Genomic DNA, 72,089 nt, shown 5'->3' on the forward strand with positions numbered 1-72,089 from the left:
TAAATAAAGGGGACAGGAAGTGCAATTATAAGATAATTGGTTTTGGGCTATGAATCCTTATGGACATAAGGGGGGACGAAGTTAGGGTGGAAACCCACCTTGAAATCGTCCAAGCCTTATTCCACAAGGTTCCTTGGACTCCTTAAGGCCGAAGCTATCTAATTAGGGTTTTGGCTGAAACCCTAGCAGCTCAAGTATATAAGGACCCATAGGGCTTCAGTTTTCGGCTACCACAAGCAACCTTAGAGTTCTAAGAGCCGAAATTGTGCCTCCATTCCCTCTCTTCTATATCTTCTTCTTGCCTTGATGTTTGTAAGCCATTAGAGGTATTACAATTGTGATACTAAGCTCTTGAAGTTGAAGATTGTTGAGGATTATTACTACTATCAAAAGGTAATCATCTAAACTTGTATTACTTGTAGATATCGAATTTTATAGTATTCTAGATTAGGGTTTACAAGCTTTGGATAAATTTACATGTACAATAGAGAAACCTAGATCCAAAGTTTTTGTGACAACCCGAAATTTCTATCTTGTACAAACCATTCACTTCAATCAAAGTCAGACTCATCTCTGCTATCGTTTAGCATTGTTTAGGGTATGTTTGAGTGTTCTAAACCTAGTACAATCAAGGTTTGAGTTTGGGGATGAGTTACCTAAAGTCATAGCATTGTATTTCGGGCCAAACACTCCTTCGAGAGGAGTGTACGACCGTACACTTTGGTGTACGGCCGTACACTCTCCCTATATAAGTGAGACTTAGCTATTTTCCAACACTTTTTACACTCCCAATCCTAGATTTCGGATTTCTCTCTCAACTATCATCAAGTTTCTCACTTAGATCTTCAAATATGTAAGTGTTTCCTACCTTGATTTGTTGCTTCATTGCTTTTCTAGTGGAGAATCCATGTTTTCATTCCATAAATTTCATCTTTGGCTAGATCTTCATCTTTCACCAAGAACACACCCTAGTTCTTGGTGGCTGTGAACTCTCCACAAGCTTCCAAATCGTAAGTAACTGCTTCCTATGCTTGTTATCTACTAGAAATACTTGATTTTCACCTTGAAATCGACCAACTTAGCATGAACATGAAGGGTGTACGACCGTACACCCTTGTAAGGTCGTACACACCTCATAGGGTCGTAAACCCTCTTTGATGCTCATTGTTGGCCTTAAACTTTCATTAAATCTAAGCATGGGACCAAGAACACTTCCTTGATGCTAGTTAGGACCTTAAAAACACCTCAAATGCACACTTCTTCATGAGTGTACGACCGTACACTCATGGGCCGTATACCCCTTTGGCCGTACTGTTGGATTAATGTCTAAGTCCATAACTATATTTGGTATGTACTTGACCCGACCCGGCATGGTCCATTTGGGTTGCACTTCACCGGCACAATTTATATGGATAGTCTTTTGAGAATAGTATATTTATGATTTATATTAATATATTATAAGTTCTAATATATTAATATGGAATCATATTATTTAATTAATATTGATCAAGAATTAATTTAGAATTAATTAAGTGATCAAAAAGAACTAATTAAATATGGACTCTTATATATATGGAATGGGCCAAGTTCATTTAGGTTGGGCTAAGCTTTCATGGATAGTCCATGGAGCTTTTAACCTATGGATCCTATGTAAATGAAAGGTCATGGGTATTAGGGTTTACATGGATGTAACCCTAATCCTCCATAATATATAAAGGGGTCCTTGGCTCACAAAATTGGTACAAGTGTGTGAAAATAAGAGTGGGCCGATTTTAGTGTGCATACATATTCTCTCAAGTTCTTCCAAGGTGTTTTGGTGATTTGTGATTCCATTTGAGGCTTCCACACTATTGGGGCTAAGCTCTTAAAGCTTGAAGACATCAAGCTACATCAAAAGGTATGTCATCTAACTAGAACTTTGTAGTATAGGTGCTTCATAATATGATAGTTAGGATGAAACCTTGGAATAGTTAATATTTGCATGTATAATAGAGAAAACATAGATCCAATGTTAATAGTGTTGCATGTACACCATAGGAGTGTTAGAATGCTCAAAAACCAACAGTGGTATCAGAGACATGGGTTGTTTTCTGTTATATTGATGCAAATGTTTTATTTTCAAGTTGAAAAAAAAAAGGAAAAAAAACATGACGTTTGTCAAATTTTAAGATAATTACTTGTTTTGTGAAAAACGAATTATTTGTAAAATTTGAATCATTTGTTATATGAGTTGAATTAGGTCAAATTTAGTAAAAGATAAAATGATATGATTATTTTATTAGTTTTAAAAGTTTGATCTAAATGTTTTAAGGAGTTACATATTTTGTCATAAAATTTTGGAGCTCAAAAGTTTTTTTTAAAGTTGTGATCTTAAGCGTTTTTGAAACTTCCATAAGTTATGGATATGAAAGTTTTTTTTAAAAGAAAATTTTGATTCAAAGTTTTTATGGAGTTACAAAATTTGGTGTTAATGTTTTAAAGAATTTCATAACTTGTTCTTAAGTTATGGAACATAGAAAGTTTCATCATAAAACACCATTAATTCCATAAGTTATGGAATCCAAAGGTTTTCAAGAATTACAAAACTTGTCCTCAAGTTTTGGAATTTGAGAAAAGTTTTTTATGAAAAAAAAATTGAATTCTAAAACTCTTGGGTTCATAACTTAAACAATTAATTAAATGGTTTTAATTTTGAGTTTAATAATTGGAATTATGATGTTTTGTTGAATAGTTCAAATTAACTCTTATGGACTTTATTAATAGTTAATTAAAGCGTTTAATTAAAAGAGTATTATTAATCCATAAATATATGGTTTGAGTTTAATTAAATTAAAAGTCTAGTTTAATTAATAGATTAAACCACCAAGTATTTTAAATGTCTAAAATACACCCTTATACTATTATAATATTAAAAGTTTAATATATTATATGTATAAGAGCAAGTCGTCTTACCATTAGTAGGCGTCATTCACGAAGCCGGTCTATAGGGGAGGTATAAGGTTACTGCCTATAAAATGGCATTTTAATGGGTGTCCACTCTCACTCACCGCTTCCTTGACCGGTGGAGGGTCGTTAGCCGAACAGGTAGGACAAGGACTATAATTCTCCCTTCATTATAAGTATAATGATAAATACTAAGTAACTAAACACTTATAAATTCCCAATCTTAGTTACTTAGGAAAATGTGAATAAGGTGCTAATCCATGAAATTACACTTTGCACTTTGTTTAAGCTATTAGTGGAGCGTGTGTGGTTAACCGGCACACTAACCTGGACTTAACAAGGTAGGCAAAGGGTAACTTAATGTTTATCATAGTATCGTTGGAGCGTGTGTAGTTAACCGGCACATCGATTAAGGGGTAAATATTAAGGGTACCAAGTATATTTGCATGGTTACTTCACACCTTGTTTTGTGATCCTCGGCATCCCAGTCACAAAACCTGAAGGGCACACTCGAGATTGAAACATGCCATTGAAAAGTTCAATGAATCTCAAAAGAATCTAGGAGTTTCAAAACCAATTAAAACCTAATAATACATTTCGTTTATCTTGGTGGAAATTGGTGAATCGTCATTCACCTACCTTCAAATATTTTATAGCTTGGATTACGGCATCCCTCTTCCAAGTTATAAAATAGTTTGTTGGGTCCTAGCCTTAATATATCATATTGGGTGTTATATTAAGGACTTAAATCAACTTTACGTGAATTTCTCCCATTGTTGATGTCTGGTTTAGACAACAATGATCTTCCCAAACCAAGCTTTCCTAATGAATATGACTTCCCGAGTTTGGCTCATGGAAGTCATACTTCTCTTCCTCCACCTCCTCCAATTATTCTCCCTAACCCACAAGTTCAAGGTCACTCAAGCCCTAATGGCAAGCAAGGTCTATGTGTGATCACATCTTAGAGATGAAGTCACATATTGACAAGCCGGGAGAGTTGGGTGTCAAAGTCTTGAGAAAGTTGGATGTTCAATCACTTTCTAAGTCACATAATGAGTTCCTTTGGGACCACTATGAAACAGACAATGACATGAACCTTAATGATCATATCTATTTGCTTGGTGCTGCTGAATCAGCAATGATTTGGAACGATAGTAAAGCAAAATTGATTAGAATATCAACTTCCTAAAAACTTTATGGACAGTGACAATGGTGACACTGGAAATCCAGAAAAAGCATTCTCTTCCCAATGGAAAGGGATTGGCCATAGTCAACCCGGTTGACCAAATGGTAAAGAGAAAGGCTAAGTCTGAGATAGTCCCATTACCAAAGGGTCCATATGTTTATTTTGCCAAAGGAAGGGGCGTTGATTGCAAAGCTGCCAAATTTACCTAAGGATGTTAAAGTCAATAAGTTTGACTCTACATCAGGTAGAGCCCATTATCTAACTCTGTTAAGTTCTATTCTAAGATCCTCATTACATGATGTGACTGGGTCACATGTTGATGTTTTCAGAATCAAAGAATAGAGAGAAATCTTAAAGGAAGTATATGCTGATTCTGATCGCGAAGGTGGATTTCGATCGCATCAGAATTTTGAGCAGTTGCTTAAGAAGTTATGATATATTGCTAAGGAATAGATAACAACAATTTTCCATGTGGATTGTAAGAATAAGTTTTTCCGCAAAGTTTTAAAATAAAAGAAAATTGTTTAATTTTATTTATTTGAAGTATCCTTACAATGGCATTTGTGGAAAATTGTTGCTTATATGATTCCACTGACAGCAATATTGGAAAATGGATTTGATTCTTTCATTTGTGGTAGTGTCTAAATTTACCAAATCAGGAAAGTTCCTCATCGCCCAAGTTTCAATTAGACCGAAACTTGGAATCATGCAAGTTGAATAGTATGATGAATGAGAACTTTCAAGCATTGGAAAATCAAGACTAATTACTTGTTCACATGGATGTGTGAGTCAAGTGAAGGACTAAAGGGATCGAGTACACATTCTTGTGCACTGGTCATGTCCACCACAAAGCTCGTTAAGACTATTTAATTTATTAAAGTTTAGTAAATATGGTTATACTTACACGTTTAAGTATAATTCTGAAACATTGGAAAAGTCTCAATGTATGGCAGAACGAATGGGAAGAATCAAATTAGGCAGAAAGATAAAAGTTTCTCAAATCTGAAAAGATGGGAGAGTACTTTAGTATCATGTTTGTGATCATCTTAATGATTTAGAAATCATATCACAATTAGTCCTGTAAAGGTCATCTTAGTGCATTCTTATGACTAAGAAGAGGAGTCATGAATTGTTGAAATGGTTAGATCAGGAAGATGAGTCATACTTCGTTCCAAAACAATTCTTAGAGTCATACTCCAAGATTGTAACTTGAGTGACATATCTTAAAGAAAGGTTTAAAACACTTGTCAAATGTAAGAGTAAAAGTGTCCTACTCTTGTACATTTGAAATTGGTAAGTTGTGATGTTTTGGATAAAACAAAGACCAACTAAGGCCAATTGTGTGAACTGTTTGTCTTGATAAAGAATCCGCACTATCTCTTGAATATTTGGCAAGATAGTCTTATATGTCAAGAGGATAGTGGGAGTCTTAAAGATCCTAAAAAGAATTTCAAGAACTAATCAAGAATAAAACCTGAGGTTCTTCACTAGCACACGACTTGAGGTTTATAACCTATCGTGTTGACATATTATGTGCCCATTCCATTTAAAGTTGGCTTTGCATAAGAGTTCTGAAAGTTCTTAATTGGTTGCATAACAACTTGGAAGCAATGGCAGGCCATGTACTGCCAGGTGGCAAGAAGTTAATATGGCATAAGTTCAGTCCATATGAGTTTGGATTTGTCATTATCCTTGTCTTGTGACTATGGTTTTGACGATTCACATGGATAAGAACACATACACCATAAAATCTAAGGGTCATAAGGTTTCTCTCCGATTCATGAAAATGATGGTGAGGAAACACTTCCACCAAGTAGATTTGAAGCAGATGGAAAAAGGTCTAAACAATTGAGACTATGATTACGGCATCCCTTTTCATAGTTCTGAAATTGTTTAGACACACATGCATGCTATCTAAGGAAAGGTGTATGATTTTGATAAAGTTTTATCAAAGCGTCTCGTATCAGAAATCTGAACTTTGGTAAGAAAGTCAATAAAGTATTGATTTCTAGAAGCCCAGCTGATTTCTGAGTACATGTCAAAGCTAGTGGGAGCATAAGTGTTATGCTAATATGATGGGTTTTGAGCATTCTAACACTCCTAAGTGTACATGCAACCCTAAATACCTTGGATCTATGTTTTCTCTATTATACATGCAATTATGAACTTTCCAAGGTATTACCCTATCTATCATACAATACTTGATACTTGGGTAATCAAATGGATAGAATACATACCTTTGTTTGATGTAGCTTGTCTCCATGAAGCTTGAGTGCCTAGTGCCCCAAGTGTAACACCTCAAATGGTTCACACAACACCAAATGCACATGGAATGACTTGAGAGAAATGGAACACTCCTTGAAATCGTCTAGCCCTCATATTCACACATTAGTGCACGATTTCTTGAGCCATGGGATTCTTTTATATGGTGGCTATTAGGGTTACTCCATGTAACTCATATCTTTACCCATTCCTTATGCTCCATGGATTTTAACCTCCATGGAGTATCCATGGGTCACCCCATGGACTTAGTCCAACATAAGGAATCTTGGATCACAAGCCCACATATATAAGAATGAATGATTTACACAATCAACCCATATATTTAATTAGTCTCCTTTTGATCAATTAATTAATTCCAAATTAATTCTTGATCAATACTAATTAAATAACCTTATTAATATATTAGAACTTATAATATATTAACCAACCTTAAGTGTTATTTCTCTCATTATAGTCTATCCAAATGCATGATGCCATGCAACCCAAATGGACCATGCCGGGTCGGGTCAAGTCTTACCAATTATAGTTATGGACTTAGACATTAATCCAACAGTCTCCCACTTGGATAAGTCTAAAACTATTATTGCGTATGACTTCAGGAACCGATCAGCAATCGTAGCTCTCAAAAGCTTCTGTCGAACTCTGACCTTGTCGATGAACTCTGACCTTTGTCAATGACTTGTCCATTAGATAAGGGATCATATATTCCTCCATTCTAGATATCATATGGACTGAGACATGGATTATCAATCATTCTCTCTGTCCATTTGTTGTTTCCCGATTTCCGATTCATGATGACTGACTGATTGAACAAATCAAATCAGTCCTGGCTTGGCCAAGCACTCACATGTATCATCTTTAAATCATCGAGAGGCCCACAGATATCGCTTTTATCCCGAAGGTAAAAGGAATGGATAAACTTCGACTCATATGGCTTGTTCTACTACTTGTTGAATCATACACAAAGGCACGTTTTATAACATCGAGTTACCGAATGCGTTTTCGTGCAATCAATGTACAACCAACTCATAGTAACGACTCATATCTCTAGGTTTGAAGAATATAAGATATTTTCGTCTCATGATCACTCGTGATAAAATCCATGAAGTGATTCAAATGAGCGCGGGTTGAATCCAATACTCAGAACTTATGAGCACTCATGAGTGTTGTAGCACCACTTTGTCCACCAACTTGGACCTCTACAAACCAACCCATGACAGTCTTCATTCATATCTACTTCCAACATATGACCGACTGTGGATGGTTTGAATAACTTAATCATTCAGGAAGAGCGAATTAGTTATTCTGGAAGTCAAAACATGCAAAGTGAAACACAAGAATAAATGAATCAAATATGGTATCAAACCCTATGAATATAAATAAACACTTTTATTTATCACCATACTGATTACTCATTATTCATTGTTTCGGTTTTATCAACTTTATACTTGAATTAAAAACACTAGTTGTCCCATGCTCCAAGCATGTACACTATGTTTTTCTTAAACAATAGCTTTGCCATACACCAAGTATGCACTCTATGTTTGTCTATGATCCTTACTTTGTGAAATAAACCAATTGAACATAATTTCAATGATTCTAATTTCACACTCCCAAATCCTTATCGAAAAATGTGAGAATTTCAAATTCCTATCATTTATCGAAATCTGTTTAGATTTTAAACTTATATGCACTGACCCTCCTGTAATGAATATGTACAAAGTCACAAAGACTTGTCAACAGTCATTATAAGGTATTCCAATGGAGATCAACTCCATGGAATTCATATATATATATTCTTGACTAAAGATGATTAAGGTCTCAATCTAAGCCTTTAGAAGTGAAATGAAGTATATCCTCTCCCTTAATTATAGCAAAACAACTTTTTCAATCCCTGCAGCCTCACGAATTGAAACTTTTGTTTTCTATAATTAACATTGCTAACTTGCAACACTAACAATAATTATCATGCTCCCACTAACATGATGATTATTAGCATAACACTTATGCTCCCACTAGCTTTGACATGTACTCAGAAATCAGCTGAACTTCTAGAAATCAATACTTTATTGACTTCCTTACCAAAGTTCAGATTTCTGATACGAGATGCTTTGATAAAACTTTATCAAAATCATACACCTTTCCTTAGATAGCATGCATGTGTGTCTAAACAATTTCAGAACTATGAAAAGGGATGCCGTAATCATAGTCTCAATTGTTTAGACCTTTTGCCATCTGCTTCAAATCTACTTGGTGGAAGTGTTTCTTCACCATCATTTTCATGAATCGGAGAGAAACCTTATGACCCTTAGATTTTATGGTGTATGTGTTCTTATCCATGTGAATCGTCAAAACCATAGTCACAAGACAAGGATAATGACAAATCCTAACTCATATGGATTGAACTTGTGCAATCTTAACTTCTTGCCACCTGGCAGCTCAAGGGCCTGCCATTGCTTCCAAGTAGCTATGCAAACAATTGAGAACATGTAGAACTCAAATGTATAGCCAACTTAACTAGAATGGGCACAGAAATGTCAACACGATAGGTTATAAACCTCTAGTTGTGTGCTAGTGATGAAATACAGGTTTTTATTCTTGATTACTTCTTGAAACCCTTTCAGGATCTTTTAGACTCCCACTGTCTCCTTGACCTATAAGACTTTCTTGCCAAATATTCAAGAGATAGTGTGGATTCTAATCAAGACAGACACTTAACACAATTGGCCTTAGTTGATCTTTGTTTTATCCAAAACATCACAAATTATCAATTTCATATGTACAAGAGTAGAAAACTTTTACTCTTACATTTGACAAGTGTTTTTAAACATCTTTTAAGACATGTCACTCAAGTTACAATCTTAGAGTATAACTCTAAGAATTGTTTTTGGAACGATGTATGAATCATCTTCTTGATTTAACCACTTCAACAATTCATAACTCCTCTTCTTAACTATCAGAATGCACTTAGAGGATGAATTGTGATAAGGTCTCAAAATCATTAAGATGATCTTAAAACATGATATTAAAGTACTCTCCCATCTTTTCAGATTTGAGAAACTTTTATCCTTCTGCCTAATTTGATTCTTCTCATTCGTTCTGTCATACATTGAAACTTTTCCAATGTCTCAGAATTATACTTAAGCTTGTAAGTATAATCATATTTACTAAGCCTTAGTAAATCATGACGAATAGTCTTATCGATCTTTTATGGTGGACTTGATTAGTGCACAAGAATGTGTACTCGATCTCTTAGTCCTTCACTTGACTCACATATACATGTGAACAAGGAACTAGTCTTAATTTTCCAAAGTTGAAAATTCTCATTCATCATACTATACAACTTGCATGATTCCAAGTTTCTATCCAACTGAAACTTGGGTGATGAGAATCTTTCCTTATTTGGTAAATTTGGACACTACCACAAATGAAAGAATCAAATTCATATTTTCACTCTTGCTCTTAATGGAATCTTATAAGCAACAAAGATTTTCACAAATGCCATTGTAAGGATATTTTAAAATAAATAAAATCAAAAATTTTCCTTTTATTTTAAAAACTTTGTGGAAAAAACTATCCTTACAGTGCAAAAGCACATGAAAACTTTGTTGTTATCTATTCGTAAGCAATATATCATAACTCCTAAGAAGTAGCTCAAGAATCCGATCTTCAAACTATGCGATAGAAATCCATCTACGCGATCAGATTCAGCATATTCTTTCTTTAAGTTTCTTCACTTTTCTTTGATTCTTCAAACATCAACATGTGACCCAGTCACATCATGTAATAATAATCTCCAAGTAGGAACTTAATAGAGTTAGACAATATACTTTACCTGAAGTAGAGTCAAACTTATTGACTTTAACATCCTTAGGTAAATTTGGCAGCTTCGCAACCAATGCCCCTTCCTTTGGCAATGGACCCTTGATAATGGGACTATCTAAGACTTAGCCTCTCTCTTTACCATTTGGTCAACCGAGTTGACTATGGCCGATCCCTTTCCATTGGGAAGAGAGAGCTTTACTGGATATCCAATGTCATCATTGTCAATGTCCATAAAGTTTTAGGAAGTTGATCTTAGCAAATAGATAAGATCATTAAGGGTCTTGTCATAGTCTGTTTCATAGGAGTCCCAAAGGAACTCACTATGTGACTTAGAAAGTAGTTGAACCACCAACTTTCTCAAGACTTTGACACCCAACTCTCCCGGCTTGTCAATATGTGACTACATCTCCAAGATGTGATCACACATAGACCTTTGCTTGCCAATAGGGCTTGAGTGACCTTAAACTTTTCAAGAACTTGTGCGTTAGGGAGAATAATTGGAGGAGGTGGAGGAAGTGAAGTTCCAAGAGATTTGGGATGATCATAGATGTCTGAACTAGACATCTTTTGGGAGAAATTCAAGATATTTGATTTAAAGTCCTTAATATAACACCCAATATGAAATATTAAGGCTAGGACCCAACACAATATTTTATAACTTGGAAGAGGGATGCCGTAATCCAAGCTATAGAATATTTGAAGGTAGGTGAATGACGATTCACCAATTTCCACCAAGATAAACGAAATGTATTATTAGGTTTTAATTGGTTTTGAAACTCCTAGATTCTTTTGAGATTCATTGAACTTTTCAAAGGCATGTTTCAATCTCGAGTGTGCCCTTCAGGTTTTGTGACTGGGATGCCGAGGATCAGAAAACAAGGTGTGAAGTAACCATGCAAATTACTTGGTACCCTTAAGTGTTTACCCCTCAATCGATGTGATGGTTAACCACACACGCTCCATCGATACTATGATAAACATTAAGTTACCCTTTGCCTACCTTGTTAAATACGAGTTAGTGTGCCGGTTAACCACACATGCTCCACTAACCGACTTAAACAAAGTGCAAAGTGTACTTTCATGGATTAGCACCTTATTCACATTTTCCTAAGTAACTAAGATTGGGAATTTATAAGTGTTTAGTTACTTAGTATTTATCATTAATACTTTTAATGAAGGGAGAATTATAGTCCTTGTCCTACCCGTTCGGCTAACGACCCTCCACCAGTCAAGGAAGCGGTGGGTGAGAGTGGACACTCATTAAACTGCCATTTTATAGGCAGTAACCTTATACCCCCCTTATAGACCGGCTTCGTGAATGAGGCCTACTAACGGTAAGACTGACTTGCTCTTATACATATATTTATTATTAACTTATAATACTATAAAGTATAAGGGTTGAATTTTAACTTTTAAAATTCTAAGGGCTAACTTGGAATTAAAGTATTCATGGGGAAAACTTTACAAATTCCAAAACTTGAGGGAAAGTTTTGAAAATATTCAAAACTAATTAATTCCATAACTTGAGGGCAAGTTATGGAAGACTTTAAACTAATAAAAGAATGTAACTTTTCTTTATTTTTATAACTTATGGAACTAATTAAGGTTACACATTTTATCATTTAATGAAGTGACTCTTGAACCTCCATAACTTGAGGACAAGTTATGGAGTCATAAAACCATTTAATGAGGACAAGACTCTTCATTTTTGTAACCATTGCCAACTTTTTATGAGTTTTATGAAACTTAAATGTGGCTTTTCATATAACTTGAGGACAAGTTACAAAAACACATTTTAGAATCAACTCTTAGATTAAAATGGATTGAAAACACATAATCAATTAAATTTTCTATTAATCTAATAAACTCATATGAACAAAGATAATTCACATCAAATTTTTTCAAGTAATTAGCATAACTTTTAAACTAATACAATTCGATTTTTCAGCTAATTTTGCAAGTATAACAAGAAAACAAGCCTTGGCTCTGACACCACTGATGGGTTTTGAGCATTCTAACACTCCTAAGTGTACATGCAACCCTAAATACCTTGGATCTATGTTTTCTCTATTATACATGCAATTATGAACTTTCCAAGGTATTACCCTATCTAGCATATAATACTTGATACTTGGGTAATCAAATGGATAGAATACATACCTTTGTTTGATGTAGCTTGTCTCCATGAAGCTTGAGTGCCTAGTGCCCCAAGTGTGACACCTCAAATGGTTCACACAACACCAAATGCACATGGAATGACTTGAGAGAAATGGAACACTCCTTGAAATCGTCTAGCCCTCATATTCACACATTAGTGCACGATTTCTTGAGCCATGGGATTCTTTTATATGGTGGCTATTAGGGTTACTCCATGTAACTCATATCTTTACCCATTCCTTATGATCCATGGATTTTAACCTCCATGGAGTATCCATGGGTCACCCCATGGACTTAGTCCAACATAAGGAATCTTGGATCACAAGCCCACATATATAAGAATGAATGATTTACACAATCAACCCATATATTTAATTAGTCTCCTTTTGATCAATTAATTAATTCCAAATTAATTCTTGATCAATACTAATTAAATAACCTTATTAATATATTAGAACTTATAATATATTAACCAACCTTAAGTGTTATTATTCATTATAGTCTATCCAAATGCATGATGCCATGCAACCCAAATGGACCATGCCGGGTCGGGTCAAGTCTTACCAATTATAGTTATGGACTTAGACATTAATCCAACATAATAATCATCATGTTAGTGGGAGCATGATAATTATTGTTAGTGTTGCAAGTTAGCAATGTTAATTATAGAAAACAAAAGTTTCAATTCGTGAGGCTGCAAGGATTGAAAAAGTTGTTTTGCTATAATTAAGGGAAAGGATATACATCATTTCAGTTCTAAAGGCTTAGATTGAGACCTTAATCATCTTTAGTCAAGAATATATATATGAATTTCATGTTGGATTGGTTCAACTTAAGGAAATTCTATATATTGCGTTCTCAAAATTCGATTATGATTACGACATCCCTCTTCATAGTCAAATTTTGAAAACATGGCAAATAAAAATATTGTAGCAAAAGACTGGTCTAGAATCATGTCTTTATGTGAGACATCATGAATCGTGTACCATTTGCTTTGGGTACAGGATCGATTGCATGTGCTATAATATTTGTCATTTCTAAATTTTTCCAAATGCCCAGAGGCATTAAGAAGGGAAAAGGTCTAGAATTAGATATGACTAAAATGATTAAGCAATTGTCGAGGACAATCTGAGGTTTACCAAAGATTGGTTGCTCAGGGACAGTTGGAAGTATAGTGCTAATTTTGGAAGGACCATATTGACATATTCTGAAAAGAGGCATCTTTTATTCAGAAGTGATAGTCAAAATGAGAATATGGAGTTGTCTCCATAGGTAGAAGTTATCTGTGTAAGATTAGAAAACTTAATGCAAGAAGCATGTCCAAAGCAATGTACTTTGAATATGAGACTTAGTTTCCATGGAGTTGATCTCCATTGGAATACCTTATAATGACTGTTGACAAGTCTTTGTGACTTTGTACATATTCATTACAGGAGGGTCAGTGCATATAAGTTTAAAATCTAAACAGATTTCGATAAATGATAGGAATTTGAAATTCTCACATTTTTCGATAAGGATTTGGGAGTGTGAAATTAAAATCATTGAAATTATGTTCAATTGGTTTATTTCACAAAGTAAGGATCATAGACAAACATAGAGTGCATACTTGGTGTATGGCAAAGCTATTGTTTAAGAAAAACATAGTGTACATGCTTGGAGCATGGGACAACTAGTGTTTTTAATTCAAGTATAAAGTTGATAAAACCGAAACAATGAATAATGAGTAATCAGTATGGTGATAAATAAAAGTGTTTATTTATATTCATAGGGTTTGATACCATATTTGATTCATTTATTCTTGTGTTTCACTTTGCATGTTTTGACTTCCAGAATAACTAAGTCGCTCTTCCTGAATGATTAAGTTATTCAAACCATCCACAGTCGGTCATATGTTGGAAGTAGATATGAATCAAGACTGTCATGGGTTGGTTTGTAGAGGTCCAAGTTGGTGGACAAAGTGGTGCTACAACACTCATGAATGCTCATAAGTTCTGAGTATTGGATTCAACCCGCGCTCATTTGAATCACTTCATGGATTTTATCACGAGTGATCATGAGACGATAATATCTTATATTCTTAAAACCTAGATATATGAGTTGTTACTATGAGTTGGTTATACATTGATTGCACGAAAACGCATTGGTAACCCAATGTTATAAAACGTGCCTTTGTGTATGATTCAACAAGTAGTAGAACAAGCCATATGAGTCGAAGTTTATCCATTCCTTTTACCTTCAGGATAAAAGCGATATCTGTGGGCCCCTCGATGATTTAGCGATGACACATGTGAGTACTTGGCCAAGCCAGGACTGATTTGATTTGTTCAATCAGTCAGTCATCATAAATCGAAAATCGGGAAACAACAAATGGACAGAGAGAATGATTATAATCCATGTCTCAGTCCATATGATATCTAGAATGGAGGAATATATGATCCCTTATCTAATGGACAAGTCATTGACAAGGTCAGAGTTCGACAACGGCTTTAAGAGCTACGATTGCCAGTTAGGTTTTGAAGTCATACTCAATAATAGTTTGACTTATCCAAGTGGGAGACTGCTGGATTAATGTCTAAGTCCATAACTATATTTGGTATGTACTTGACCCGACCCGGCATGGTCCATTTGGGTTGCACTTCACCGGCACAATTTATATGGATAGTCTTTTGAGAATAGTATATTTATGATTTATATTAATATATTATAAGTTCTAATATATTAATATGGAATCATATTATTTAATTAGTATTGATCAAGAATTAATTTAGAATTAATTAAGTGATCAAAAAGAACTAATTAAATATGGACTCTTATATATATGGAATGGGCCAAGTTCATTTAGGTTGGGCTAAGCTTTCATGGATGGTCCATGGAGCTTTTAACCCATGGATCCTATGTAAATGAAAGGTCATGGGTATTAGGGTTTACATGGATGTAACCCTAATCCTCCATAATATATAAAGGGGTCCTTGGCTCACAAAATTGGTACAAGTGTGTGAAAATAAGAGTGGGCCGATTTTAGTGTGCATACATATTCTCTCAAGTTCTTCCAAGGTGTTTTGGTGATTTGTGATTCCATTTGAGGCTTCCACACTATTGGGGCTAAGCTCTTAAAGCTTGAAGACATCAAGCTACATCAAAAGGTATGTCATCTAACTAGAACTTTGTAGTATAGGTGCTTCATAATATGATAGTTAGGATGAAACCTTGGAATAGTTAATATTTGCATGTATAATAGAGAAAACATAGATCCAAGGTTTATAGTGTTGCATGTACACCATAGGAGTGTTAGAATGCTCAAAAACCCACATACACACCTGGACCATACACATACTGGCCGTACACTCCATGGTGTGGCTGTAAACCTCCCTTGTTCAGTCATATGTGATTTTGACACTTAGTTTCAAGTGTTTCCTAGTGCTTAGGGTGGTTCCATGTCTTAAATAGTGGTGATATACACTAATTTAACTCATATATGTGTCATTATATGCTAAAATAGGATCCGTGTATGCTCGAGTCTTCACTTGACACTTAGCATCCTATACCGGTCTTACATTCATATCACTCACATTAGGTGAGTTCATACCCCTTAATCTACCTTTTAATGATTTTAAATGCTTTTATAGGGGGGAATACAAGTTGAAACTTTATAGTTATTGAATTAATCACATGTGATTAATAACTATCAAACTAAAGGATTTCTTATACTTCAAGATGTTTTATCAAACAAACTATTTCTAAACTCCTTATCAAACTATTTTACATGCTAAACTCTTTATCAAACTCTTTTATATACTAAACTCTTTATTTAACTCTTTTAAACTTATATATATTGTCAAAATCATGTCTATATAGATATAGTTATATAAGTAAGGTTGAAAGGACTTAGGACTGATAACTCACTTTATTTCATGTTCCTTGTTTGGTTGTGGACTTAGGGTATCCAGTTGTTTGTTCGAGTGTCGTTTAAACCTTAGTTATATATTATGTATATGTGTATAGATATAAAAGCTTTTACCTCAGTTCAACACCTTTAGGTAGCAAAGGTGTACAAACATATACAGTGATTCAAACAACATTACTAGTAAACTATAATAGGTATAGTTTAAAGGTTACTACTCACTATTTCTAGAACAATGAAACATACAAGAGTCAGTTCATACATGAGTCAGTTAGAACATACTATAAATAGAAAGGACATACTATAATGAGAAACAGGGAGGAACATACTATATACTATACAAAGAGAACACACAATACACTAGAACAGATAGAGCATACTATACATATACAAGAATACTATAACACTAATGTGAGCCACTACTTCATGGCATGGCATTCTACTGTTGTGTCACGTTTTGTAACCAGAGTCTCCTGGAGGGAGAGCGCGAGTTTGTGTATAGATCTATACGGGACTGACCGTCCTACACCTTGTTGCTAGCTACAGTAGGACCTGCAGGTCTACGCGTGACGAATGTCATACCATTTCGACGTCTTTGATCGTCGTGTTTTACTAGTCAATCAAGTATGGTTACAACTTCATCACATTTTACCTAAATTAACAAACTGGTTTAAGGTAGTTAGTACATTGGTAGTTACTTACACATAATACTACAGTACATATTTATTTTCCCATTGCATTCACATTGTGATCTTCTCACATAAACGGTAATGTAAACTATTTTTTGGTAATGATATGTTGGGTCTAAAATATTGGTTTATACTTTGCTTTTCTAGGAAAATGTATTTTTATATCAAGGACCGTAAACAGCTTGGTGTTTACGGCTATATATGTGTTTACGGTTGTGTGTACGGCCGTGCATGGGTTTACGGCCGTAAACCCGTGTACGGCCAACTGTCTCATATATATAGGATGAGGAGTGCAAGAGGAGTGGACGGCAGAGAGAAGGCTAGAGAAGGAGAGCATATTGTAGAGAGAAACTAGAGAGAAGAACTAGTGTGTGTGTGTACTATGTGTATGGAGCATCATTCTATTAATTGAATACATCATAGGTTCACTTGTTCTTCTTCTTCTTGTCTTCTATTTTGATCTAGCATCATCCGTTTGATCGGGATTCCACACCATCAAACGGATCTGATTAATACACAAGTAGATTGGGGACTTACAAGTGGTATAAGAGCTTGAATTGTATTAATCAATTTTGTCAGATCTGGAGCTTATTTGATCGTATTTTTGAAGGATTTTTGCGTTTTTGGATAGATCTTGACAAAATAACGGGGTTTGTTCTTCGTGTTTTTGATAAAAAGGGCTTTTTGATCGAGTTTTGGAGCAAAAAGAGGTGAAAAACATTGTTTTTCATGACATCTGAAGCAGTGTTTATGGCCATTGAAGGGTTTACGGCTGTAATCAGTTTGCGGCTAGGGTTTCTCGGCGGCGGCGGCGTTTACGGCTAGGGTTTCTCGGAGTTCACGACCCAATCGTTTGCGGCCTCGGAGTTTACGGCCTCGGTTTACGGTCCTCGGAGTTTATGGCTCAGCAATTTGCGGCCAGCCTCGTCTCGGAGTTTACGACTCAGCAGTTTGCGGTCCTCGCCTCGTTCACGGCTCAGCATCGGTTCCAGCTTCGGACCGGCTTCGCACGCAGCATCCTCGCATCAGCAAAAATACTAAACGTTTCTGGGGGATGCCAGGATTCGAACCCAGGTCCCTGATTCATAATGCAGGCACCTTTCCAACTGATCTAGCTTGTTAGATGGTATAAGCCTTCACGATTTAATTCAAAAGGCGTCCCTATTTCGACCTACTTTTGCATTTTTAACACTTTTAACCCAAAAATCAATTTCCTTTTATTTTTAAATTCCATTTTCTTCCAAAAAATTTAGTTTTTAATTTTTGACTTTTAATTTTGACTTTTTACTTAAAATTTTGACTTTGACTTTAAAGTTTGACCTTTAAGTTTGACTTTTTAAATTTGACTTTTAAGGTTGACTTTTGAGTTTTTAGTCAAAGGGCATATTTTTATAAAAATGAGTTCCTCGTCCATTCCGGTAAATGAAGTTTCATGTACTCCATCTTGTGAAGCTAAGATTAAATTTCTTCGCGAACAAATTGATTTGCTAAAAAGGGAAAATGAGGACCTGAAATATGAAGGATATCAACTTAGGAAAGGACAGAAACCTCTAAAATCTCAATTAGAAGCAAAAACAAATGATTTTAGAAAACTTCAGGAAGAGTATAGCAATAAGTGTGCCAATTATAGATTTGTGACTGAACAACTTGCTGAGTTAACTGTTGAGCTTGACACATTGAAAAACAAATTTGAAAATGCAGATTTAATTTTAGAAAATTTGATGTGTCAAGTGAAGTAGTTGCTTCCATGATAGAACATAATTTGCAATTCAAAAATAACCAGCAAAAGGGTTTAGGATATGATAAAGTGCCTCCTCCTTTTAATCATAATTATCGGTTTAAGCCATTGACTGAAGAAGAGATGGACAGAGAGCCATTTCTTAAATATGGATTTGTGTCAGGAGGTGGTATTAATGTTGAAAATACTAATGCTTCTACTTCCTATGCAGGTTCACCACTAAGTCATTGCAAGCAAGCAGCTGAAGAGAGTGTGTCTGATAATAAGATTGTTTCAAAGTCTGATGTTTTTGTTTCAAACGATGCTACTCTTGTTTCTAACTCTAAAACTAATGCTTTGTCTTGTGCTGATTCTGTGTCAAAGTCTGATGACTTTTTTCGATATATTTGATTATATCTTTGATAATTCTGTCGTGGTTGTGCCAGAAAGTGTTGAGTTGAACGATTCTAATGCTTCTACTTCTTGTGCAGGTAAAGTAACGGAAGATGAGAACAAGGAGAAAACTATTGAACAAACCAATTTCTCCTTGAACTCTGAATCTGTTGCTTCGAACTCAGTTGCTTCTGATCAACCTGCTGTTGAGAAATACAGGCCACCAAAACAAGCGAAACAGAGTGCTTGCTGTAATTGTGCTTGTGGGAACAATAAGAGACAAGGCATGGGCACGCCACCAGGGGCAGGAAGAAACAATTACCAGTGAAGAAAAGGACATGTTTTCACTGTGGAACACCTGGACACATTGCCAGAAATTTTCCAACTCGCGCATACATTCCCTACTCGGCACAAGGCTGGCAGAACGCGCCAGGAGGGAGATTTTCCAAAAGAAACCCCTCAAGGTCACGATCAGACAATGGCGATTTGAATGCCAAGAAGAGCATAGTTCAACTCCCAAGGCAAAGAAATCAACTCCCAAGGGAAAGAAGGGAATGTCGGCCAAGAAGTCCAATCCAAGAGATGCTCCAGTGAAATCAAGACCGGTTAGGTCAAAGTCATCTCGTCGATCGGCTTCAAGTTCAAGATCAAGTGTCGAGGCATCCATCCGCTCGAAAAAGAAATGGGTTAAACCCAACTACAGATGGGTACCAAAGGTTCAATATCCCAAATCTCCTAATGATTCTAATATTTCTACATCTTCTGTTTGTGATAAACAGGACATGTCATGGGAGAAGGTACCTTGCAAAGATGACAAAGGTCGACCCAGTTTTAAAATGGACTGGGTTCCAAAGACCAACTGATCCCGCTCTGTGTCGGAGCAGCTATGGAGGCATATCATCAGACTTCGGTTTGTTGGTAGTGGTTGTTCCAGACACATGATAGGGGACATCTCTCAACTGTACATCATTCGGAACTTTGTTCGAGAGTATGTGTCCTTTGCGGGAAAGGAAAGAAAGGAAGAAAGGAGAGGATCACATAGGGTTTGTGCTTAATGACATGAAGAATTTTCGGATCTGTTATGAGATCATGCGTGCTATTCTCAGACCTTCTGGATGCAAATTCAATCGGTAACTTACGGTTTGAGTTTTCTTCTCTATACTCCTGAGTTTATCTTACACTTTTTCATTTCAAAGACTTTTTTCTTTAATTTCCTTATAGTTTTTCTTTAGTAGGTTTTGTTTGGGAAGTGATATGAAGTATAGTGCTAAAGGGCAGTTTATGATGTGTGTAATGAACTAAAGTCGAATTTTCTAGACTCTGTATTCAATGTGTTGGTAGGCACAAAGGATTCAAAAGGACTAGACTCAGTTTGAAAATTGAAAGGACTTGACTAATATGAACTTAGATAGTTTCATTTGGACTGACCATACGACGCTTGGGTAGATTGAGCAGTGAGATAAACATGGGAGCCTGCGAGATACACTAAAAGTTAATTATCTAGAACCATGGCTCAACATTTCCTTGATGTATGCACTCATGTCCTTAATTCCGGTATTGATAGGACAATTGGGGGTTCTGATAAAGTAGGTCTGTAGGAAATTATTTTCTTGCTTTCTATCTGTCAGTCATATGTTGCTTCCTTTGCGTGATTGGAACATATTCGACCTGGAATGCAACATATGCAACTCTATCTCTATGCATTTCCATATCTATGAAATTCTTTCTATCTGTTAGCCATATGATGTTCCCTCTGCGTGATCGGAAGATCTGACCTGGGACACAGCATATGCACTCTACTATCTCTCTAAACCCCTATCTATGTTAGTCATATGTTGTTCCCTCTATGTGATTGGAAGACATCCGACCTGGGATACAACATATGCACTTCTATATCTGAATTCTTTCTTAATGATTGAATACTCACCTAAAGTAAGGAGTTCTTTGGAAGTTCTTGATTACCGGGGTATATCGGGAAGTGGGAAACATGTTCTAGTACATCTAAAATTGAACCATTTAATAGGTTGTCTGTAGATCTTGCTGCTTAATTTAAGTGGACAACAATATCCTTGGTCGTCGTCAGCTAAATGTCCATTTAGGAATATATATCACAATGACTTGTCACTTATAATCTGTCCAAATTGTCAACATCCTTTGTGTTTAAGTGGACCACAATACCGGTGATTGACCAGATCTAGACATGCAGGCGTGTGCTGATAAACGATATTGGATTGCTTGACAACTTTGATCCCAAATATTTTTGTTCTTGGTAAATTTGTTCTTAGTTTTCTCTATGCACAAATTTAGGGGGAGAATTAAAAAAAATCAAAAATCAAACAAAAATCAGAAAATTAAAAATCCAAAAATAGTTTTATTTCTTGTTCAGAAAAATCAAAAATCCAAAAATATTCTTGCTACTGTTTTTATTTTTCCAGAAAATATGAAAAATCCAAAAAATATTGTGTGCTAAGTTTTCTTTTAGTTTTTGTTTTGTCTGGAAAAGTGAATTCAGATGTAGATGAGACTCATGAAGACTGTATCGAAATTTTCTGAGCCAAGGCTTCATCCGTGATCATCGAAGAATTTTCATTCAAAGGAGCAAGAAATGAAGATTATTCTTTCAACATTCAATCTTTCAACCCCATAAGCAAGGTGAATCTGCAATTGAAGATTATGTGACGGATTGCATTGAAGCATCCTCAATCAGTCTGCTGCTATCTATGAACCTGCTGAAGTGATCCAGAAGATTAGTTCTCTCTGATATTCTCTTTGAAGATTCTCAAGCTGAAAGCACCATCTTTCAAGAATCTCTTCAAGAAGCCTCCTCACCATATGTGCGTTCAGAGTCAAATTGTTGAAGAAAAGCCCAACTGCTCAAGATGAAGTCATTCATTGAAGATTCATCAAGTTCATTTTAAAGTTGTGAAAAATCGAAGATAAAAGCTGAAGCCAAGCTCCCATTGAAGATTGACAAGAAAAGCCAGCTACTTTTTAGGGGGAGATTGTTGGGTCAATTAGAAAAGAAAGCTATAAACCAAAGGGTAGATTGTTGGGTCTAAAATATTGTTTTATACTTTTCTTTTCTAGGAAAATATATTTTTATGTGTAGGACTGTAAATAGCTCGGTGTTTACGGCTATATATGTGTTTACGGTTGTGTGTACGGTCGTAACGGTCGTAAACCCGTGTACAGACAATTGTCTCATATATATAGGGTGAGGAGTGCAAGAGGAGTGGACGGCAGAGAGAAGGCTACAGAAGGAGAGCATATTGTAGAGAGAGAAACTAGAGAGAAAGACTAGTGTGTGTACTATGTGTATGGAGCATCATTCTATTCATTGAATACATCATAGATTCACTTGTTCTTCTTCTTCTCTTCTATTTTGATCTGGTATCATCCGTTTGATCGATATTCCGCACCATCAAACGGATCTGATTGATACACAAGTAGATTGGGGACTTACATGATAGTCATACTTGGGAAAATCACACACTTTTACAAACAAACAACATACAGAACATTCGGGTCTTGGTAGAAGGCTACATTTAAAGAAGAAAATATAGGATTTTCTAGGAGATACAAACATTACTACAAACACTTACAAACATTTACATTAAACATTAAAAACACTTTCATATAAATAATGACACTAAAATACTTATGAACTCACCAGCTTTAATGCTGATCTACTCTTTCAAAATAACTTGTATTCTCAGGTCACCAGTAGACAGGTACCGATGACCCCGTTTTGAGAAGATGGAGCACATTCAAGACTCATCTCTTATTTTGATTCATATTTTTGATGTCTTATAAACTACACAGAACACACTTGTATTAAATTATATTATTAATGCAATGGATGATGTTGTTGCTTGTTTACTATAATGCATTGTTGTGATATTGTACATGACGTCCTCCGCCCCAGAACGTTTCCACCGTTCCGGTTTTGGGGTGTGACAGTTTTAGGGTTTTGCATGTGCACATAGGAATGTTCTTTTGCTCAAAACCCATCAATACCTTGGTTGTTATTCACTTAGATCTTCTTCATAGCTTGTATGTTGTCATTTTTGGACCATTTCCAAGGTCAATCCGAGAATTGAACCCTTGAGGACAAAAGGACTTTAGTTTTGGGCACTCTTAGGCTTTAGAAGCTCAAAGTTGCCACCTTTATCCAGCCATGGCTCCATTCTATGACTTAGACCTTCAATTATGTTTGGATTGGGCGTTTTAGCTTCATAGCACCATGCATGCACGTAAAGTTAGCAACTTTACGTGTAATGCTAGTCCAAGGAGTCCAGATCTATGAGTTAGAAGCATTGGAACAGATTAAAATCGACTGAATGGATATGTCACAAGGAGGACTTGACGAGTTGTTCTTGGACTCGGCGAGTCGGGTCGTGAACCCTAACTCCTTTTCTGGTTGTGAGTGAAACCATCGAGTTTAGGAGGTGACTCAGTGGTTTGGACAAGATTAGGACTCGAAAGATGAAGAACTTGACGAGTCCAAGGAGGGACTCGATGAGTTAGAGTCTATATGTCCCGATGTTATAACAGGAAGAACTCGACGAGTCTGGGAAGGGACTCGATGGGTTGACTTAGTTGACCACGTATCTGAGTTGTTCATGAACTCGCCGAGTTGGGAGATGACTCGACGAGTTGAGGTTGACTGGGAGTTAACCTTGACTTGACTTTGACCCGGAGGTTGACTTTGACCGAGGGTAAAATGGTCATTTTACCCTGGAAAGGATTATCAGATTTTGACTAAGTATTATTGTAATATTGATAGTCGGGGAGTCGTTGGAGTAGCTATCAGATATTCCTCACCGCGAGTTTTTGCAAACAGCTTTACGAGGTGAGTCTTTTCCTATAGGAACGGGTCTAAGGCACCAAGGTCGCCCTGTCATGTGTGATTGTATGTGTCGGGGTTAGCCCGATATAGGTTTTATGTTCCAGATTTCGGTCTGATGCCGGGCGAGGCTCGATGCAGTTAGTACGCTTGATGTCTTCGTGATTCTTGCATGTGTATGATTATGTGTTCCGGACCTTGGTCTGATGTCAGGGCAAGCCCGAGGAATGTTAGATTTCTTGTTAAGCTTATGTTATGTTTATGTTATGCTCATGATATGTATACCAGACTTCGGTCTGATGCCGGGCGGGGCCCGATGCAAGGGGCGAGGCCCACGTTATGCCGAACTTCGGTCCAATGTCGGGCGGGGCCCGATGTCGGATTCGTCTGATGTCGGGTGGGGCCCGCTGCAGTGGGCTAGGCCCAGTATGTGATTATGTGTATAGTATGTGGTAGCTTGGGGAGACTCACTAAGCTTTATGCTTATAGTTTTCAGTTTTGGTTTCAGGTACTTCCACCAGCAAAGGGAAGGGCTCGGGATGATCGTATGTCACACACCACAGTTTCAGCCTGGGATTATTTTAGACTCTAATGATTACTTACATGATTTTGATACAGCTTTTGACATGATGTTTTCGAGATACATGATTCTGGATTTTTATTATGATGATGGATGATTTATGGTTTTATTAATGTTTTAAAAACGAAATTTTTGGCTTGCATTTTTGGGATGTTTCACCAAAAAGTTTCATTTTTAATTACGTAATTATAAAAACCAGTAGTCTGAAAACATCAATAGTGTCATCCCATATCGTAAACAAAACCAATGTGTCAATAACCAGAACATGTCATATGAAAACAACATCAGAGTACAACTCCCAAAGATCTCATAATGTGGAAAACCATAGTGTGATGCGCTGCGATCATGCCGACTCCTTTCCTTTCGAAGAAGAAGTACCTGAAACCAAAACTGAAAACCGTAAGCACGAAGCTTAGTGAGTTCCCCTATCATACCGCATACCATACAATAAACATACTGTCAGGCATATCTGGGTGCCCAATCTACCCTGCTGAGCATACCTGGGTGCTCAACCTACCCATGTCAGGCATACCAGGGTGACCGACCTACCCCTGTCAAACATACCTGGGTGCCCGAACTACCCCTGTCATGCATACCAGGGTACCCGACCTACCCATGTCAGGCATATCTGGGTGCTCAACCTACCCACCGGTTTATTTCCATCGGTTATGGAGTCTATTTCACCCCTACCACCACCACATAATATCATATCATAAACATAATGTCAGGCATATCTGGGTTCCCGAACTACCCTCCGGTTTGTTTCCATCGGTTACGGGGCCTACTTCCCCCTCCTACCACTACCACATAATAACATAACATACAAGCACATAAATCTCTATAGATAGTGGCGTACCATCCAATTATTACAAAGACAATCATCTCTACTATAAACAACTACTACTGGGCCGACATTGGTGCCTTCGACCCACTCATACAGGGAAGGTAACTCACCTCACACTGCTGAAGTTTATCGGAAGAAATCCTTAGTCGTTGCCCTCGCAACTCCTCGAGCTATCAATACCAAAATATCACCCAATTAGCAATTGGGTCCCAACCCATGATTCATAATCCATACTTGGGGTAAAATGACCATTTTATCCCTGGCCCAACAAGATTCGTAACTAAGGCCAAAGCCCAAAACCAAACAAGCCCAAAAACTCTAAAATCCATAAAGGCCCACTAATGTCCCAATTTCCAAATTGTGCCCAAACCCTTACATAGGCCTTACCCTAAAGCCCAATAACTTATTCCCAATCCAAACATACATCCTTAGTTGGTCCAACAAAAATCCATGCACTTACAAGCCCATAAGAAAGCCTGAACCCGAAATGTCCCACAAGGCCCAAATCCATCATGGACCTAACCCAAGAAGGCCCAATATCCAAAAAGGCCTGAAATACTGAATGGTCGACCCTAGTCAACTCTTGGTCCAAGGTCCAAAGCCCAAAAAGTCAACAATCCAAGAAAGCCCAACCTGGTCGAGTATGCCCTCGTACTCATTTGGTACGCTAAGCGTACACCTGTTGGGGCTAGTACGCGCCGTGTACTAGGTGGGTACGCCCAACGTACACCCCTGGACTCCAAACTTCTCCAATAAGCACTTAATCAATTCAACCCTTGCTCCAACTCTCCAGTCTGACTCCTAAAGGTGACTTTTCAAGTAAAGTTGGCAACTTTGCTAACATGCATTGCTTAATGGGACTCTAGAGCTCAAAAAAGCTTAATGGATGGTCTTGATTCATGATTGAACTCAAAATCTCCACAAAGCTTGCACCTTTACGAGAGAGGGAACCTTAGAATGTCCAGATCTACAAGATTGAGCCCCTAAAATGACCCTAGCTCACCAAGACCAAGCAAAAGGGGACTAAAATGGCCAAAAACAACCCAAAGTAGATCTATGAAATGAATAGCCAAGGTAGAGACTTTATACCTTGAAAGTCTCGAAATGGGGATGTTAGCACTGGATCTCCAAGCTCTTCTCCAGAGGTTGAGTCTTTCACCTCCTTTTCCTCTTGCACAAACCACCAAAAGTCTTCTTTCAAGCTCCAAGCTTCATCCAAGGCAATCTAGGGTGTTATGGATGTAAGAAGAGGTGGTGGATGACTTAAAATGAACTAAGGAGTGGTATAATGTTGCTTATATAGGGTAGGAACCCCGAAATTAGGGTTTTGGTCTGAAGGGAGTACGCCAATTTTTACCCCTCAGTACACCCGGCGTACTCAAGAACCACCCGCGACCATTCATCTTTATACGTTGGGCGTACCCAGCTAAACACGCGCATGCATCCCTGCATGCGTGGGACTGATTTGCAAGCTTTTCCATCCAAGGGCCAATTTTGTCAATAACTTCAAAATGCCATAACTCACTCATCCTAGGTCCGTTTCTAACGAACCTTATATCCACGAAAAGGTGGCGAGAAGCCCTACGCTCCCAACAATATTACCAACCCTTAAAACCTTCCGAACAAAACCCAAAACCCATAAAAGATCGAGATATCAATTTACAGTCATATCCTTGGCTTCCGAAGACACAACCGAATACATGGCTCGCTTAAACCATGGCAACTACATCCGAAACAAACTAAATCCTTCCTTTCCCGAAGCCCTAAACCCCATGACAACTGATGATTGGGCCGCAGCCCCAAGCAACAAGGCAAATCTGAAACCGAGTGTTACAAAAATAATACAACACATTAAAATTACGTTGAAAGAAAAACATCAATTAAAAGACTCACTTGACTATCTTTTATGGATTTGAGAATCCAATTTTACATTGATCAACAATGAAATCGATTGAATTTTTGCTAGTTGAAACCTGATTTCTTTTTTGGTGACCTTCTGAAATTGAACACAAAGAGGACTATTAATTTCTTGCCGAAAACTTCTGGGCTATAAACTTGAAACCGAGAACTGAGATGAGAAGGATACAAGAGAATGCAGATTGCTTAGAAAACATAGGGGAATGCTGATTTTTTTTGGTATCGTGGAGATTGAACTTAGGAAAACAGCAAACTTAGGCTCCACTGGGGTGATCTTTCCTTGGAAGGCTGGAGTTAAATCATGAAGACGTGAACTGAGAAGGATACATATTAAAGATGTTGATTGCTTACAATATGGAGATAATGCATATTTTTTTTGTTTGGTATTTTCGACTTCGGAACAAGAGACTTTGGCTCTAAGCGTTTGCTTGATCTTCCTTGGAAGGCTGGACTAGAATCCTGTTTCATGACTTTTCAAATTCTAGTATGGTCATGTATTTTTCTTTTCTTTTTTTAGGTACCAAGTATCAAAGTGTCGAATCCTGTTTCATTCATTTTGCTACTACCGCCCATTTCATTGCTCTTCAAATTCCGATACAGTTTGGTATTTTTTTTATCTTTATTAGGTATCGGGTACCGAGTCCTGTTTCATCCATTTTGCTACTACCGAGTATCATCTTGAAACTTGTATATACGATACCGATTCATTTAAGACCGATAATTTTTTCATTTACCCGTAACTATTTTTAAAATATAATGGTTAAACCTAACACATATAATTCGGAGTAACACCACCCTATAGGAATTAGGATGAGATTATGGGCATGTTCGGCACAGAACGTTTGGGAGCGTTTGAGAGCTTTTAGCTTCTAGCGTTTGACAAAACGTTCCGTTTTGCACAGAAAATCTCGTTTGACACTACAAGCTTCTAGCGTTTTGTTTAAACAAAACGCTCCAAATCCAAATGTTACTTCATGTAGCGTTTAACAAAACATTACCAGCTAGAAGTTATCCGTTACTCGCTACAAGCTACCCACTACCAATAATTCAATATTTTTTACCAAACACACCCTATATATACCCCTCACTCATGTAAATCGTTACATCAAACACTCTTAGCAATTAAGGGTTAAGTAATCGTGAGACCGGAATCGATCCGGCCCTACCACACCTGAATTCTTTTTGACTTTTTTCATACTGCGAAAGTCGTAATGTAAACTGGTAAACCCTAAAATTATTTTCACCCTGTTGGACCTGAAAAATCCAACGACAAAATTACCTACAGATCATCGACCTTGAACAAAGCTTGAAATTGAAGGCAGACAACCATCACGATTGAACATGAAGTCATAAACAGGTTAGCCTCGATTTCTTTTCTTCCTTTTCTTTTACCGTTTACAATCGACTGCAACTCCTTCATCTTAGAAGGTAGATTCCAAATAGTTTGTGTATGGACTGCAACTCTTTGTTTATTAATCTTCGGTAATAGTCACGAGTTGTCGATTGTTGCCGATTCCTTGTCTTACCTTCTGTTACTTGTTCATTTTAGTATGAATCGTGTGTGTCTATGTGTGCGATTTCCAGTATCAGGTTTAGTCTGCATTGCACACTTTATCATCGTACCAACAAGAATAGTTTGTTTTTCTTCTTGATTGAAAATTAAAAGTGATACAGGAGATATTTTCAATGCGTTTTAGGCTTTTAGCTTGCATTGCACATTTATCATGTAATAAATGAAATTTTAATAGCTAATCGACCTCAAGTTTAAGAGAGACATAAAGCTTTCAACAGAACTGAATTGAGATATTACAATTTTAGAACTAAGCTGCTATTTTTCAGTAAAACTGAGATATTACAATCTTTCCTTTTCATGTTTTAAACTTGTTACTATGTCATTTGTGTAGGATCTTACAATCACCAACTACAGAACAATTCAATTCATCTGTTTTCAAGAAGAATCTGTTGAATTAAAGGAAAAGGAATGGGATTTGGGAAGAGGAACAGAGCAGCAGTTGTGGTACTTGGTGATATTGGTCGCAGCCCTCGTATGCAATACCATGCCCTCTCTCTTGCTCGCCAGGTTTTTCTCTCTTTCATCTGAAGAAAAAATGATCAGAATTATATACTTTTTTTCTTCATTCAGTAAATCAAGTTCTCCATTCTTAATAACAAGGTTTTGATTTGTTTGTGGCATGTGTATGACAGTGTATGTGTTTGCTTTAGCTCGTTTGATTTGATCATTATAAGATTCTTCTTCCTACTACATCTGATTAAATGCAGTTTTCAGCTAAAATTCAGTTGTATAACTTCAAGCATCCAACTTGATTGTAATTAAATGGAAAAAACACAACATAATATGATTAGATGATAGCAGCAAAGCCTAATTCAGCTTCACATTTGATGATTTTTGACTATTAGTGTAAGCATGTAAGGGATCAGTTCTTAAATGAACAAGCATGCTTTGAATATTTTTAAGTTGTTTGACTTTTTTTCTTCATATGACAGGCAAATCTTGAGGTGGATATCGTTGCATATGGAGGTATACTTTTACATCACTTATTTATATAATCTTCAATGAAGGATATATCATTCATATGATTAAGGTAAATAACAGTTATCAGTGAGTTCTTGATGGTTTATTTATTCTTTTTGACAGGTTCAGACCCACATTCTGCTCTATTGGAGCACCAATCTATACAGATTCATACAATGGTATTATTCCCATTACTAAAAATAATTTATACAATGCAAAAAGATTCTACATATCTAATTTATCATATTTTATGTACAGAGGCAATGGGGATCAAGAGATGGAATTTTACCAAAAATATTTCGTCCACTCATGCTTTTGCTAAAGCCATTGATTCAATTCATTATGCTGCTTTGGTTTCTCTGTGTTAAAATAAAAGCCCCCGATGTATTTCTAGTTCAAGTGAGCTTCTTCAGCTATTTCACAATTCTTTAAATCTTATTATTATATTTTTGGTATCTTTAAAATATTATTCTTTTATGGTTTTACAGAATCCACCTTCTGTTCCAACTTTAGTTGCAGTCAAATGGGCCAGCTGGCTGAGGAGATCATCATTCATAATTGATTGGCATAATTTTGGATATACTTTGCTTGCATTATCTCTTGGTAGAAGTAGTCGTTTTGTAGCAGTATATCATTGGTAAAAAAAAAATTTATATATATATTTTTTTAAAACTGATAAATTAATATAATCCGAAACTGAGTTTTGAAAACTTTTCAGGGTTGAAGTACATTTTGGGAAGATGGCAAATGGAGCTTTATGTGTCACAAAGGCAATGCAACATGAATTGGATCAAGTTTGGGGAATCAAGTGAGAGGGTTAGCTTAAAGTTTTCAACTTTTTATGTTTTAATTACTTTAACAATAAATCTCATACCTTTTTTTTTTCATTAAATAGAGCCACTGTGTTATATGATCAGCCTCCTGAGTTTTTTCGCCCTGCTCTTCTTGAAGAAAAGCACAAGGTAAATTGAAATTAAAAAAACAAAAAAAACATCTCATGATATTCTAAAAGAAATTTATATAAAAAGGTGGCAAATTTACGTAATGACCTTTGCTATGAGCTGAGTAAGCAGATTTCATGCTTATGTGGCATGCCAAAACGATGAGATGGCATCCACATAACATTCAAAACTCAAAAGCTTTTATTTTGGTGACACATCAGCATTAGTTTGACTGATAACCTACTAAAAATCTTACCCTAAATAAAGTTTTTTAAAGCACATTACCTTTTTTCAAGAGGAAAACAAAGTTCCTTACCCAAAATAGAAATATCACCAAATTACATTACCTTAAGGAAATTTTTTCTTCTAAGAACTCAAAAGACTTCATATTATTTGATTGTTTGTTGATTACAGTTATTTTGTAGAATTAAGAAAGATATGTTCAAGCCAGATGGTCCTACAGATTGCATCAGCTATGGTAATATTGACCATCTTTGACTATCTTTGACCATGTTTGACCTGTAAAAAACTCGTATTTTTAGGAATAACTAGCAAGGACATGCAAGATCCAAATACAACCCTATTTACAAACAAGATTGGAGAAAGCTATTATGACTTGAAGCAAAATAGGCCTGCACTTATTGTCAGCAGTACAAGCTGGTAACTTCTAAAAAAAAAAAAAAAAAAAAAACATTTTATAATATTAATGAATACAAGAAAATAATTTATTTTTCAGGACTCCAGATGAGGATTTTGGGATTCTTCTAGAAGCAGCAGTGATGTATGATAGACGTGTAGCTGCATTACTAAATGAGAATGATTCAAATGGGGAAGAAGTGTTATGGAAGGCCATTGATGATGGGAATACATTTTTATACCCAAGGTTGTTATTTGTTATAACTGGTAAGAATTCATTCAACTCTTTATTTAATCTTGTCATTATTTATATAAAATGAAAAAATAAAAAAAAAATTGAAAAACTGTGAAGGGAAAGGCCCTGAGAAAGAGAAGTATGAAGAGAAGATAAAGAAATTGAATCTGAAACGTGTTGCTTTTCGTACCATGTGGTTGACACCAGAGGATTATCCTTTGCTTCTTGGTGAGTAATTATTAATTAAGGTGCTGTTATAGCATTCTACTTTTAAATCTTTTTTTTATTAAATGAAAAATAAAATGTTATAAAAAATAAATAGATGAAAGTATGTTGTTATTTCTTGTATATAATTACAGGATCAGCTGATCTTGGGGTTTGCTTACATACATCTTCTTCTGGGTTGGATCTCCCAATGAAGGTTTATATAAATATATAATTTAATAATATATATAAATATAAATATGAATAGTTTTTGTGCTTATAAATGAAAGTACATTGTTATTATTTGTTGACAGGTTGTAGATATGTTTGGATGTGGTCTACCTGTTTGTGCTGTTTCTTATTCTTGGTAATAAATAATCCCTTTTTATGATTAAAAAAATAATAAACAAAAAAAGTTGACTTTTTCTTGTTTGACTTTGATGAAGCATCACAGAGCTTGTAAAAGTTGATACAAATGGCTTACTCTTCTCCTCATCATCAGAGCTTGCTGATGAACTCATGGTAATATGTGTTGACTTTGACTCATGGTGTAAGATACTGTTTGCTGACGTGGCTATTTGGCAGATGCTTTTTAAGGGTTTTCCGGATGAATGTGATGGTTTGAAAGAGCTAAAGAAGGGGGTTTTGGAAATGGGATTGTCTGCCAGGTGGGCGAATGAGTGGGAAGCGAATGCAAAGCCATTGATTTCCAAGGCAAGCTAACTTTTTGACAGCTGTCAATGTTTCATTGGGTCATTTCATTTTAAAATTTTGATTTCTTGAATTTTGATTTCAGGTGATTTCTGGTGACGTGACTACTTCAGTTGATTTGATTTGAAGTTGATATGTTAGTGATTTTTGGGAAGAGATTTTGGAATTTGGTGTTTTTGTACGAATATAAAGATTGTAACATCCTATTGTGAAAAACAAAAACAACATTCAGAAAAAAATAGCATCAATATATACCTGTCGTAAATAAGTATATAATCAACCATTTGTGACTACAACAAACTCTTATACCAATTGTCACAATACAATATGATTTTTATTCATTTACTCTATGATTTTATGATTGTTGACAAGTTTTATTTAGGGTTAATCCCATAAAAAACTTTATATTTTATGTGTGTGTGTGTGTTTTTTTTTTTTTTGGATTAAACCTCAATTTTATTTTTTCATGAAAAAATCCTTGCATTTTTCTATTTTAACCCCAAATTCGCATGGTCAAATAGGAAACAAGCCAACGAGCAAAAATGGCTTTGCCATGATGTAGAATGCTTTCCGGTCATTTAGAATTGTTAAGGGGCCAAAAATGACGTTTTGTATTTTTTGAGTGTTATTTGGATTTCCATAGTTTGCGATTTATGATAGGATATACTTTCCTATTCTATTTTGAATTCTATGTTAGGTTTATTGACTATTATAATTTATAAGTATTCGTTCTGTTTTTCTTGAAAGTCATCTTTTGAAGTTATTAACAAAACCGAACCCTAATTGAGTTTCTTTAGTAATTTTTGTGTTTATGGCCATTTGAGTGTGTCGATCCCTAAATCACTTTGCACCATGGAAAAAATCAAAAATCTTCTACAAATACAATATTGGATTACAATATGATACAAACCATATTTTGATGGTCCAAGTCATCTTAATGGCTAAATGTTTTTAACCTTCAACCTCGAGGTATCATTTGGTGCATACGCCTAGATAGAATAGAACATAAAAAATTGTTTTCAAATGGTGGCATTTGGCGGGAGATGAACAAAAACAAAGGGGACATTAACCAAAGTTAAATGGAACTAGTTTCTTGATTTTTAGTGCAACAACCACAAATTTGGGTTAGATGCAAGGTTGTCAAATTCGAAATTTTACTTAAAATCGTTTTACGTTTTGCAAAATCGTGATTGTAGGATTCTACCAAAATGAACATATATTCAAATTTGTTTGCAAGATAGTATAATCAACTTTAACTTCTTAAACATCACCCATAATTTTTGTTGCTACAAACCGTAAACATTAAGAATAAAACATCTTAATTAGAAATAAGATCATTTTGATTATGTACAAGTAAGACATAAGATCACAAACGGATTATTATGGGTGTGCTCTGACTAACTCGAGATGCATTGCTAAAATGACGATGCTCTAGAAGACTTCTTGCAATTTGTGACACTTGATTTCAAGTTGAATAGACGATTTTTTGATACTCGGTTGTATAATAAAACTAAAGTGGTGAGTCGAGATCGTTTTTCACTTGTAAGATCTTAAAATCATTAGATTCGAGGTTTTGAACAACCTCGGTTAGATGTTTTAGTCTTAAGAGATTTAAGTAATTTATTATGAAATATGGAGGTTAAGCTCGCTTTTACTGAAAGATGGAGGATTGAAAATTAGGCATTTATTGAATAATTAATTGGAAAATTTGGAGTTTTTGTAATTAAATTAATAGAACCCTTAATTTCAAAATTAAATGGGTTTGAAGATGTTTTAAATATTTGTCTATGTGGAAAGACTAAGGGTGACAAGTTGGAAAAGTAATTAGTAATTAGTTTTTTAAGTGAACAAATATGGTCAATCTTTTAAATATGCCCATTATATATGAAGTTAGAAACCTCCCATGGTTTTCATTATGCGGTCATTGACTAAGAAGGAGAAAAAAAAAAGGGAGTGTAAGTTCGGGGAAAAAGAAGAGGAGTTTATGACTAAGAAGGAGAAAAAAAAAAGGGAGTGTAAGTTCGGGGAAAAAGAAGAGGAGTTTACGATTTCCTTATTCTTTAGTTTTATATAGTTTTCATAATCTTCACTAAGATTTTCTCTTCACTTAGGATTTCATTAATATTTTTATTGTTTTATCCAAAATTTTCTTAGGAACAGATTGAAACCATTAAAGATCATTTTTGCACAAAAATCAAATCTTGGAGCAAACTAGATCTAGACATGACAAACATACATGGACGCCATTAAGCCTAAAGCCTGACAAGAATTCTGTAAAAGTCAAAACTCAAACAACCGACGTCTTGGAACTGGACCAGCCCTATCAGACACAATCAACTAATGTTCACAGTTTGTCATTTTTGGTCACTGTTCTCTCCAATTCAAATTCTTTTAACAAACAAATACATGTTAAAAAGTTCATACTATGTCATAGCAATCAATACAAGAGATAAGATAAAATGTACAAACTATTTCAAACACAGTATCTCAATATATATATATATATATATATATATATATATATATATATATATATATATATATATATATATATATATATATATATATATATATATATATATCTCAAAATCTTCTATATAAAATTAAGCTATTCATTCTTTAAATCTTCAACTAATCTTTTGAACACATCAAAATAATATGGTAGACTTGGAAAGACTAGTAAACAAATGGGGGTTTGATCTTACTGTTAGTGGAGTTGTTTAGTTATTTCAAACTATCATATAAACAGATTAAAACCATGAAACCACCATTTTTTGGAAGAAAAATCGATTTTCCCCTTCATATTTGAGTTGGAAATCATAAAAGAAGACAGCATGAGTGCTAAAATATTATTCGTTCATATTTAGGACACAAGAGATGCTAGTTAGATGACTTATATATACAATATAAAGTCATAATTACGTATTAAATGTATCACAACCATGTAGTTGTCAAATTAACATTCACAACCAAAGAGAATTTAATAGTAAATCGTGTATAAAAATGATTTAGTGACTAAATGTTTACATAATAATACATAATGCATCATCCTTTTAGTTTATCAACTTTATCCATGTAATATCCACATAATTAATATTAATTTATTTTTTTATAACCTATTATATGTTGTTACAATTATAGTTTTTAAACTACCGAAGAAAATTTAATGATAACTTATTAAAAAAATAGTTTAATGACTTAAAATGTATAGGGATAATGACTTGATAGGGTAAGATACTTTTTGAAATGTACACATTTAGTCCTTATTATTTTTTTTTTGTAAAATTAACCCTTATACTTTATTTTTTGTAACAATGCAATCCCTGTGACCGGCTATACCCGGTATACCGATCATATACGAATTTTCTTTTAGGGAAAATGACTTGATAGGGTAAGATACTTTTTGAATTGTACACATTTAGTCCTTATTCTTTTTTTTTTGTAAAATAAACCCTTATACTTTATTAATATGTACACATTAGGTTCTTTTCACCGGATTCTATAGGTTTTGCTGATGTGGAAGCACAAGTGGCACTAAATAGCAATTAATTAGCTTAGTCACCGGAGGTGGGTGATCCTCCAGCAACAAGAAAAGGGCGGCGACCCTTCTCTTTCTCGTCTCTCTTCCTTCCGGTCGAACAGCAACAGCCAAACACCCTTTACCTGTTGTGTTTCTCCGATCTGTCTCTCTTTGCCTCCATCTTTGAGATATGTTGCCAGAAAAAGAAGAAAGAATTGACGAGGGGGCTACCAGAGCAGCTCCTCGCCGCCAACAACCGTCTCTACTTCCTCCTGCCTCTCCCTTCGACCTTGTTGTTTTTGTCATCATTCTTCCTTGCTACCAGTGATGTGTAGGAACACACAAAGGAGTCGCCGGAGATCGGGGTTCTCCCTCTTTTTCATGATGAATAAAAGTTGGAAAAATCTCGTTGTGGATATGTGGATGCCACCTGGGTATTTCATTTCAACAAAATAAAAGAAAGGGAAAATGACTTGATAGGGTAAGATACTTTTTGAAATGTACACATTTAGTCCTTATTCTTTTTTTTTGTAAAATAAACCCTTCCACGTCAGCAAAACCTGTAGAATCCGGTGAAAATGACCTAATGTGTACATATTAATAAAATATAAGGGTTTATTTAAAAAAGAATAAGGACTAAATGTGTACATTTCAAAAAGTATCTTACCCTCATAGAATACATTTCTATCAAGCTGTTAACCCAAAAAATTAATAAATTGATTATATTAAAAAACGTGTCACATGTATCTTGCATTAAGAGAGGGATTTGCTTTTTTAGGAGGCATTTGTAACCTTTTTTTGATTTTGATTTTGCAATTAAAGTAAGCAGGATCCCACCGAGTCACCGACTTGCAAACCCTCCCGTAACTCTTGGCTTTTGCATCGCTTAATGATACGGAATCGTACCCATTTCGATACGAAACCTCCGGTAGAGAAGAGAAACGAGTCAGCCTCGGAAATGGCGGATCAGAGTAGCAATTCTCCAGCCAGGGAAGGAATGGTGACCTATTGTTACCTCCTTCTTTACATAGCCCTCTCCAGCGGCCAGATCTTCTTCAACAAGGTCATTTTCTTCTGCACACTTTACCTTTTTACGTTTTCTGTTAACCATCCCTTTCATTCATGGCGTATCTTGAGATCTGTAACGCTTTCTGATGTGAATATCTATGATTTGATGATGAAACGTATATAAGTCGAGTTTATGATAGTTATTTATTGTTTGCAAGGATTTCCAGAGCAAAATGTATGGTCCTTTTAATCTCTGTCCTCTTTGATTTATACAATCTTATGCTCCTTAATTGATTATTGGTTAAATTCGAAAGCAAAAGGTTGCACAACCAAGTCCCCCCCAACTCAACCTGATTGGAGCAACTATTTTTGTGTCGGATGATACTTTGCTGATTTTCTCATGTGTTTCTCCTTAGTCATTCTTACTCTCTAGCGATTAAGACTTAATGTCTGCTTCATCATACAACTTCCATGATTCCATCTCAATTGAATCAGCCTTCCTTGATGCAATTTATATAAGAAAAACCCGTTTGTTTAATAAATATTGACTGAATCAAAACTTACTTGATTTGTTCAATAACAACAATGCAGTGGGTGTTGTCATCAAAGGAGATAAATTTTCCATATCCACTTGGCCTGACACTTCTTCATATGATGTTTTCCTCTGTGCTTTGCTTTGTACTCACCAAAGTCCTCAAGGTAATAAAATACTCATAATCTTCTCCAAAACTTAAACATCCATGTTTATAACTATATAACTTCTGCAAATCTATAACAAAAACTTGAATTTGTTCACAGATTTTAAAAGTTGAGGATGGAATGACTCTCGAAATGTAAGCTTTGACCTTGTTTTTATCCATTTTTAGTATGTTAGTCAATCAAAAAAAGTCATGACTCATGATATGTTTCCTTTTTCTTTTATTATTTACTTTTTACAGATACACATCATCAGTCATCCCAATTGGTGCAATGTTTGCCATGACTCTTTGGCTTGGAAACACTGCATACCTCTACATATCCGTTGCATTTGCTCAAATGCTGAAAGCAGTCAGTAAGTATATCCTACACCATTCTCTCACATGTACAAAAGACATAAATACCCTTGTGTAACAAACAACACCACCTATGCAGTGCCAGTAGCTGTTTTCATTCTAGGGGTAGCAGCAGGACTAGAAGTAATGAACACCAGAATGCTCATGATAATGTGCTTGATAAGTTTTGGAGTATTAGTAGCTTCTTATGGGGAAATCAGCATTAATTGGGTTGGTGTTGTTTATCAAATGGGAGGTGTTGTAGGAGAAGCTTTAAGACTTATATTCATGGAGATTTTGGTTAAAAGAAAAGGTTTAAAACTAAACCCTATTTCCATGATGTATTACGTGAGCCCTTGCAGGCAAGTACCCTTTTTACGGTTTTACCCCTGGATTTATAAACTATGATTCTTTTTTTTTCTTTCTATTGAATATGTGTTTATGTGAATGAACAGAATCTTGATTCGCTGTGCAGCGCTCTTTGTCTTTTAGTGCCATGGGTATTTCTGGAAAAGCCAAAGATGGATGCACAGGGGACATGGACTTTTCATCCACTTGTGCTTACATTGAACTCCCTTTGTACTTTTGGACTCAATCTTTCGGTTTTTCTTGTGATTCAACATACAAGTGCTTTGACTATTCGGGTGGCGGGAGTTGTTAAAGATTGGGTGGTGGTGTTGTTGTCAGCACTTCTTTTTGCTGATACAAAGCTCACTATCATAAATATCTTCGGTTATGCAATAGGTAAAATCATTTTTTATTTTCATTTTATTGTTTTTTTATTGTTTGTTTGTTGCAATTTTTGTTGTTGGTTGGTTGAATGAAAGTTAACTAAATGGAAGTAATCATATTCCTTGAGGAATGGTCAATTCCAATGGAATGAACCATTCCATTCCTTTCATTTCCTGATTCCATCATACGAAATGTGCAGCAATTGGTGGTGTGGCTGCATACAATAACTTCAAGTTGAAAAAGGAAGCTTCTCGAGTCAATGAAAATCCAAAGCCATCTCTTGGCCAGTAGATGGAATTGCACATCTGTATTCTGATTTCTGAAAAAAAAAAGTGTAAATTCGATATTATATAATCACAAGGGTGGAGTGTTGATTGGGAGGTTGTTTTTGGTAAGAGTTATTTTGGATGTGTAAATGAGTATGTATGACCATTAGATGTGATGTGATTGAACTTGTATTTGATCACTAATTAGAAGATTCTTGGAGTACAATTTATAAATGTTGTAAAATTTTACATTTTAAAATTTGTTTTGATATAGAAGTTAAGGAGTTACTTGTTATTTGCTTTTGATGCTTCTTATACATTGGTTACATTTTATTATCATGTTTAGTTGTTTTATAAAGAAGGAAATAAATCGTTCAAACATGTCGTTTGCAATGTATTATTGGAAAACTAATAAAACTAATTTGATAAATAAAAGAAAATGATAAAGTAAAGATATATTGTTAGATCTAGGGATATCAACGGGGGCAAACGGGACGGGGAGTGCATCCCCCGCCCTCGAAATTTCCCCGTTCTTCCGTCCCCGCCCCTGAATCCCCATTATTAAACAGTTGTGAACAATACAAACACTCTAGTCTCGTAGTACATAAAGAACGTCCAAAATGGAGTTCGTATGTAAAAGATACGACTGTTTTAAAAATCCAAAACCTGTATAATATTGATTTTCTTAAAATCGCTAAAATCGTTTCTATCCGTTGAGGGACTTGCACACCTCAAATAGGAATTCCGAAAACATTTTTGGACTCAGACTATAGTCTAATAATTAATTTTATATTTGAAATACTTTTAGTAAAAATATTTATAAAAGTAAAAAATTAGACGTTTTGAATCAGTAATCGCGAAACCTTAAATTATGATTTCCAATTATTGGCAATATATTCCAGAAATAATATATTATTATTCAATCCAAAAAAAAATGTGAGTTTTAACGATAGAGATAACATTATATTTTTATTTTCAAAGTATAACCATTTATATTGATACATAACTAATAACTTCTGATCAACTATAGATAAATTGTTATAGATTTTATAAATCATACAATAATTTATGTACCAATAAACGTTAAATGGTCAAAATGTGTATATATTATATGGTTAAAATATCGTAACAACACTATATATATATATATATATATATATATATATATATATATATATATATATATATATATATATATATTTTGATATTGCCATATTTATACATATTTTTAGGTAATATTTATTTACATTTTTATTAATAATTTGGTTATTTGCATAGAATAATGGTACTTATAGTCTTAAATTATATTTTGCAGCCAAATAGAAGCATTTTCGAAGAAAGGGACTAAAGTTGACAAAACATGGAACTTTGGAGGCTTGAAGGAAAGAAGAATAAAAAAAGCTCAGCAAAACACGATCTCACGACGTGAGTAATTGAAGAGTCACGACGTGAGTGGAGTATTCTAGAAGATATACACCGGATGAAAGAGTCCTTGTCGAACACGTTTATCTCGTACTCACGACGTGAGGCTTATCTACTCACGACGTGAACTTGGAAAAATCAGAAAGTACATATATATATCCTTGTCCATTACGACTTGAGGAGACTTTTGGCTACTTGGAGGGTTCCTGGAGACGATTTTCAGAAGAAAAGAAGTTCTGGAATAGGGTATCAACACAAAAGGAGAAAAAAAGTTCATTAGTTGACTTATAGTTTGGTACATTTAGTATGCTTTTTAATATGACTTGTGTTTGTTTAATTGCTAGTATGTCCAGCTAAATCTAGTTGCTTCTGTTAGCTAGATGAAGCTGAAACTCATGGTTTTAATACATTAGATTTGACTTTACTTGTTGGTATTGTGCTTGTGTTAGATTGATTGAACCTAGCATGTTTGATTTAGTATTTGATTGCTTTAAATTCTTGTTCTGTGTAGTTAGTGAATATGAAGCTGCATGAATATGAATACCTAATAATTCAGTGAACACTAGTTTATTAGAGCTAAGATCAAACCAATCTTAGATAAGTAATTGAATAATTGAATTAGGATGTGCTAGAGAACTCATATTATGACCATAATTGTGTTTATCAAATCAATTTTACATGGCTCCAATCATATTCAATAATTGATTCTGTGTTAACTATTGTGTGACCATACATTAGACTTACATGAATTAATTAATGTTAGTAGATTTAGAACTAAATTGCTAATACTATCTTAATTGGTACCAATAGTAATTGTCATAGCTAAATTATAAACCATTGAGGGAAAGAGTTCTCAAAGAAGTCGGGGAAGAAAACGGGAGAATCGAGTTCATCTTCAAAGGACAAGAGCAATATTGAGAGCTTAGATCAAATACCTATCCCAAACGAATCTGAATACAAGTCCGAGAACGAGTTTGGACTACATACGAGCGAACCCGAAGACGAGCCAAGAAACGAAATGGCGAACATCGAAGAAATGTCAATGGGAGCTTACAAGAAGCGTATTCGAGAAGATGTTGGTCCGGGATTAGTACAACCCGCGATTCCTGCCACTGCCACATTCGAGTTGAAGGGACACATCCTTAATGCACTAAAGGATATTCCGTTTTATGGAAAGGATCATCAGGATGCTTTCAAACATTTAGATGAGGTCAACGACATTGCTGACTATTTCATTGTCCCAAATGTTAATAGGGATACTGTCTTGCTGAGGATGCTACCAGTTACTTTCAAAGGAGCTGCAAAAGACTGGTTGAAAGCACTCCCACCTGGTACAATCACTACTTGGGCTCAAATGCGTGAGCAGTTCCTAGACCAATTTTTCCCGTCATCCAAGATAGCTAAACTCAAGAAGGCAATAGCCAACTTTGAGCAACAACTGGGGGAGTCACTATACGAGGCATGTGAGCGTTACAAAGGATTGTTAAGGAATTGTCCTCAACATGACCTTAATATTCAGCAAGAGATGTTTATTTTCTATGATGGGGTCAATGTCATGACTAGGCAACTCCTTGATTCGCAAGGCCTTCTCACGAAGAAGAATCCTAACCAGATCAAGGTGCTAATTGAAGAATTCGCAAAACACTCTCATGAGTATCACAACCCAAGACAAGATGGAACAAAAGGCAGTGGGGGTGCACATTCTGAAGAGATGGCTGCTATGATGGCGATGTTGAATAATATGGACCGGATATTGACCCAAATGGACCAATCAATTCATGCAATAAGAGTTGGATGTGAAAGGTGTAATGGTCCACACTTGACCAAAGATTGCAGCTTAGATGATAACGGGTATAAAAAGGCTCAAGTTTGCTACTCGAGTGGGGATAAGTATGATGAGGATTGGAGAAAACCAAAGAAAGAGTGGCTGCCATATGATGAGTACAAGAAGAAAAAGGAAGAAAAATATAAGCAGACATGCCGAGGCTTCTACCAAAAAGAGCAACCACCAGCCGAGAAGAAAGTAGACTTGGAAAATATTTTGACCCGATTTATGGAGGTCTCCAAGAAAAGGCATGATGATACTGATGCAGTGCTAAAGGAACACATGAAAATGATGAAAGAACAGCACGCAATGATGATTGACCAGCAAGCCTCATTAAGAAATCATCAAGCATCGATTCATAATCTAGAAGTCCAAGTTGGTCAACTAACTACTTTGGTGAGCAACAAATTATCCTCATAATTTCCTGAAAAGAATGCTCAATCCCATGTTATGATGATCGAGACTGAAGAATAGGTCATCTCTGAGTTCTTAGAAGCACTAGAGGAGGAGCCAAAGCCAGCTGGACCAAAGCCAAAGAAGTCGAAGCTCGAAATCTAAGATGTTGCTAAAGTACCAGACTCACGACGTGAGCCCGATATGCTCACGTCGTGGGCTCAGTCTGAACAGAAATATTCTGTAAACGTTTCGGCTTATAAACCGCCTTTACCATTCCCGTCTCGAGCTAATCTCAGCCCACTGGAAAGGGAACATCTGGAGTTTATCAAGCAAGTAAAGGGTATTCCTATTAATACTCCTTTTATTGAGTCACTGTCTAAAATTCCAGAGTATGCTAAGTTCCTTCAAGACCTTATAGACACTCGTCAACAATTGAAGAAGAACTCCAAAGTTATTCTTAGTGAACAAAGCTCAAGAGTTGTATTGGGAGAAATACCTAAGAAGATGGGAGATCCTGGACGCCTCACTCTTCCATGTGAGTTTGGAAACAATTTGAAGACTTATGCTTTAGCCGATTCTGGGGCTAGCATAAATTTGATGCCATATTCATTCTATCAAAAGTTGAATATTCAGAAAATGAAGGCTACGAAGATGACCATCCACATGGCCAATCGTTCGGTGACGCACCCAAGGGGAATCGTAGAAGACATCCTTGTTAAAATTGGGAAATTTGTTTTCCCAGTTGACTTTGTGCTTATGGATATGAAGGAGGATGTAAATGTCCCAATCATTCTTGGTCGCCCTCTACTAAATACTGCTAGGGCTCTAGTTGATGTTCGTGAATCCAAGATTACATTGAGGGTTGGTGATGATGAGGAAGATTTTGGAGTACAAGATGGATTTCAAGGAAATGATGTTGAAGGAGAGGTGTTTAATATTGATGAAGATAATGAACTTGAAGAATTAGAAAAGCTCATGGAGGAAGAAATCAAGACAATTCATCAAGTCAAACACACCAAACCGAGAGCATCCGTACCGTTTTTCGTTGAAGTCATTACCTACACAAAACCAACAACTATGATGAGTGAGGAAAGCGATGATTTGTCGAGTGATGAAGACGAGGCTAGTTCCAGGGGAGACAAGTCCAGTGGTGAAGGAAGAAAAGATTCCTATGGAGCTTAATAAGAGTGATGAAAAATTAGAGACTAAAGGGATCAAACGCAAGCTCGATGTAGATGAAGTAAAAGCTAAAAAAGAGAATTCAAAGAAGGCGTACATTAGACGATTTCAAGCGTACAAGAGGCGATGGAAAGAGTAGAAAATCCAGGTGGTGATGGACTCCTCTGACAGCTCAACGTAGGAGGCACGGAGTCCGGCTCACGACTCCATCAAAAAGAAGTGCTTCTCGGGAGGCAACCCGAGTTTGGTTTGGATTTTCTTTTCTTTTTAGTTTTTGCATTTTATTTTTCTAGGACAATCGATCATATCATCTACAACATTCTATGCATAATAAAACACTGAGTGTGGGGTCCCTAAAATTAAGTGGTAATAGTTTAAGAATTATAGTTACTGAAACTTGGGATTAATTATGAAATTATATGCTCAGACAGACTTCACGTCGTGAGCCCTTATGATTCACGACGTGAGTCCAGTAAAATATACTGACTCCTAATTTGTTAGCCCATTCTATGTTTCATCCCAATAATTGCTTAATTAAATAATTTGTTAGCCTCACTTCTTGGACAAGGATATAATTAAATGTCCCACTACATGCCCCAACCCATTTGTTCATTAATGGAATGACCCAACTTTTCAGTCCACGAGACCTCACGACGTGAAACTTAGGAATTCACGACGTGAATTGTGAAATGTCACGAGACCATAAATGAGGAACAGATTCCTTTGACCAGCCACTTTGTTTATTCCCCACGAAGTGAGGCTGTCTTCTGGTCCCCCCCATCTTACCGATTGCGGCCAAATCCAACTTTTACTCTCTTTTTGCTTACGTAATCAACGATTTAAGGTAAGATTTCTTAGTTCTCATGGCTAATTTTGCTTTAATAAGTTGCATTTAGGGCTAGGGTTTGGTATTTAGTATGTTGTTTATACATGCCCTAGGATTCATGAAATAGCATTTGCATTTTGTTGGATTGTGCTTACAAGTAACATAGGAGTAAACCCCAACAAAAATTTTAGCCAGATTCAGAAACTGCCTTGACTGATTCTTACCTTCGTTGACGAACTCACGACATGAATCCTTAGGGATTCACGACGTGAATCCTTAGGGATTCACGATGTGAATCCTGGACGTGAATGATTCAGCTTTTTGTTTTCTCATAATGTCTTGGATTTTTGTTTTGTGGTTGTTGTTGTTTTGTTTTGCAGAAATGGGTCCAAGAAGAGAGGTTCCAATAGGGGTGGCTAGTTTGCACCCATTTTACATCTTCCCAACAACTTTGTCTCGAGATATTTTCACACGGTGCAACAACCGGTTGGGGTGGCTGTACAACCGGGAGATTGATGTTGCCCCTACAGTTAATTGGGCAAGGTTGAGGGAGGTTGGGCTTGTTGATCAGATGTCCCAATATCTCACAAAGATATTTTTAGGAAATGGATTTTCATTTATGTGTAAAGGGTATCACAACTTGTTTAGAATTCAATAGAGGGTGTACAAGGAACTTTGTGTGGAGTTCTTTGCAACTGTGGCATTTCATGAAAATGTCCAAGATCCTACCTTTCAGCAAGCTTTGGTCTTCCGTCTCGGGGGCGAATACCGAGAATGTAGTTTGGTGGAGTTCTCTTGGCGTATGGGTTTATATGAGGCACACATGAGGCCATGACTCCAGAATTTGTGATGTTTCTGAGGGAGGCTGCCCGAGGGTATGAGAATGAAGCATCGGGTGTTGGTTTTTGGAACAACATTGCTTCCGGAGTGTTTAATTCCGGGGTGTCACCAGAGAGCAGCATCAAATCTCCCATCCACCGCCTACTCCACCGCCTTATCACATTTTCAATCCACCATAAACGTCATGGGGACAAGGTCACAAAGATGAACTTGTTCTATTTGTGGTCAATTTTATAGTCGGGAGTATGCTGCAACATTCCATACTTCTTGGCCCGTTATTTGGTGGAATATGCTATGAGTTCCCGCCCTGGGAGCCCAATTTGTGGTGGCCATTTTATCACACGATTGGCCTGGTCTTATGGTTTGATCGTTCCCGACATCACCCGCTCTTTGACTTGTATGGAGGGAAACAAGTTCACTATGGGGTATTTGGAGACAATGCGGGTAGTAAAGAATTATGGGTCTCATTGGGTAATTCTACATTCGGATGATGATGATGGTGACGAGAAGCAAGATGAGCAACCTGAGCAGCAGCCACAACCACGACCTCGGTGGAGGAATGTTAGAGGTAGAGGAGAGAGAGGGCAGCCGGTGCATCAACACGCACCCTTTGGAGGAGCACCTTTTGGAGGAGATATGGCGGGATATTTTGATCAATTATCATTAAGTACTAATTGGATCGGGGGTACAATGGAGAACATGGTTCGACATTTTCGTATTGAGCAACCATCACACTTGGGGAATCAATACCCCATTTGTCCTACATGGAGCTCTTATCAACATTCAAGGGGAGACGAAGCGGGCACAAGTGGAGCACATCACGATGAAGAAGATGATTGATCGTTTGTTTTTATTTTGATTTTTTAGTTTTTTTTAGTTTAATTTGGGTTGTGTTGTTTTTGAACTTGTTTGGATTGTTAAACTTTTGTGGCGAGAAAGTAAAAACAATAAAAGTAATCGCGAAACCTTGAACTTGTTTGGAGTTCGATCTCGCCACTGCTATCCCAGGGGAGACTGTTCCTTTTTCTCCCTTTTATTGTTTTTAATTTATTCTATGCATACAATGAGGGCATTGTATGTAAATATAAGTAAAATCTAGAAAATATAAGTAAATATAAGTAAATTTAGAAAATTTAAAACTTTAGTAATAAATTTTCATAGGTTTGAAATAATAATCTAATAATTAGATCTAGTAATAATAATAATTTAAACTTAAGTTGCTAGCGTTGTGTGGGATGATCCGATGAGAGCTCAAATGTTTAGTTGAGCCAATACACGTTATAGTGCATTTGTGGCCTCTTTTATTCTAGTGAAATCATGAGACAAAAACACAACCTCGCTTAGTTTGAGGGATGCAATATGTTTAGCAGTCTGTACCTGAAATGTATCCAGGGAAGCTTATGTAGTCATTGCACATAGACTAATGCCTTAACCAATAAGGGTTGAAGTTAAGCGCCTCTGCTTAAGCATGTAGGTTTTAAGTGAAAAGTAAAAAAAAGTGAGTACATGTAAAAAAAGAGAGAGAAATTACCCAAAAGTTAAAAGTTAAAGAATTTTTGGAGCTATAGAAGTATCAAAGTTTGAAAATCAAAGATCAAAAATTCTGAAAAAATACAAAAGTTGAAGATACCAAGAATTACACAAAAAGGTGGTGAATTCAAAGAAATCAAATATTAAATATCAAAGAAATGAAGAATTCAAGAGCTCCAAATTGTGGTATCGAAAAGTTGTAATTTTTTCTCGATTATGTATGCTTGGGTTGCTTGACCAAAAATACGGTTAGAAAGATTTCTGAGGATGGATTCGGAGGGATGCATAAAATGAGCATTGTTCAAAAGAAGTGGGCGCGTGTTTATGAGGATTATGAGTATTTAGAATTGAGGGGGGTTACTTAGGAAAAATTTTAGACACAAATGCATGCGTTGAGGTCTTGGCATAATGGCTGAGTTTGAGTTGGATCGTTCTATGTGATGTTGGTGATAAAGGTTTAATTTTGAAATAATTAGATTTGCTTGAGGGCAAGCAAAGTATAAGTGTGGGGTATTTCGATATTGCCATATTTATACATATTTTTAGGCAATATTTATTTACATTTTTATTAATAATTTGGTTATTTGCATAGAATAATGGTACTTATAAGCTTAAATTATATTTTGTAGCCAAATAGAAGCATTTTTGAAGAAAGGGACTAAAGTTGACAAAACATGGAACTTTGGAGGCTTGAAGGAAAGAAGAATAAAAAAAGCTCAGCAAAACACGATCTCACGACGTGAGTAATTGAAGACTCACGACGTGAGTGGAGTATTCTAGAAGATATGCACCGGATGAAAGAGTCCTTGTCGAACACGTTTATCTCGTACTCACAACGTGAGGCTTATCTGCTCACGACGTGAACTTGGAAAAATCAGAAAGTATATATATCCTTGTCCATTGCCACTTGAGGAGACTTTTGGCTACTTGGAGGGTTCCTAGAGACGATTTTCAGAAGAAAAGAAGTTCTGGAATAGGGTATCAACACAAAAGGAGAAGAGAAGTTCATTAGTTGACTTATAGTTTGGTACATTTAGTATGCTTTTTAATATGACTTGTGTTTGTTTAATTGCTAGTATGTCCAGCTAAATCTAGCTGCTTCTGTTAGCTAGATGAAGCTGGAGCTCATAGTTTTAATACATTAGATTTGACTTTACTTGTTGGTATTGTGCTTGTGTTAGATTGATTGAACCTAGCATGTTTGATTTAGTATTTGATTGCTTTAAATTCTTGTTCTGTGTAGTTAGTGAATATGAAGCTGCATGAATATGAATACCTAATAATTCAGTGAACACTAGTTTATTAGAGATAAGATCAAACCAATCTTAGATAAGTAATTGAATCATTGAATTAGGCTGTGCTAGAGAACTCATATTATGACCATAATTGTGTTTATCAAATCAATTTTACATGGCTCCAATCATATTCAATAATTGATTCTGTGTTAACTATTGTGTGACCATACATTAGACTTACATGAATTAATTAATGTTAGTAGATTTAGAACTAAATTGCTAATACTATCTTAATTGGTACCAATAGTAATTGACATAGCTAAATTATAAACCATTGAGGGAAAGTGGATTCGAACTAACATAAGTGTTTTGTTAATTGATTGAATTTGTATTAAGAATTAAGTTCATCTAAACTTGCAAAATTAGCTAAAACCCCTTCCTTTGTTAATAATTAGGTTAATTTAGTAGAAGATAAATTAATTAGTCAAAACCGTTCCCTGTGATCGACACCCGACTTACCCGGCTATTCTATAATTAGACTAGGTACACTTCCTAGGTGCAATTAGTTAGTTAAGTTAGTTAGGTTATAAATATAAAATTAGGTGTAGCTATTTGCACGCATCATATATATATATATATATATATATATATATATATATATATGTATTATTTTCCAAATACCAATTACTAGCATATATGGCAAATTGGGCACTTATTATATACAAATCTCAAATTCTTTATATATATTGCAAACATACATGGAAAACTTTTAATAGAAGAGTTTATAAATATTATGTATCTATTATTGCCTTAAAATGTCCCAAGCAAATACACACACAATATTGCTAAATCTAAGATTGTATATAAAATCTATTAAAAATATACGGCAATAAACACACATTACATACATAACTAGTTGTGAGACTCATGTATTACATGAGTTAATTTTTAAAAAAAAAATTAAATATAAAGGTCTAAATATTTGAGAACTTTTAATTTGAAAGAAAATAAGAAAAATAATGAATTATTATAATGGAAATATTTTTTATCTTTTAAGTTTAAACAAATAATTTAAATAAATAAGCAAAAGAAACTAATAAGTTTTAATTTTGGAAATTTTGAAATTAAAAAGTAAGTTTATTAATGAAATTTATATATATATATATATATATATATATATATATATATATATATATATATATATATATATATATATATATATATTACTACATTTATTGCAATTATTACATTAAAATATTATATAGAAATTAATAAAATTGAAAAACTCATAAAATGACATGTGGAAAAAAAATTAATTCAAAATAACCACAAAATGACATTTGACAAATTGAATGAGAGTGTGACAAGTAGCAAAAAAAAACTTTCATTTATTAGAGTAACTAGTTATGAAACCTATGTATTACATGAGTTAATTAAAAAAACAGTTAAATATAAAGGTTAAAATATTTGAGAACTTTGAATTTATAAGAAAATAAGAAAAATAATGACTTATTATTATGAAAATGTTTGTTTATCTTTTAAATTTAAACAAATATCTTAAATAAATAAACAAAAGAAACTAATAAACTTTAATTTTGGGAATTCTGAAATTAAAAGGTAAGTTGATTAATGAAAGTGATATCCATTTATTACTAAAATAAGTGTGAGACCCATGTATTACATGAATTTATTTAAAAAAAAAACAAACTAAATACAAAATTCTAAACATTTGAAAAGCATGAATTTATAAAAAAAGTGAGAAAATATTGAATTATAAAAATTAAAATAAATTTTTCTCTTTTAAATTTAAACAAATAATTTAGATAAATAAATAAAGAAAATTAATGAATCTTTAATTTGATAATTTTGAAATTAGAAAGAAAGTTCATTAATGAAATTGAAATGCATTTATTATTGAATATAAATATTATCTACAATTTAATAAAATGAAAAAAATCATAAAATGACAAGTGGAATAAAAATTAATTTAAAATAACCACAAAATTACATGTGGCAAAATAAATGAAAATGTGACATGTGGCAAAAAAATCTTTATTTATTAGGGAGGATTTATTGCAATTATTACATTAAAATATTATGTAAAATTTAATAAAATAAAAAAACTCATAAAATGACATGTGGAAAAAAAATTAATTCAAAATAACCACAAAATTATATTAGACAAATATATAAATGCTTAAACCAAAACATTACTTGCAAGTCTTTAACTATCAAATTTTAACTATCAAATAGAAGATTTTTTACATTCTTTCTTCAACCAATTACACACTGCAATACGAAATCAAATACAAAGTACCAAAGATATATTCAAATTAAATCAATACAATGCTTACATTACAAGTTAAAACCGAAGTACAGTTAAAGTTACTTCCACATTTCAATTTACCTAAGTGTATACACAAGAAATTCTTGATTGAAGAACAGCCCCTCACACCTTCTGTTTCCCTCTCGTCCCTTTTTCCTTTAGTTTTCATAGCAGTCAAGAACACCTCCAATGGAGGTGTTGTTCTTGACAAATCAGTCAAACCAATGGGACATCAAACCTCCATTGCTCCTCCTTACCTTTCCTGTCAATTTCAAGCAACAGAACACCCACATAAATCTATTGATTAAACTCCATTGATTTGCAGTCAAACAAAAAGAAAAGGGAACAGAACCTGTTACCGATCGGAGCAACACCCTTCACAACCCCTCTTCTTCTTCCGTCGAGCAAACCCCACCGAAGACCTCGTCTTCGTCACTGCTGCTGCTCGCGACACCTCACCGGAGACCCCCTTTCCCCTCGTTTTCCTTCTCTACTGTTCCCATCGACCACAGAGCTCCGAAGGTTTCGTCTTTGCTGCTACCGCTGCTTGCGAAGCCCGGACCCCCTATCGGACCTCTTTCCTTCGCACCTAGCAGCCGACCGAGAAGAGCGCACCCTCGCTGCTTTCCCTTCGTTCTTCGGCCTCGTCGACCACCGGGGATGCTTCCCTCGCAGGTGATGGGTCTGATATCGCCGGAAGACACACCTACCGACTAGTCTTCGTGCTCCTTGCCACCTTCGTTCTATCTGCTGAAAGCATTCGTTCATCTTTCGTTCCCTTTGCCCGATCATACGAGAGACTGGAAATTAAAAGCCCTAACCCCTTTTGACTTCGACGAAATGACAAAATACCCTCCCTATTAAACTTTTTTTTTAAAATAAGTCCCAACCCCAAACATTGAACCCTTTTTATTCAAAATAGCCCCTCCTTTGGTTCTTTTTAACAGAATAAATCCCAATCTTCAAACTTTGAATAAAAAATAACCATTTTAGCCCCTCCCTTTATTTATTTTAACCAAATCAGTCATAGTTTGGTAAATTAAATTACCAAACAGCCCCTAATAGTTTAAATTTGTTATGAAACGGTCCCGAGAGTATTTCAAAGTTCAAGAATTGTGGATTTGTGGTTTCACACGGCGAGTTTCTCAGAAGAAACCGAATTCGAACAAATGGAAACTCACGCTTCAAGGATGAGTGTCACGACCCCTCTTTTGTATTTAATAATTTCGGGGGAGAATACATGTGCTAAGTATTATAAATTATACAAAAATATTATTACACTACCTTTTTAACTGCTTACGGTACGGGGAATTTGGGTTGAAGGGCCGCTTGGGTTGTTAGATTTCAGAACAGCTTAATTGCTAAAATGGTTCTGCCCTCCGGTGTTTCATGTCTGGCCCTCGTCTGTGCATAGTAGTTGAAAAGCATTGTTTAACACTTATATAATAAGTAAACAATATCGTCCTAAACTTCAATATCCTAGTATGTTATGTTGTTAGAATAATACAACTACTGAAATAACATATTCCTTCTTACTATGGAGTTTATACAAGAAACATACTTAGTTTATAAAAGTTAGTGCCTTATACTACACATGCATACCATTTATGCATGACTTTTATATACTATATACAAATTCGTTATGCCTAATAGCTTAGGCTGAGAGCTTTTTTAACTACCTTAGTTAAGGGCTTTTTAGTGAGACTATATTCATTAGCTAAGTTAATCACTTAGTATACCCACACTACTAAAATCGTTAATATTCGGAGCGAGATACATATGTATAAATTTATACGGGGTTGACATCCCCACCTGTAGTTGCTAGCTACAACTTCGACCGATCAATCGAAGCGGGTGATAAGTGTCTACGATAGTTACCGTAATGTCCAATGAAGCATTGTAGGGGGGTACATTTAGTTACATAGCTCGGTTATAGGACTCACTATAAACATTAACTAGAATATATATCTCTCTCACAACAAACCATGGGCTTGGTTGCTTTCAAAACAATTTGAAGTATGGGTTTACTTATACAAAGATACATTTTGGCTTTCAAAGACTCTTTATAAATACGGTTTTAAGTATGGATTTACTTATACAAAGATACATTTTGGATTTCAAAGGCTCTTTGCAAACACAATTTTAACTATTGTTTTACATACAAAGATAATACTTTTTAGACTTATTAAAAGTATTACAGTTGTTAGTAGAAAACCTGTAACTCTCACCAACCTTGTGTTGACCCTCAAAACTACATGTATTCTCATTAAATTACTAAACATACAATAAAGATGGATTGGATTACAGGTGACCTAGTTTACCTGCTGTTGTATTATATGCCTATCTGTTAAGGCAATTCATGTATTATTATTATTTGTAAAAACCTTGTATTTAAATATCAAGATGAAACACGAATGTTATATTGTTTATTGTTGTACTTGGCTATATATTCAGTTTACATGTGATCCATGAACTTACTCGCATATCCTGACGTGTTCCGCCACCTATGTCGAGGGTGTGACAGAATGAAAATCTGCCGAAGAAACAAACCATGTCCCATGAGGAACGTTGTATTTCATTTCTTTATGACACAACAACAAGATTATTCTATATTCCCTCTTGCATACCAAAAACGACCTTAATTTTACATTCATATTTTCATAATGTATTTGAAAATCACTTGCTTAGTGTCATTTTTAATGATAAACTTTAGTTAATTTTGTAGTTACTTTCACTAACATATTTGACTATATACATGAATCTTATTGTCTGTATTTGTAAAATTTCATTCAGATGTTCATTTATAATATATGGAATATCTTGAAAATGACATATGATTGATGTAAAAAAGCAAAATAAAAAAATATTACATACTTTTTTTGTGGATTCTTTGAATTTTATCAATAAAACTTAGTCTAGACAAATTTTACATACTTCATACATTAAAGATTTTTTAAAATCACAAACTGTTATCAAGTTGTAGTCGGTAGTGGAAAGTAATATTATAGTTTATTTTTATAATTAATTATACAAATACCAATAACATACATTGTGAACGTCTTAGTATATAAATCTTATATTCTGCTACTTTAAATTATAAGTATATTTTTAATAATAAAATACAAGACATCCTGCAAAATAAAAAAACAAATATTACGTATTAGTCACATGCTATTTTTTTAACAACAAGAACAAAATTCACACTTCTAGAAGAAAAAAAACTAGAAGGAAATTACAATGGGTTTTTAATCCAATCATTCCAAATCAGAATAATAGAATGTCTATACTTGAACCAAGAGAAAGAAAAGAAAACAATAAAAAATTGTGTCTTTCCACACTTTGTAAGAATCAAGCACGAGATTATTTCTAAATCTCCATATCACCCACCAAGTAGTCAACACCACCACTTCCAACATTTTCTTGGCCGGCATCGACTTCCTAATATCATCAATCCAGGATAACCATTCACGGATAGTCACCACCCTATGAAACGTTATATCACACCATTCAATAACGGTTACTAAAACCACTGAATCCTGACAATGCTGAATAACCATCATGTGGGACCCTGTCCGCAGACCTCCTACATAATACCCCTCTTCCAAAGGTGCTCCAAACAAATCTACCGCTCTCGGGCTCTAGAAATCATATCATTCAGGGTCTCACACCCTGACTCACTCACCAACTCAGTCGTCCCCAGCTGAACCGCAGTAGCTAAAGCAACCTCTTCCCTATACCGGGCTACAAACTACTCCCAAGACATAGTCTCCAATCCCAAAAGTGCAATAAATCGCACAATCAATCCTTACCGCCCAATACAAGAGATCCAAGGCGAATCGGATCTTAGCTCCTACGGGTAGGGACGGTAATCGCGTACGCCTCACAAGATACTCATGCCATATTGACCCACCTGCGCTCACCAGCGCTGAAATAATGTTGCCAACCCCTGCAACTAACTGAACCCGAGCTGGAATACAACCTGGTCCTGGGGTCATAAGCATGATCCCTCCTTCGAGCTCGAAAACTGAAAGGACACAATCCTTGCCCTAAGAAATGATATTCCAATCCATCAATTAACCATTCTACTTCCAGCTGGAAAACTCCAGTTGAACATAATCATCACTCCTTTCCGGAGTCCCCACGACTCGCATCCTGGCCTCGAGCAAAACCCCCGAAGCCTCAAATCCTGAAACTCCTTTGCCAGCCTCTCCCACTCAACCCGCGGAATGTAACGAGTACAGAACATCTCCCTGATCCCAAGTAACTGCAGCCCTCTGCTCATCAGAATATGTCCCAGTAACTAGTCCCGGTACTGGAAAGCTCGACCAGCTCCTTCCCCTGCCGACGTTACAGCTGTTGAAGCTGTTGCGGCAGCCGTCTCAGCAATGGCTGCATAGCACTCATCGAAATACTCAACCATGACGGTATTGTTATACCCAAACATCTCCGGAATCTGACCCCGGACAATCTCGATCACCTCCTCCAGGATGATCTCGCTGACATGATCCTCTGACAATACTGGCTTATCCTGGCTGCCAGCTCCCAATCCTAACCCGGATCTGGTCTCAAGACGTCTCGTAACCACCATTCCGATAATACACCAGAGAGTTCTCGGATAATCCATGCAATAACAGGAACCAAATCCCAACTAAACCCCATGTGTTGTGACTTCCTTGCTACGCGTATGGGTCTTGTGATTTCAGTAGTACGGGCCCATACTACCTTCCACACTTACCCATATTTATCTCAAGTATCACCACAACACCCTAACAATATACATAAACATAGCGAGCGCTCAATCCTCACTCCTAGAGGAATGCTAAATATCTCATAACTGGCCTCCCGACCTCTCACAACCCACCCATGAAACTTCCACCAACCCTGCAACACTCGTGTATGCTAACCATACATAACACTGGACCCAATAGACTTTCGAATACATGATCCTACCCTAAGCCCTTCATCAAACAAGAACAGGAAATAAGGCCAAACCAAACATTCTCAGGCTATAAGATCTTAATTATGTACAACCGTGATGCATACACTAAGCAACTACAGTAATGATGTCAATTTCATATAAGGAACACTCTAGGCTATCAGACATCATATAATCATGCAACTCTATCATGCAATTCCTGAAGATACCTAGCCTAGTACTAGCATGTTGTTCTAACATATCACAAAACCAAGTAATCCGTAAGGTATTTTGGGGTCTATCCACGAGCTCCGACTGATCGTGCACTCGCATCCTCCTTTATTATTTTGAAAACATTTTAAGAAAATCGTTTTAAAGTCTTGTCCTCAGTGTGAGACTGTAGACACATGAGTGTTTCCTCCAATTCACTCAAACCAAGGTTTTGATACCAACTTGTAACACCCATAAAATTCAAGCCAATTTTAAACTTTTTAAAACATTTAAAACCATTAAGTTATTATAATTTACTTTCAAAATAGTTTAAACATCAGAGTATCCCCATAATCAATCATGAAAATATAAGGAGGTGCACGATCACACATTCGCCTTCCCGCGATCATCAGAAGTACCTGAAACAATAATCGTAAATGTAAGCTCGAAGGCTTAGTGAGTTACCCCCATAATACCAACGCCATAAAACATATCAATAACATATAAGCAAACAACATGCATAATGAGCCATCAGTCTGACTGGACTGCCTCCCAGTCCTCAGTCTATCTGGACCGCTCTCCGAGCCCTCGGCACGTCTGGACCGCCCTCCTCGGGGCCTTCATCCTATCCGGACCGCTCGACGGGCCTTCGGCCTCTGACTAATTTGCCCAGCCCGAGCCTGCAGTCTATCCGGTCCGCCATGGGTGTCTTGGCCTACAGCACACAACAGGACCCGCCTTAACCCAATCCCAATCCCAACAAACCTGTGCACATAAATATCATACACTAGCATGCAATAACGGATAGTCATACAGATCTAACCGATCTCTAACATAGCAACCATCCTATAACCAGGATACCAATCTAACAGATTATTAACATAACAACCATCCTAAAACCAGTATGAAATCTAACAAATCAACAACACAACAACCATCCTAAAACCAGGATTCCGATCATGAAGGGCCGGCCTTGGTGCCGTAGACCCTGTTGATATAGTGAGGAGAACTCACCTCGCACTGCTGAAGTCCCGCAGATAAAACTCCAGCTGCTGGTTGACAGATTCCCGAACTGTCAACATCAAACAATACCTAATAAATAATTGGGTTCCAAGCCCAAGGTCTAACTCACACTCCAAGGGCCCAAAAGTCAAGTAATGGGCCAAAGCCCAACATATGGCCCCATTTTCCAAATTGGGCCCAGACCTCTACATGGTCTTACCTTAAGGCCCATCCATTTATTCTAGTTCAAACTTATGGTAGTCCAATGGCCCAATATCTCATAATCATCAAGATCCAATTATGGCCTACCTATGGCCCAATTTTCCAAATTGGGCCCAAGCATTTCCAATGGGCCTTATTCTAAATCCATCTAAATATTCTAATCCATATGCTTGTTTTTGGATGGCCCATCAATGACCCAATCACCAAAGCCCAAAAGAAAGGCCCAACCCAAGGCCCAAGTGAAATTAGGATTTTCACATGAATGACGATTAGGGTTAAGTGTTTCTACTTAACCCATTAAGGACTTAATCCATTAAGTCCAATATTGCCTTAGGTTAATTTGCCAATGATTATTAATTAATATTTTAAGTTTATTAAATAATTCAGTGCGGGTCCCGATCAATCCTCAAAATTAGGGTTTCATGACATTAGGGTTTTCCAAACCCTAATTAGGGTTTTCCAACCCAATACTAGCCCATGAGTCAAATGGTTGGGCTTTTAGGTCAACTAGGGCTTCATTAGGCCCATTAGGGTTAAACAAATCGGGCACCACCCACTACTACCTCGGGTAGTGGTGGTCAACGGCGGCTCACAGCAACGGCCACCACCTCACGGTGGTGGTTATGGTTCTAGTCCATTTTTGTCCAAGCATCCCAAAAACAACTAAACGCAAGCAAAAGCACACCGCCAACCAATACGACGGCTGGTGGCGGCAGCCACCACCTCACGGTGGTGGTTATGAGTTATTATTATTATTATTATTATTATCTCTAATTACATTTTACAATGCTTTAACCCAAAAATAACACATCCAAATAAAATACACACACAACCACCTTGTGGTGGCCGGCAGTGGTGCATGGCGGCAGTAGGTGGCGGTGATGAGTATCCTTCTGGTTCCTGGCCAAACAAAGACCTACACAACATTAACCTTACGAAAAACGGTCATACGCACAACCAACCGCGCACTCAGCCACCTTCGCATGGTGGCTGGTGGCGGCAGAAAGGAACAACATGGTGGCGGCCACCATGGTTGGCAGTCATGGTGGGTTTCTCTCGGGTTTTCTCTGGCCAAACATGCTCCCACAACCATTCCTGGTTCTAACAGCAGCCCCATCTCTTCCAGATACGAGGCAACAATTCCCAACCACCGACTAGGTGGCTGAGGAGACTGGAACAAATAGAAACGACGACCATAGGGCCACCGGCGGTAACTGCCAACGTTCCCAACGTCAGTCCACCGAGAATAGTGAAGGAGAGGAGAGATAACGATGGCAAATGGCCTCACCCGAAGGTTCCCGGTTGTTCACGACCACACAACAGTGAACACGTCAGTTCATCGGCCTCCGACGGTCACTCGAGCTGCTCACAGCGTCTCCGATAGCAGCACTGTGGCGGCGGTGTTCATTGCAAAGCAGCGACCATGCTAGACGATCTCAGCGGCCCACAGATTCAGCCTCAACGTGAGGCTCTTCATCGTTGTCGACTAAAGAAGGAAGAGGAGAAGAACGGCGGACGTCCGGTGGTTGATGTCGTCGTCTGCCGATCGAAAACGGGAGCGAAGGGTGATATAAGGGTGGTGCGGCGTCGGAGTTGAAGAAGGAGGGCGAAGGAGGTGGCGGCTGGTTAGCATGTTTAGGGTTAGGGTTTTGGGACGGGGTGAACGTTAAATATCCGACTCCATTGAAACATCATCCCATATTGACACAACCGGTCCCTCCTTTTCCTGTTTCTTTCAAATTAAATCCTTAATTTACCATTTAAACCCCTCCTTCTGAAAACCCTTACAAATCAAGTCTGAAATATTTACCAAACAACCCCTGCTTCCATAAATCCTTACATATTAAGTCCAAATAATACCAAACACCCCATGACTTCTAAAATCCTTTGCAAAATAAATCCCGAAATTACACTTTAACCCCCGGAGATTCCAATCTTGCCATTTGGCTTTCCGAAACCAACACCCTACTAATTATTATTTGATTTTGGACTATAATAATATAAAATAATAATAATAATTACTTCTCGGGGTTCCGAGTTTGTTATTTAATTATTCTATTTTAAACAGGATGTTACATGCATACCAGGCAATTATCACAAAGACAATCATCTTTACTATAAGCAACTACTAGTGGGTCAGCCTTGCTGCCTTATACCCATTTCTATAGGAAGGTAACTCACCTCGCAAAGCTGAATGCAGAATCTCACGGTAAGGAATCTTTAACGGCTGCTCCGACGACTCCCCGAGCTATCATTACCACAATAACACTTAGTCAAAAACTAATAATCCTTCTTAGGGTAAAATGACCATTTTACCCCTGATCTAATTTGGCCCATGACTAAGGCCCATAACCATAACATAAAAGGCCCAAATCTAGTTAGCCTTCCCAAGCCCACTAGTGGCCCACCAATGGCCCAATTTCTAAATTAGGCCCAACTCCTCAAATGGGCCTTCCCTTAAGCCCAACATATTCTTAGCCCAAACTAAATGATTTCTGATGGCCCACTATGGCCCAAAATAGCAAAGTCCATGAAATGGCCCAAACCGAGGCCCAAATGACGCAAAGCCTAATTCTAGTGAGTATGTGGGCGTACTCCTCTATACGCTAAGCGTACAGGCTGCATGGCGTGTACGCTGCGCGTACGAGCTTGTACGCCCATTGTATTACCCTATTAAGCCCTAAACTTCAAAATGGCTTAATCCCTTAAGACCTTAAGCTCCGAACACAGATCCGAGTCCACTGAAGTGTCATAACCCATAAAGTCGGTTACTTGGTGGCTTGCAACCCACCAAATGGATCCAAACTTGAAATATGACTATTAACTTCCATGGAAAGGAATAGAACTCATGCATGGTCACAAAAAGACCTTCAAGATTGAAACTTTTTTGTTCTTGGGGCTCATATAGCACTAAGGGTGGCAACCCTAAGCCTAGAAACAGATTTGAACCATAAAAATCCATTCTTGGGACCTAAAGAGGTCCAAAACACCATTAACATAGATCTAAGCATACATGAGGCAAGTTGAGAGCCTTTTACCTCAAATGAGTGCTAAATGATGATGCTATCTCATATCCTTGAGCTCAAGCTACTCAAGTTCTTCTTCTTCAACTTCTTCTTTCTCCTTCCAAGCCTCTAAACACCACATTGAGCTTCACAAGGCCAAAAACACACAAGGATTAGGAATGAAAGGCCATCTAGGGTTTCTGAGGTTGAGAGGTTGGTAAGGAGGCTAGGGTTTGGGAGATAATGTTGTATTTATATGGCTTAAACCCTAAAAATTAGGGTTTAGAGTCTGCTCGCGTAAGCCGTGCGTACGCGCATGAACCCCCCACATCCAATGTTGCACTACGCCCCGCGTACGCCAAGCTTACGCCCAACGTACGTCTTCGGGTAGCCCACTCACTTAAGCCCAACTCAATAATCCAACCTTAATCTCAAAGTCCAACAATTAATTATAAGGAAATTAAATACTCATCATTACCTCAAGTCACGGGTGTTACACCTCGATTGTCACTTTTAAGGGCAACGTCCAAGGTGTGACTTTGTTGAGATTTTCTTGAAAGTGAGATTAATAATTGAACAAAAACGTTTTGTTTGTTTGGATGATTGGTATTTGACTTTTATACCCTTGGCGATTGTTGAAAATGCAAATCAAATTTTTGGAAAAAAAAACAAAGCTTTAATTTCTTTTATTTTTAAATTTTTATTTATTTTTCATTGCATTTATGTTTTCATGTATAATCGTTTTCATTGCATGCATCCATTCTTAGCTTTCGTAGGATCTTTCTTTTTCTTTTCCATTCTTTTTTTTTCGTTGTCTCTTTTTCCACCTAGAAACCGTCCTTTTCTTCTGGTTATCGTTCTTTCGTGAAGACAAGACAAGTTCAAGCTTGGGGAGATTTGTTAGGTGCATAAAGTGCACATTTTTGCATGTTTATTTCATGTTTAATTCAAGTATTGCATACCATTTTGTTTAACTTTACATGCATGTTGCATTTTCGAGAATCAATCTACTTTTCACCTTTTTGTGGATGTTTCATGGGCGTTTGAGGATTGAAGCATGCATAGGATGTTCAAGGGACAATCTACACGAAGTTTCAGAAGTATCAAAGCAGTATTGAAGAAAACGTGATTTTTGGATTTGGAATTCTATCAAGAGATTCCACGGTTGTGGAATGATTACACTGTCCATTCCATGACCGTGGAATGGGGCTCTCAACATTACATATTACCATTTTGATGACATGGAATCTCAAGGCTTACCATTATGAGGGCGTGGAATCGAGTCTGACAACTTTTTTATGATTTTCAACTTCCAATTAAGAGAGGTTCCTTTGCCATTTTTAAGACAACTTCGACCAAGACTTTTCAAGGGGTGATTTTCATACATATTATCATCACTTATGACTTTGGAAACATTTAGATTTCAAATTTGTAATTTTTTATTTGAAGATTAAACTTGTTGAATTTGTACTTTAATTTAGCCATGTGTGGCTAACTTTTCCTTTCATTTCCGGTTCTAGATTCTTAATTACTTGTTGTTGGATTGTGAAGTGAGCTAGATTTCATGTTTATTATCTAGTAATCTTTGATTTGGTCTTCATTATGTACTTGATTTGTACTCTTTTCACTTGATCAATGAAATTAGGGTTCATATCATTATTGTTAGTCAAATTATGAAATTCGAATATCTATATGATTTGTAATTGGTAGCAAACACTTAATTGGTTTCATTGGAATCACAATTAGTGTAATCAAAGTTTAGCTGTTCATATTACCGAACCTATGAGGAATATTTGACATTGTTTGTAACAATTGTACGAACTTAAGGTCTTTTAGTGATCTAATCTAAGAGCTTGTTTGGATTTCATCAACTAAATGAAGTTTTACTTAAAGATCATGTTTTGGTTAAAATACTTTTGTCAATTTGGAGATATTAGAGCATGTTAATATCTTAATTTACCAACCTAGATTGGACATAAATTGAATTCACATTACATCTTACAACATAGTACTTGAAATCGAAAATATCTTTTAAATTATGAATTTTAGTCTTTAATTTATCTGTTATGAAGTTTAATTTGATGTTAACAACACCCCCCATATATACTTCACCAATTGGTAACAAGTTTGTGTGATAACATGGTCAAACATTAAGCCCCGTATCTTAGTGGTCTGACACTGCTTACTCTATACTATCTTTAGTATATTTAGTAGCAGTGATTTATGTTTAATTATTATTATTTTTATCCTTTTATTGTTTGGTTTGACACACCAAACACAACTCCAACTACACACCCCATTACGATATCTCTCCATTATTTTACAACTCGGTTATGTTTCAATACATAATAATCTATTAAAACGAACTCGTAACGGTTGGTCCCCCACCCACACATCTTCCCAAAACCGAGCCTGGTCTCCTGCTCCCACCTTATAACACAAACTTGAATTTGGAATGAAGTCATTGTCATGAAGTTGGTTGATCAAACCAACAATTCATACCAAACTACACTTCTTCTATAACCTTCTGTATCATCACCAAGACCCGCATCATCACCTTGAATGCCTTTAATCAGCCGAACCCACAAAAAAAATCATTATTTATCAACCGCTACCTCTACTTTTGTAGCTGAGCTTGATTAAATGATTTGAGGCTACTAATTCCTAACCTACCCTTCTCCATTGGTGCTAGAACACTCTCCCATTTAATTAATGCCATCTTTTTTTCCTCATCACCACCCCGGAAAAACGTTGCCCTTAGTCTTTCAAGAATTTTCAAAACAGTCTCCAACACTTTAAAAATAGATAGGAAATAAATGGCAAGACTTCCCAACACAGATTTTATAAGCGTTAAGTGCCCCCAATTGAAAGTAATTTAACTTTCTAACTTGCCAATCTCTCATTGAATCTCCCCACCACTGTATTCCAATTGCTTTTGAGTAACATGATACAACCCATAGGCAAACCGAAGTACTTCATATAGGCTATACTCATGCGGAACATCCAAGCATCCTTGTCATATCTGAAACTTCAGAGTTATCCATTCTCACCCCAAATAAGTTGGACTTATTAATGTTTAAATTCAGCCCTGATGCTAAGTAAAAACAGTTTCGGACATGTACAATGTTCTCCATAACTTGTTTACACCAATTTGAGACCAAGACCACGTCATCTGCATAAAAGAACTTATTGGCTCATTTCAATTTATTTTATTTAAATTTTTATTTATGGAAAGTTATATCACAATGCTTACTAGTGATATGATTTAAAAAGCGACTATAAAGGCATATCACATATAGTTTAAATATTTGATACATAACTTTATATAATGTAAACAAAATTGTTATATTTTATAAATTAAAAGATGAATACCAAAAAAAGTAAGGGGTAGCAAGTTGGAAATTTGGGAAAGTGTGGTTCCATAAAGTAACAAACTATTAAACAGGGGTGGCGCCTGAGGCCAGGGGGAAAAGGGGGGGGAGGCATCCAGACATGCCAACGGACTCCTTCAACACACACAAACACACACTCGATTCTCCAGTAGTTGTTTACAATCTTCACCGCCGGAGAACAACCACAACCTCCATCAACCACCACCACCACCACCACCGTCTCATTGATCAGAGCGAGACATAGCTGAAGAAGGAGAACAAACTCCGAGGGATGCGATCCTCCGCGGCGAGGTGGCGGTGGGGATTGTCATTCAATGCGGCGGGTGAATCAGGAGCGAGAGGTCCTCGCTGTTAATGGCTGGTTTCCAATTGCAAATGACTTGGCAAACGAGTTTGTTGTTGAAGAAACGAAAGAACGGTCCTCCATTAGGGTTCAAGAATCTCGGTAATACCTGCTACCTCAACGCCGTTCTCCAGTGCTTAACCTATACTCCTCCCCTCGCCAATTTCTGTCTCCGACTTCAACACTCCGAAAACTGTATGTGCTCTTCTTCTACTTACTCTCATACGCACACACGCACGCTCGCGTATCTTAATTTTGATGAATTTTAACCTAATTTTATCATTGCGTTCGGTAAATTGTTCCACTTCGTTAACATAAATTTCCCTAATTCGACAGGCGAGTTCCTGGCGCAGCAGGACAAGAAGAGTGATTGTCCGTTTTGTCTACTGGAGAAGAGAATTGTTCGATCTCTTAGCATCGACTCAACCCTAGATACACCTGGTAAGATCATTGGGGGATTGAAAGTCTTTGCTGAGCATTTTCGTTTAGGGAGGCAAGAAGATGCACATGAATTCCTTAGGTACGTCATTGATGCTTGTCATACCACATGTCTTCGTCTGAAGAAGTTGCAGCAGCAAAGACGCAAGTATGTCAGCAATGGAGGAGGTGATGGCTTTAATGGCAGTACAGTAGTTAAGGAGATTTTTGGAGGAGCTTTGCAGAGCCAAGTCAAGTGTCTTGCATGTGGAAATGAGTCTAATAAGATTGATGAGATAATGGATATTAGTGTTGATGTGTTGAATAGTAGCTCTCTTAAGGAAGCTTTTCAGAAATTTTTTCAACCAGAGATTCTGGATGGAAATAACAAATACAAGTGTGATAGGTAAGCATACAATCTGTTCCTATTGTAGTTTTGTCATGTTGATTTATACAGATGGTCTGAGATAGAAACTTGTGCTTTTGTAGCTGTAAAAAGTTGGTAGCAGCAAGAAAACAGATGTCTATTGTGCAAGCACCTAACATTCTTGTTATTCAACTCAAGGTATGATCAGTGGCCATTGTCTTTTTATGTTTTCTTTTAGTATCAAGATAGGTGGTGGCTAATTAAACTGTTTTTTTGGTTGGATAGAGGTTTGAGGGAATATTTGGTGGGAAGATAGACAAAACAATTGCTTTTGAGGAAGTGTTAGTTCTTTCAAGCTTCATGTGCAAAACAAGCCAGGTATGTAGGGCTAGTCATAGTCTTATTCTTAAGTTTGTTTGTTGTATTGGGTTGCCCTGACTTGAAAACTTGACCTTTCTGTCAAAATGACTTTATTTTTTGCTCCAAGGCATATCCTTAATATACATGCATGCTTGTGGTTTTATTTCCCATACGATCTTATCCATATTCTTGAACTAATTAGGTAAAACACCTTTATCTTGAACTTCTTGTTGCTTGACTTCATTAGAAGAGCCGATCTTTTAAGTATAACACCCCATTTTCTACCAAAAAATTTCATTTACAAAGCACTGGTTCTATAACTAAAGGTGTACTTTGTTCATAAAATTTGGGGACATACAAGGAAATGAGAAATATCATTACATGCCAGCTTTACTCAACTCGTCCCCATGTTTATATTTTCAATAAATTGTTCCCTTGATGTACCTTTGTATCTATACAATGGAAAACTATTTTTTAGATTATGATATCTTGATTCCCTTATATGACATTAGGTATTACACACAATTATTGCACATCACACCTTGATTTCATATCCCATTTTATGTCAAATACCCATGAAATGGTACTTACCACATATTTTCTTATCTCGAGCTCCAAATACCCAATTACATTAAGATCATGACAAGCATTAACTATAATCCATCTCTTTCATTCCTTCATCTTTCAACATGATTTGTTTTGTTAACAACTTGCGATTTAGGCAACAATGATAAATTTACAAATGTTCCTCAATCTTTTCAAATTCCATTATTACTTTCAACAATTTGATCATCAAAATAACTTGATCAAAAGTGTGACTGAAATCATCAAACACATAGATTCTGGTTCATTAAAGTTTGCTAACGTATAAATAATGTGAGATTGTGTGTGTGTGTGTGTGTGTGTGTGTTTTGGTGGCAATTTTAAGTGTAGTTTCATCTTTAGATGTACTTTTTTTCTCCTAGTTTAGATTCCTTATTTTGTGTTTATTTAAGTAATTACTTTAATTTTTTGATTCCTGAATGCTTTGCTTTTATTTCGCAATATTTGTTTCTCCCTCTGAAAAAACTCTTTTTCTAATTGAGTTTAATTAATTAATTATTATTGTGCAGGTGCAGGATCCTCACCCAGAGTATAAACTTTTTGCCACTATTGTGCATTCCGGATTTTCACCAGATTCAGGACACTATTATGCTTACATCAAGGTCCATGTCCCTCTAATTATTTACTATAACTAAGTTACAATTTTGGTCTCTCTTTTTCGGTTTTGGATGAAGAAAGTTATGAAACATTTAAATACGGATGAAAATTGCAAATGGATTTGTTTTGGGACAAAAATTGTAATATATTGAACAGTTAGGTTGTTTCCAAGATATTTATTTATATTTAATTGTAACAGGATGCAGTTGGGCGTTGGTATTGCTGCAATGATTCTTATGTTTCAGTTTCAAGCTTACAAGAAGTCTCCTCTGAAAAAGTGTATATCCTTTTCTTCTCTCGTACCAAACAAAGACCAACCACTACCAAAACTCTATCCACATCCACCAATGGAACTACTGAATCTCATGCCTCAAAACTTCCCAATCCCAAATCTGGTCAAACTGTCAAGTCAACAGACTCACAACAAGAATATGCTGCTGCTCCTAATAATAATAATAATAATCATTCTCAAAAGATTGATTCTGCAACAACAACATCATCATCAAAGGTGGAGAAACTGGTCCCTGGTCCGCCAAAGAAGTTGGGAACCAAAAAGTTTCCTAATATGAAAATCATTGTTCATAATAAAGAAAACAATGGTGATCACAAGACAAGTCCAACTGATAATAATAATAATAATCATAATCATAATCATATTAATAATAATAAGAAGAAGATTCCCTTGTTGGAGGACAACCAAAATAAGCATCATGTACATGTGGAGAATGGGAATGGGAATGAAAATGTTGTTAAGACCAATGGTACAACAACAAATGGTAATGGTAATGGTGTTGTTAAAAGCTTGTTGTTACCTGATAATAAGAGGAAACATCAACATGAAGACCACAAGCATTGTAAGTTGCTGGGTGAGGATCATGAGTCGCTAGCAAAACGTGAAGAGCTAAAACAAAGGTATACGTCATCTCTAATGCTTTTATGTATTTTATATAAATATCGGTTTTTATATATAACTTTTTGTTGGAAATATTTAATTTTATTTTATACAATACAATACAGTCTTATGAAAGAAGCTTGTTCCTTTCTACGAAGTTGTGATTGGGTGGATGAGGTTCAAAGTTTCATGCATTCCAAGAAGCTCTGTGCTCGAGATGCACCACTACAACTACAACATGATGAACTTAAGTAAGTCCATCTCTCTCTCTCTCTCTCTCTCTCTCATAATTCTCATTTCCTAATTATGTGAGTAATTTGTCTGTAAATTTTTTATTATTAATAAATAAATATTTATACGATGGATGATTTTGCAGGAAGAAACTGATAGGTGAGGCGAAGGCTACTTTTATCCCAAGAGTTCCAGAGGCGTTGAAAACAAGTCTGATCAAGCACATTAGAGCTCATGTGGATCCATGAAACAAGTCAACAAGAATAGGAGGTAAATTTTTGTTTTTTTTTTTTTTTAAATGTTTGTATTTGTATGGTGGAATGGAATATTAGAAGACTAATTTTGAAACGGAGGAAGGAAGGAAGGAATTCATTGAGTGTAGCAATTAATTAGTTTTATTAGAACAACGGCATACACATACTTACATACATACTCCATATATATCTATATATTCTTTCTGTAATATAACCCTTTTTCACTCCACTCCACTTATTGTGCTGTGTTTTACTCTTTTCTCGTACAAGTAACATTGTCGTAACATATGAGGTTTGTACAATACCTACAAATTCTATCCTAAATCCTATTAAAGGTAGACTAAGTAGGTAATTGTTGGTAAAAATGATTGGATTTTCTTAAACTAACAAAAACTAATTTTTCTAAAACAAAATAAAGTGAAACTTCAGTAAAGTACGAAAACTAGAGTAACTAGAAAGGCAAACATGCAAATTCGATGAATTAACAATTAAGAGAAAAAGAAAACGAGATTTATCTAACTTTTACGGGTTCAGTTATATCTCTAATATAATTACTTTGTCAAACCAATGATGTTGAAAGGAATAACCTAATAACAACTAAGTTATCAATCACTTCGGTCTTGCAATTCGATTTATCTACTCATCTCTATGTAGTTTGTGTCTCTAAAAAAAACAGTAAGTCCAAGGTAGGTTTTGTTAAAAGTGACCTAATATATGTCTACATTAAGTTTAGTTTAATTGATTTTCCAAATCAAAGCTTATTTCGAAGTCAAAATATGTTCATTTAAATTAGAAACCGAATAAAGCAATTTAATATTAAATTCATTCTCAAATCCAATGATGAAAGGACAGAAAATCACAGCTGAAAATGACATTCCGTTTACACAAAATTGGGTTTAACATAATAAACTACATTAAAATTACTATATCACACAGCTCAACTAAATCGACATAAAATTAATCCATAAATATAAAAGTAAAAACATTGAATTCAACATCATTTTGGAATGACATTCTAGATAGCAAATAAGCAAAACACTTAACTTGACCAAAAACGAAAGAAAGCATAAACTTGGAACTCCCCTGGTTTGATATACACAGCATGGTCCAATGGAATGTGGGTGCTGCTTGAAGATGGTGCCATGGTGGTGTGGTTGCGATGGTGCTACGTGAAGATGGTGGAGTTTGTTGATGGAGAAGAAAAAGATGACAACCGAGAGACCAAGAAAAGTCAAAAACAAATCCCATAAATCTCTCAAAATTCAAATTTCTCTTTATCTCAACCCAACCCCTTTTCATGCGTTTTTTTGGGTACAACCTGGGCTGTAAAAATTGTTTGGGCTCTCATATCATCTTGCAACTTAGTGGGCTGCTCCTTTTGTACGATTAATGATGTGGTTTTATAGTAGCTTTTGATGAAATGTTTTTCTCGAATTTAAAACATCACAATTGAATGAATAAACTCGATGCCATGACGATTGTGTAAACATAAACTAACCAGCTAAAACTGCCACTCGATAATCAGACTCTAAGATTACTCAGGTCTTCAATGCGTTTCAGCCTTGGTAGGAAAGAGAATGTATATATTCACTTCAACTCTTAAAAAATTAATAAATTTTCGTTACAATTCTATTAAACTGTTGCATGGTCTTTCAACTTCACACTATCCCTCCTCTATATTATATTCACATTTATTCTATTAAAGCTCATACAACTCACATTGTGGATAACCTGTTCATACTGAAATGCAAAAACTTTAAATTACCCTTGATATAAAGTGAAAATTTCAAATTTAACTCAAAAATACTAAAAGTTTAAACCAAGTGATTCACACACTCCAATTTAGTATTTTTACCTTTATATTCCAAAAACCCGATTGCATAATATTCATCAATTTTAATATGATAAAAATTTTGGAGGGAAAAAAAAGGCAAATGGCTAAAAGGTTAATGTTTTAATACATTAAACCAAGTTTTTCAATAAAAAAGAAGACTTTACACAAATGTTCCTTGTGGTTTGCTCAAAGTTGCCACTTTGGTCCAAAAAGGTTTGGACTAGCACCAGTGGTCCAAAAGTTTGATTTTGTTTCGAATTTGGTTCAATTTGCTTTGAACTTTTTTTATAATGACGGTTTTGCCCTTATTTTTTTTATAAATTTTATAATTATCATAATTAAAAATTAAACAAAAATAAAATAAAAACCTAAACTATACCCCCCACATCCTTTCAATCTTCAATCTCTCACTCTACTATTCACTAAAAACACCGGTGCCACAGCCGGAAACCGGCGCCACCACTGTATGTCGACATCATCGTCGATGCCACCACCATCGTCTTCGTCGGCCACCACCGCCATCACCTACAATAAATCCTAATCGATTCCCACCACCAGAGACCATATTGTCACCTTCTTGGTTCGTCTTCTTCACCGGAAACCATCTCCATAACCCCTATTTTCGACAAAAACCCATCACCAACTTCCAACCCTAGTGCTGCCACCTTATCTCATCTAGATTAGGGTTTTCGACGAAGAAGAAAGACGTCGACGGTCTGAAACCCTAACTCATCGGATTAGAAAACCATAACTAGTCGTCAGATCTGAGAGACGAGACTTGCTGGAGAAGAAGCGAGAGACGGAGGCAACGTTTGTGGCTCGAGTTTCCAGACGAAGCTTTCGTCGAGTTGTGAAGATACCGACGTTTACAGATCTAGAATGTCGTCGATCTTGAGGGTTTCCAGACGAAACCCTTCGTCTTCTCCTCCAATCTATTACGTCGTCTCCTCCTTCCATCGTCAGAGCCCTTCGTTGGGGCTCAAAACCTATCGTTGGAGCTGCCTCTTACATCAAACCCTAGCATCGCCGCCTGTCATAGCAAACCCTGGCGATGTTCTTCATATATCTCTCACAGGTCCGAGTTGGTTTAGGGTTTGCAAACCCTAGTTCCGTATGTATTTCTTCGCTTCAGTCGTTCTCCGATTTACGACGGTGGTGGCGACTTCTGGTGGTGGTTGTTGTCCTGCTGCTGATGCGTGATGGTGGTGTTAAGTGGTCCACAGATAAAACGGAGGAGGGGTGAATACATTTTATCTTTTCTTTTTTATTTATTTTAATCAAAAAATAATAAAAGAAAATAAAAGGAAATGGGAAAAGAAAATACAAAGGGTAAAATCATCATCCTCTCTAATAAATGAAAGTTTTTTGCCACTTGTCACACTCATTCAATTTGTCAAATGTCATTTTGTCATAATTTTGAAATATATTTTTTTCCATTTGTCAATTACTTCAACTTTTATTTTTCAATATATCATTAATTTAGTTTCTATAAATTAAACATACCATAATATTATAATAATTTTAAATTTCAAACTTCAATATCAATTTTAAATAAATTTACAGTTGAAACCTTCGTATTTAACATTTTGTTATGATTAATTTTAATTTTATTTTTTTGCATGTTTTTTTATTATTTATTTTTTCATAATTTTTACTTATTTTAAATTTCAAATTCAAATAAATTTACCGTTTAATCATTTGTATTTAACATTTTGTTTTAATCAACCCTGTATAATATACGGGTCTCACAACTAGTTATAAAAATATTCAAAGCAAATTGGACCAAATTCATAACAAAATCAAACTTTTGGACCACTAGTGTTAGTCAAAACATTTTTGGACCAAAGTGACAATTTGAGCAAACCACAATGACCATTTGTGTAGTTTAGTCAGAAAAGAAACAACCATATCGATAACTTGTTATATACGCAACAAGAAAAGGGCGGCGACCCTTCTCTTTCTCGTCTCTCTTCCTTCCGGTCGAATAGCAACAACCAAACACCCTTTACCTGTTGTGTTTCTCCGATCTGTCTCTCTTTGCCTCCATCTTTGAGATATGTTGCCAGAAAAAGAAGAAAGAATCGACGAGGGGGCTACCAGAGCAGCTCCTCGCCGCCAACTACCGTCTCTACTTCCTCCTGCCTCCCCCTTCGACCTTGTTGTTTTTGCCATCATTCCTCCTTGCTACCAGTGATGTGTAGGAACACACAAAGGAGTCGCCGGAGATCGGGGTTCTCCCTCTTTTTCATGATGAATAAAAGTTGGAAAAATCTCGTTGTGGATATGTGGATGCCACCTGGGTATTTCATTTCAACAAAATAAAAGAAAGGGAAAATGACTTGATAGGGTAAGATACTTTTTGAAATGTACACATTTAGTCTTTATTCTTTTTTTTTGTAAAATAAACCCTTCCACGTCAGCAAAACCTGTAGAATCCGGTGAAAAGGACCTAATGTGTACATATTAATAAAGTATAAGGGTTTATTTTACAAAAAAAAAAAATAAGGACTAAATGTGTACATTTCAAAAAGTATCTTACCCTATCAAGTCATTATCCCTTCTTTTCTACATTGTCAAATTAAATACAAATTTACCTTTACATTTCAAAAAACAAATTCCACATCAATTGGGAGGAAAGAAAAATAAATAAATAAAAAGGGTTATTAGGCAACGTTTTCGAAATAAAAAATAAACAATCATATATGATTGTCCATATTAAATGCTTAACATGTTAATAAATCAGTTTAAGTCAAACAGAAACTAATAAC

At 35.9% G+C, this 72,089-nt stretch overlaps 3 protein-coding genes, 1 long non-coding RNA gene and 1 other non-coding gene across 6 annotated transcripts; 3 read left to right on the forward strand and 2 right to left on the reverse strand.

The window, feature by feature from the left end:
• The first annotated feature begins 28,416 nt into the window (after positions 1-28,416).
• LOC145124347 (UDP-Glycosyltransferase superfamily protein) lies at positions 28,417-32,891 on the forward strand. Of its 2 annotated transcripts, none has more exons than XM_079059656.1 (17): positions 28,417-28,638; positions 29,186-29,361; positions 29,787-29,820; positions 29,938-29,993; positions 30,073-30,213; positions 30,303-30,451; positions 30,533-30,622; positions 30,710-30,776; positions 31,170-31,233; positions 31,298-31,415; positions 31,492-31,658; positions 31,744-31,854; positions 31,986-32,047; positions 32,145-32,197; positions 32,277-32,352; positions 32,416-32,544; positions 32,655-32,891. In XM_079059656.1, the coding sequence occupies exons 2-17, from the start codon at positions 29,263-29,265 to the stop codon at positions 32,661-32,663; spliced, it is 1,425 nt and encodes a 474-aa protein (XP_078915782.1). In that variant the 5' UTR covers positions 28,417-28,638; positions 29,186-29,262; the 3' UTR covers positions 32,664-32,891. The 2 variants fall into 2 exon arrangements, with proteins under 2 accessions (XP_078915782.1, XP_078915781.1); XM_079059655.1 differs by having other exon boundaries at positions 28,418-28,638; positions 32,627-32,891.
• Positions 32,892-36,865: 3,974 nt separating this feature from the next.
• Positions 36,866-39,393, forward strand: LOC145124348 (putative sugar phosphate/phosphate translocator At3g14410). The gene is made up of 7 exons (XM_079059657.1): positions 36,866-37,124; positions 37,661-37,768; positions 37,868-37,902; positions 38,008-38,120; positions 38,201-38,462; positions 38,576-38,844; positions 39,032-39,393. The coding sequence occupies exons 1-7, from the start codon at positions 36,951-36,953 to the stop codon at positions 39,121-39,123; spliced, it is 1,053 nt and encodes a 350-aa protein (XP_078915783.1). The 5' UTR covers positions 36,866-36,950; the 3' UTR covers positions 39,124-39,393.
• Positions 39,394-41,922: 2,529 nt separating this feature from the next.
• On the reverse strand, positions 41,923-42,029 carry LOC145128000 (small nucleolar RNA R71). The gene has a single exon (XR_013716603.1). It is a non-coding gene; the product is annotated as a small nucleolar RNA R71 (small nucleolar RNA).
• Positions 42,030-50,653: 8,624 nt separating this feature from the next.
• LOC145125523 (uncharacterized) lies at positions 50,654-51,465 on the reverse strand. The gene is made up of 2 exons (XR_013716024.1): positions 51,030-51,465; positions 50,654-50,939 (listed from the first exon to the last, which is right to left on the reverse strand). It is a non-coding gene; the product is annotated as an uncharacterized LOC145125523 (long non-coding RNA).
• Positions 51,466-63,496: 12,031 nt separating this feature from the next.
• Positions 63,497-67,716, forward strand: UBP25 (ubiquitin-specific protease 25). The gene is made up of 8 exons (XM_079060487.1): positions 63,497-63,961; positions 64,103-64,589; positions 64,673-64,748; positions 64,836-64,928; positions 66,023-66,115; positions 66,310-67,022; positions 67,128-67,253; positions 67,379-67,716. The coding sequence occupies exons 1-8, from the start codon at positions 63,778-63,780 to the stop codon at positions 67,479-67,481; spliced, it is 1,875 nt and encodes a 624-aa protein (XP_078916613.1). The 5' UTR covers positions 63,497-63,777; the 3' UTR covers positions 67,482-67,716.
• The last annotated feature ends 4,373 nt before the right edge of the window (positions 67,717-72,089 follow it).

This window comes from Lactuca virosa, chromosome 7 (genome assembly GCF_052849685.1).
Source record: "Lactuca virosa cultivar CGN04683 chromosome 7, Lactuca_virosa_CGN04683_v6, whole genome shotgun sequence".
NCBI lineage: Eukaryota > Viridiplantae > Streptophyta > Magnoliopsida > Asterales > Asteraceae > Lactuca > Lactuca virosa.

What these genes read in the sequence shown, in the direction of transcription:
- LOC145124347 (XM_079059655.1), top strand. Translation starts at nt 29,263, where the DNA reads ATGGGATTTGGGAAGAGGAACAGAGCAGCAGTTGTGGTACTTGGTGAT. An exon ending in CTATACAGATTCATACAATG is followed by an intron (nt 29,994 to 30,072) that starts GTATTATTCCCA and finishes TTTTATGTACAG; the next exon opens with AGGCAATGGGGATCAAGAGA. An exon ending in ATTGTCAGCAGTACAAGCTG is followed by an intron (nt 31,416 to 31,491) that starts GTAACTTCTAAA and finishes TTTATTTTTCAG; the next exon opens with GACTCCAGATGAGGATTTTG.
- LOC145124348 (XM_079059657.1), top strand. Translation starts at nt 36,951, where the DNA reads ATGATACGGAATCGTACCCATTTCGATACGAAACCTCCGGTAGAGAAG. An exon ending in GCCAGATCTTCTTCAACAAG is followed by an intron (nt 37,125 to 37,660) that starts GTCATTTTCTTC and finishes ACAACAATGCAG; the next exon opens with TGGGTGTTGTCATCAAAGGA. An exon ending in TATTACGTGAGCCCTTGCAG is followed by an intron (nt 38,463 to 38,575) that starts GCAAGTACCCTT and finishes TTCGCTGTGCAG; the next exon opens with CGCTCTTTGTCTTTTAGTGC.
- UBP25 (XM_079060487.1), top strand. Translation starts at nt 63,778, where the DNA reads ATGGCTGGTTTCCAATTGCAAATGACTTGGCAAACGAGTTTGTTGTTG. An exon ending in ACTATTATGCTTACATCAAG is followed by an intron (nt 66,116 to 66,309) that starts GTCCATGTCCCT and finishes TAATTGTAACAG; the next exon opens with GATGCAGTTGGGCGTTGGTA. An exon ending in CGTGAAGAGCTAAAACAAAG is followed by an intron (nt 67,023 to 67,127) that starts GTATACGTCATC and finishes AATACAATACAG; the next exon opens with TCTTATGAAAGAAGCTTGTT.